The sequence below is a fragment of the Patella vulgata genome, chromosome 3 (assembly GCF_932274485.2).
Source record: "Patella vulgata chromosome 3, xgPatVulg1.2, whole genome shotgun sequence".
Lineage (NCBI taxonomy): Eukaryota > Metazoa > Mollusca > Gastropoda > Patellidae > Patella > Patella vulgata.
The window spans coordinates 80678268-80750356 of NC_065881.2; the positions used below are offsets into that span (position 1 = coordinate 80678268).

Here is a 72089-nt window from a genome sequence, read left to right on the forward strand (position 1 = left end):
TTAACTGGGGTTCGTTGAAAAAGTGACTCATAGTTGAACTGGTTTAAAAAACCCGGGGATCGTTAAACCAGTTTAACTTAAGCGTTTGAACGCAAATGTGGGGCAAATAAACCAGTTTAAAAACCCCAGCTCGCGACCTGTCTTCGAGAAGGCTTTTTATTTTAAACTGGTTTATCTTAGCCGTCTGAACGGATTGGCTTAAAAACCCCAGCTCCAGCTTGCTTTGAGCATGCGCAGTACGCAGTAAGTTACATTCCCGTGAAAATATCGAGGTCAGACAGTGCCAATGTTATCGAAAGCGTTCGAGAACCGAATAAAGAATATGAAGCTACCCATGCGTAGTTAACTCTAACCTCCGACCGAAGAGGTCAGAATAGTTAAACTGGTTTGGCTTATAGTACGTGTGAACGCAACACGGCGCTGTCTTAAAAACCCCAGCGATTGTGAATTGGTTTAAAAATAAGCGTCTGAACGGGCTATTAGATTGTTCTTCCCCAGGGCTCTTCACTTGAATTAATAGTGTATAAATAGACCCAGGGTATAAACATATTTTATTATATCAACACAAATTACTTAGGTAAACGTTCATTACAAGTTACAGATGTCCTTTCCATAATCAGAAATTGTACAAATATATAGCGAAATTTACTTGGAAATGAAATGGGATTTATCATCTTAGTGTTCTGCTCCGTCTGGGTTAATGAAGGAGGGCATACGCCATATAGTATGCTATGAGGGACATTTTGCCCGGACAGCAGTGCTAAGGCCTACTTTTATACCTAATTCCAACTGCCAAGGGATCTTTTACATGCACGCCAATGTGTACACGGGATGTCGGTTTTTGTACCATCCGAATGACAGATATTGACAGAGAACCGTCCTCAAGATTTTCTAGGCTGATTTGCTCTTGTCAGAAGTGACCTTGCAAGGCTAAGTGTCTAGTTGTTCGGATTGGACCAAAAATACCGAGAGGGATGGGGTTTAACGTACACTCGACACAAACTAGGTCATTTCGGGACTAACATATGGTTCAATTTTAGTTCAATAGTTCACTTGCGCGTAGTGGTCTTTAGCAGTCGGGGGAAACCGGAGGTCCCGGTGAAAACCCACGAGGTTGGAAAGGCGACCCTACTCCTTGTCACGTACAACCGGGGAATCGAAACCAAGCCAGTTGACTCAATGACAGACCGTATGATAACAGCGCGCACATGCTAACCATTCGGCCATCCAACCCAACTTTCCATCATGTATGCTCGGCTTCATTAGACCAGTTAATACCGAAACACAGGCGTTATACTTGTTTACTACTACCCGGTTGAAATTTGAATCTATAAAAAGAAAATTTGTCTAAATAGGGCTCCATTACGTTCAGTAATTACTAATTTGACAGCAGTGGGCATCATCTAAAGACGATATTAACTGGATATGGTAAAAACAAGAGATTGTCACCTATACTCTTCGTTAAAATCTTTTGATGGGCCTCTTTTGAATCTGATAATAGCAGGAAGTTCGCACTATAATAGTTAAAAACTAGATAATGCAAAGGGAATTTGCTGAAAATTTCAGTCCAATTGATCTACTTTGAACCGATGTAGTAGCTTTTGAATTTTAGGCCTAGCCTCGATCATCATTAGTAAAGTCGGTACGAAAAAAAACATAGTCGCAATTATCCATTTTCGGATTTAATCATTAATGAGCGTTGAGCAGAAAATCGGATTCAAATCCAGTGAAAATCCGACACACAAGATGACATCGAGAGTTGATTAAGGTCTTTTCAAGTTAATAAATGTCTAATTAGTAGTTCATATAACATTCCAGACCTAAAGAACGACTTGCAATGCGCAGATTTAACTCTTGCATAATGTATGTTTAACTACCTGATTTAACTCTTGCATAATGTATGTTTAACTACCAGATTTAACTCTTGCATAATGTATGTTTAAATAATCAATTTAAGTACATTTAGTGTAGATTAACCTTGCAAATTCAGATATTGCCCGAAAATTGCAAATGAGGAACAAGTTAAACTTAGAAGTTTTTACAAATAGTACCCCTGACATAATAAACATTTCGCCCAAATTAAGGAAGTGTTTAAAAACTTTATATCTAAAGTTCCAATGGCCTCAGATGTATTCTTGTACATAAACAGAACATATACGTAAGGGGTCTAAACCGTAAAAAATGAAATGAAATGGAATTCAACGTTCTACTGTTCTGCTCCGACTGGGCTAATGAAGATCGATATACGCCATAAATTGTGCTATGAGGGAAATTGTGCCAGGGCAGCGGCACTATGGCCTACTCTTGTATCGAATTCCAATTGCCAATGGATCTTTTACGTGCACGCCAATGTATACACCGGTCCTCGTTTTTTCGTCCCATCCCAACGCCTAGACAGCTGTCCTTATAAGGCCCTCCATCCTGCACCACTGACAAGGGGAAACCACACCGGAAAATCCCGATACAGGGATCGAACACGCGACCTCCAGGCTAGCGAGCCAGCTTCTTTCCCACTTAGCCACCGTGGCTCCCCGTGTTGAAAGAGGCTTAGAATGGGTTCGCAACCAGGTCTAAAAATATAAGTAGCATTCATACAAAATCAACAAACGGGAAATCCCCCAAGAATCTAGGCCGTTAAACTCACGGATGTTAAGCCCCCGTCAGACCAGGGCGGCGTCCTTACTGCGCTGCTGCGACCGTGCGGCGACCAAGGTCGCCGGCAAACGTGAACACAGCGTGAGAAGATGTCCCCAAAAATTACAAACTTGAAAAAAGTCGCCCTCTCACAGCTTTCCAGGTCAGAAAGCAGAACCTTGGCGTTTGTTTTGAACATTTTCAAAACAAACGCCGTGACTCGGCGATCATTAGCGACCACGGAGACCACGGCACGATATCTGGCGTTTCCATCACGCTTTTATCACGCTAATGACGATTTTAACGCACTCTGAGACCATTTTCCGTCGCCGTAGCAGCGCAGTAAGGGAGCCACCCTGGTCTGACGGGGGTATTAAAAGAGTAACATAAAAATAATACGCGCAACATATTGTAATGGGGATATAATTCGTGTATTTATTCATTCGTTCTCTTATTAATTACTTCATTCATTTAATGTCCAATGTATTGTTTTAATAACTTATTTAAGTTTCAAAATATTTCTTTTAATATCAATTATACCTGAATCCATCCATCTTGTAAATTGGTAACCGATGGTGGACAGCCAACTCTTTAAAGAGTGACAGTATAATAATAATAAGAGCCACACATAACACCAAAACTGAACTCCAGAAAACAAACCCACTGACAAGAGAAAACTCTTAAAACGCGGATATTGTAAGTAATAAAATAACTATGAAATCATGACCGTTGATGTGGAAATTAAAATGAACCCAAGTACAATAAACGTCAAACGTTTGATCTTATCCAATAAAAGTTGTAACAAATGAAAACCACTCAGACAATGGTATAAACACCTCGCTGTGACGAGGATATACATCTCAGCGAGAAAGAAAAACTTTAATTTTTCAAGATTTACACTCAAGCAATCAAATGATCGACGACTTGGTGACATTTCGTATAAAAATTTCCATCTTTTAATCGCGTGGCTGCTTTTCATTCCCTTCTCATTGCGATAGACACGCCATTTTAAACATTGGCCTTTTTTATTAGACACCAAACGATTGATCAGTCAAAATATCAACTCTCAATTCTTGAAGCGTTTTTCAGTCAATCACCAGCTCGGTTTTTTTTTATTTCCCGTTTAATTATCCCAATCCATAGACATTTAATAGTCTTCCGATTAGTTTGAAGGTTCTCGAGTCACGTGGTGCACATTAGACCACAGTCCCGTAGTCTTGATTGGCGACAGTCTAATAACCACTGTGGTGTGTTTATTTTAAAGCCTGACGCACATTGGGAATTTTCTTAGGCAATGCTTTACCCCCCCCCCCCCCCCACACACACACCATCGGCGAGAAAGAATTGCTCTTTGCTCAATGACCGTGTATGCCGCAGCAAGCAATAACTCGTAAAGCCATTGGTTTGACCAATCAGCGCAAGTTAAAAAAAATCATGCAGTTTTACAAAATGGCGGTGATTATATTCCCCCACCCTCCCACAAACCATATTGTCAGTTTAACATTCGGCGATAAAGAATTGCTCGTTGCTCTATGACCGTGTATGCCACAGCAAGCAGTCTCTCGTGAAGCCAATTTTTGGTTTGGCCAATCAGCACAAGCTAAACTATCAAGCAGTTTTTCCAAAAATGGGGGTGATATCACCCTCAGTGGAAGCAGACGGTAAGTCCGACATCACGTCACATGATCAACAGTGGATACCTGGCTATGTCGTCTGGTAATTAGTTGTACGAATACGTCGCCGATTGTCCAGTAATTACTCGCTGAAAGAACCGCCCGTGTAAATCAGTCCTGAGTTTCCGTTTGTATCCTGTTAACATTAACACTTCAGTACGGTACAGTCCCAACATTCTTTGAAGTGTGCATGCAGTTAACACGAGCTGGTCTGGCATGCAAACAATTAAAGATACATTTTGGGAGATTCGATAACGATTCGGCAGTTCTCACTATAATAGTTAAAAACTAGATAATGTAAAGGCAATTTGCTGAAAATTTCATTCAAATTGATCCACTATGAACCGAGAACTAAGCGAATGAAATTTCCGCCTAGCCTCGATCATCATTACTAAAGTCAGTACGATAAACAGCATAGTCTCGATTATCCATTTAATCGTTCTAAAAATCGTGAAGGAAAGTTATGCAGTAAATCGGCTCATAATCCACCAAAGTCTGGATAGGTTAATTAATGTCTAATTAATAATTTAGATAACAGTTCAGGCCCAAAGAAAGACCGGCAATAGACAGATTTAGCTCTTGCATAATGTATGTTTAAGACTTGTCATGTTTGTGGAAAGTGTATGGCATTAATCAATGGTTATAAAGGATATGTAATTGAAAACTGATATGAAAATATTATAACTAGTTTATGTATGTGGCGACGGTTTGATTTTGTATTGGCAATGTAATGTCTTAAGAATGCTCATAAATTAACCGCCTTAAACAAATCTAGCGAACGGCGAAATAAGTGGACAGTAAACCATATTCTCGAATATAGTACATATCCCCGTTTTTATCAAGTTGCACGTTCCTCTTAGAACACCTGTATCGAGTTGCACGATTTGCTCAGAACATTTGTAGCACGTTGCGCGTTCTTCCCAGAACATTTGTAGCGAGTTGCACGTTCTGATCATTACATTTGTAGCAAGTTGTACGTTCTGATCAGAACATTTGTAGCAAGTTGCACGTTCTTCTCAGAACATTTGTAGCAAGTTGCACGTTCTTCTCAGAACATATTTATCGAGTTGGAAGTTCTTCCCAGAACACGCCGAACCTGGAACATGAACTCGTTTTGAAATTAATTTAGGTCAATCGTTTTTAATATATTTCCTTTATAAGTTGTCTTTACCGTCTCCAGTCAGTCAACAAAGTTTTCCTGAACACAAATTAAAATTTATTTATTTTTCTAATCAACCAGACGAACCGTCGACAGCTAGTTATTAGAATTCTTGATGAGAATTGGCTTTCGATTGAAAATAGTTCTTTTATAACGAAGAACTTCCAAACAGTTTAAGCAACCTTTTCATAAGAAATGAAATGAAATGGGGTTTAACGTCCTACTGTTCTGCTCCTACTGGGCAAATGAAGACGGGGAATACGCCATACAATGTGCTATGAGGGAAATTTTGCCCGGACAGCGGCACTACGGCCTACTCTTAAATCGAATTCCAACTGTCAGGGGATCTTTTACGTGCACGCCAATGTGTACACGGGACCTCGGTTTTCCGTCCAATCCTCCGTCCTGCATCACTGACCACGCCGGAAAATCTGGATGAACTTTCTCAGCCTATGCAGGGATCGAACACCCGACCTCGCGGATAGCGAGCCAGCGTCTTACCCACTTAGCCACCGTGATCCCCGTCTTCATTAGCCCAGGTTAGGAGCAGAACAGTAGGACGTTAAACCCCATTTCATTTCATTTCATTTCCCCAAAATGGATTGAAACGACCCGAGAAAAACACAAACATTAATAGAAAATTTAAATGGTTTTTCTACAGAAATTAAAGCTGTACAATTCTTTTGAACTCTTAAGCACACTTATAAAGAATAACATAGGGCCTTAAAAAAACATAATTGAAGGTTTTATGTAAATTTTAAAGTTTTGTTATCACATGAACACGGAAATTAGGAATCCAATAAGAATAATGATGAAAACGTTTTATGAAAACTGCGAGTGAAACAGTAAATTAAGGCGCTAATTCAAATCAATTCAGACATTTTAATATTCTATGGAAACCGATTTACAATTTGTATAAATAACTTTGGGAATCCTAACTATGCATCGATTAGCAAATACAGCTAGTTTTCTTTTAGAACGAATGTTTTTTAATAAAGATGTAAACATGGACATATATATTCCATGGTAGGTTAAAATATAATTTCCAATTTGAAGAAAATTGTCAGTACATTGACCTGAGAGACAGAGACACAGAGAGAGAGAGAGAGAGAGAGAGAGAGAGAGGGAGAGAGAAAGGGGGGCTTAACGTCCACTCGACACAAAACAGGTCATTTCGGGACTAACATATGGTTCGATTTTATTTCGATGGTTCGCTTGAGCGCAGGGGTTTTTAGCAGGGGGAGGAAACCGGAGGACCCGGAAAAAACTCACGAGGTTGGACAGGCGACCCTACTTCTTGTCACGTACAACCGGGAAATCGATACGTTGACCTAGGCGGTGTTCATATTAGATTGTATTCATAATTTGATACAAATTTTACAATTTACGACAGGTACACATATTTAGAGGGGAGGTATCTGGCAGAATGCGCTTTGGATCACAAGGTCTGGTATTGAGTCAAATCGCGTAGTTTCGATTCTAACAACGAGTAGACATCGTCGGTTTCTACTGATGTGACCCTGTCTTAAACATACATTATGCAAGAGCTAAATCTGTCTATTGCAGGTCTTTTTTTAGGCTTGAAATGTTATCTAAATTATTAATTAGACATTAATTAACCTATCCAGACCATAATCAACTCTAGATGGCATCGCTAGCCTGCTATCTCTAGTGGATTATGAACCGATTTACTGCATAACATTCCTTCATGATTTAACGATTAAATGGATAATCGAGACTTTGCTGTTTATCGTGCGGAAATTTCAATCGCTTAGTTCTCGGTTCATAGTGGATCAATTTGAATGAAATTTTCAGCAAATTGTCTTTACATTATCTAGTTTATATTATCTAGTATCGAATCTCCCATAATGTATCTTTAAGGTTACTTTTAAAATTAATTACCTTTATTTCAGTTTCCATGGCGACAAATGACATTTTGAATGAGAATTTTTTTGGGGGGAAAAAGACCAAGCACTAAAAATGCGCCATTCTGTATGTAAATCAGACAACAACAAAAATACAAAGTTATACAAAATACCCCCCCCCCCCTCAAAAAAAAAAAGAAATTAAAAGCTCCACCATGCCCCACCACCAACACCCAGCAATCACTTTAAATAAAATTTAAAAATATAGAAGAAACAAAACTGGAATCAAATAAACGCAGTATTTTATGGTTGTACGAATTTAATGAGCATGGCTCTAGTTCTGTAAGTATGTAACTTGGACATTGTTCTATTTATTATATTCTCAGCTGTTGTACAAAGACACATACTGTGTCTAGTATTAACAAGTGACTGGCTTGTAAAAATAAATAAACCCATATAACATTAACGAGCTTTATAAATTTAACAATGAAATTTGTATTCCCCTGATAAAATCAATGAAGGGAGTGGAATCTCTGAATCTCTGACAGAATTCAAAAAGGGATTTATCATGAAAATAAGATATCAGACCAGATAGAGAGAGAAATGCGGCTTAACGTCCACTCGAAACACACTGGGTCATTTCGAGACTAACACATGGTTCAATGTTATTTCAATAATTCGCTTGCGCGTAGGGGTCTTTAGCATTGAGAGGACCCGGAGAAAATCCACAAGGCTGGACAGGCGACCCTACTCCTTGTCACGTACAACCGAGAATCGAAACTACGGCAGTTGATTCAATGACAGACCCCCCTCTCTCTCTCTCTCTCTCTCTCTCGACTACGCCGAGAACAACTCATTGGTTTCAATCCAGCTTCGTGAAATTGCGGTAGTGAAAGGGTGATACTAGTCATCAGTCGAGTTTCATTCAGTGCCAAACGAACTGTTCACAAGACAAGACGTAGAACAGGACGTCAGTAGTAATTAGACTATTCGAACGAAGTTTTAGAAAGGGGAGATAATTACCATGACTGTGAAGGAGCTTCTACTCCCTTTGTTTTATTCTGTGGTATTCCCTCGATACTATTCTAACACAATGTAGGTTAACTTGTAAATTTATTATACTCTCACGTCCTATATTTTATAACAGTTTTATGGCTAAAGTTTACATAAATCTTGCAGCTGCACGATGTCAATAAATGGATGAAAATGGAAAATACTTGTTTATGCACATTCCACAGAACATAAAACTTCTTCGTTTTGCATAATATTGACTAGAATTATGGTCACAGCGACTGTATTTGTGTCGGACACTATCTTAATGTGTTCTGTGTAAATCCACGATAACGTAACGTTAATCACTTAACATTAAGTTAAGCAATATTTAGCCAAGAATGGGAGGGAGAGAGAAATGGAGTTTTAAGGTTCACTCGACGCAAACTAGGTCATTTCAGGACTAACATGGGGTTCAATTTTATTTCAAATATTCGCTTGCGCGTAGGGGTCTTTAGCAGTGAGAGGATCCGGAGAAAACCCACGGGGTTGGACAGGCGACCCTACCCCTTGTCACGTACAACCGGGGAATCGAAACCACGCCAGTTGACTTATTGACAGACTATATGATACAGCGCACGTGCTAACCATTCGACCATCTGACCCACCTAGCCAAGAAAGAAAGTCTTGTTCAATAATTAAATCCATGGCTAAATAAAATTGGGGTTTAACGTCCCACTGTTCTGTTCCGACTGGGCTGCAGGACTAGAGCACGCAAGGGAATAAATCTCCAGTTTTCAGCACATTATAACTCTGAAGGAAGAGTAGTCTCATTTTTTTTCTTTTAATACACAGTTACAATCGAGTCCATAATATAATATTACATTATTTCATCTATTGTAGTGGTTCCCCCTTGTCAGTGATGCAGGACGGAGGGCCTGACAAGGACAGCTGTCTAGTCCTTCGGATGAGACGAAAAACCGAGGTCCCGTGTATACATTGGAATGCACGTAAAAGATTCCTTGGCAGTTGGAATTCGATATAAGAGTAGGCGATAGTGCCGCTGCCCGGGCAAAATTTCCCTCATAGCACACTGTATGGCGTATGCCCGTCTTCATTAGCCCAGGTTAGGAGCAGAACAGTAGGACGTTAAACCCCATTTCATTTCATTTTATTTTATCTATTGTATTTAAAGGATATAGCGGAATCAGTTACACACTTCAGGTATTCTTAGGTTTAAAACAAAAGGTGAAGATTATTGTTAAAATTTGTTTGATGTTTTAAAGATATCATGAGAAATGATAGATCTTAATTTCTTATCTTTAAATATGTTTACAGACACGAACGTTTTTTAATGGAGAGAAATGTAAACCCCCAAACCAGATTAAAATAAATTAATATAGGAGTTATCTCCCCTATCGCGTAATCCGTTCCAAGCATCGTTACAAGCGGTATTTTAATTACAAAAAATAAATTAATATAGGAGTTATCTCCCCTATCGCGTAATCCGTTCCAAGCATCGTTACAAGCGGTATTTTAATTACAAAAAGAGGTACTCTTACAAAAATATGTTATTTTCCAAAGGGTACATGTATAATATCATATAATATTTTGCTTCAATTTCAAAGCTTTTGTGTTACTCTGAGAATGGCATTCCCAAATATTCTTTATTAAAAGTACAATACCCCAGATAATAAAAAGCAAATACAGACTTTCGGATCATACTTGATTAAAATTTAGTCCAGAAATTATTAACTGATCCTAACCCTTATCTAGGGCAATTTTTCAGTTTTCATTGATTTCTGATCATCTGCCGCCTTCACCTTTAATGTCTAAGGATCGCCTTTATTTTACGTCCGCTTTCACCGAAGTGATATGTCCGTGAATGATTAAATGACACATTTATGGCATATCTATGGTCTTTGCGCCGCGGTCGTTGATAGACGGCTGAATCTCGAGATTTTCCAGTGTGGTTTACAATTGTCAATGGTGCAAGAGTTTCGTCGAAGGGGGTTTAACGTCCACTCGACACAAACTAGGTCATTTCGGGACTAACATATGGTTCAATTCCAATAATTCGCTTGCGAGTAGGGGGCTTTGGCAGTGGGGGGGGGGGGGACCGGAGAACCCGGAGAAAACCCGCGAGGTTGAACAGACGACCCTATGTAAAACCGGGGAATCGAAACCACGCCACTTGACTCAATCACAGACCTTAAGATACAACGCGCATGCGCTAACCATTCGACCATCCAACTCCCGCCTTGAAACCAGAGTAGGTATCTCATTGCATATTGCATATAGTGGATGTCGGTCTTCTGGGTCCATTTTCATTTTTTATTTAACGAGCATCTGTACCTTTAAATTTGACAACAATCACTGGGCTTCAAAGAATCCATTTTCAAATTAAATGTGCACAGGTGCGAGTTCCTGCTTCCCGTAACTGATCAGTTTCAATTATAAAACATTCTGCGCAAGCTGCTAAGATCTCATTTACTCTTTGTTTTTTTGTAGGATGAGATTGAAATTAATTAAAGTTATTTGATGTTAATGAAGGTTAACGGAAGACTTTTAAAATCCGTCGATCACGACGGGGAGGGGCATTAACTATTTTAATCACGCTGGCAGCTAGGTTCTCACGTTACAGCGCATTTACTCTTAAAGAGACAAAAAGCAATAAAACGGACAATGTCGTATAGCTAAAAATACAAAAGGTCATAGAACCAGGTGTTTAGAAACAGCAAACATACCCTACCTTATGCACGACACCCCTAACATGATATCCTAATCAGCACATATATTGTGGGGTGTTTTTTTTGTCAGAGTGACGTTGGAATTTTTTAATGTCTTGGCATTTTGTCATCTACAGTAGTCCAATTGGTGCAGCAAAGTTGTTCTATGACCGTTATTTATTTGTATTTAAGTATGGGGGATTTCCTGAAAGGGGGGGGGGGCATTATTGTTTTCTAGGACTACTGAAACAATAATAAAGTGGGATAAACAAAGAGAGAGAGAGAGAGAGGGAGAGAGGGAGAGAGAGAGAGTTAACATCCACTCGGTACAAGCTAGGTAATTTCGGGACTAACGTGTGGTCTAGAATACCGCGCTTCGACCTCTAGCTGGCTGGTCACCTCTAGCTTGCGGCTGTGGTTTCGATACCCGGTGTGGGCGTATGTGGCTTTACTCCGGGTACTCCGGTTTCCTCCCACAGAAAAGCTTATAACATTAGCCACAAAATGGTGGAAAACTGGCGAATTATCGGGTTGTGTATTTACAGAGCGTGTCAACCTTATTTTTTTTGCATATCAAAGTGAAATGAAATGGGGTCTAACGCCCTACTATTCATCGCCAACTGGGCTAACAAAGACGGGATTTTGTATACCAAAAAAACACCCAAAAATCCACACCATGAACATTAAATAAAAGTAATTCCTAACAAAAAGAAAGGGAGTTACAGATCTGCATGACAAAGGTGTGACGCGTTTTCTTTTTAAAGATCTATATCTTTATGTCCTACTGTTCTGCATCGACTGCGCTAATGAAAACGGGATTTTGTATAGCACATAAATTGTTCATACCAAAAAATAAAAACCACACTATAAACATTAAATAAAAGTAATTTCTAAAAAAAAAACCAAGAAAAAAGTTACACATATACATATGCATGACGAAGATGTGACGTTTGTCTAGCACATAATTCGCTCATTACCCCAAAAAAATTCCTAAAAAACAAGAAAAAGTTGCACACATGCATGACGAAGATGTGGGTGGCGTGTGTATTTTTTAAAAGATCTATCACACTATATCATACGTGTTTACGATTGTGCCCCTTTAACAAAACATAAAAAATAATATCTCGGTACCACCTAGTTTACTATCTATCATAATACTTCAATTTCCACGTAGTTACCACTTGTCTGGACGGAGGGCCTGACAAGGACAGCTGACGAGCTGTCTATAGTCGTTCGGAATTCAATATGAGAGTATGCCATAGTGCTGCGGCCCGCGCAAAATTTCCTGTTTTCATTAGGCCATTATAGAAGCAGAACAGCAGGACCTCAAACCCCATTTCATTTCATTTCACTTCTTTACGACTGCGCCCCTTTAACAAAACATAAAATAGTGCCTCGCAACCAGCTGTTTTCCCATCTATCACAACATTTCCATCATTCACCCACCGACTTCACTACACACACACAGTCTCTCACAACTAGTGTTCGATCAGTGATGAACGATTCCCGACAATAAAACAACTGACTAGAGAGATCGAGAACGATAACAGAGAGAGAGAGGGAGAGAGAGAGAAAACCCGGTGTTTTAAAACAACTCAACAAAGAAACGCGAGATATGATCAAAACTTAAAGTACTCTACTATATTTATATATAGTTAGGATAGGTTATATATATATATATTTGACTAGTTTAAGCTTATAACCGTTATTGATTCGCAACACTGACTGACTAGTTATATTTACCTCTCTATCAATACTTAAGACGATTAGACCCAACTAGCTCCTAGTAGTTAGAACAGTATGTGTAACGCCAGCTGACAACACGGACGTACTGATGGTTGAGCGGAGGAATAACTTGGAATGGAACAGCTCACCTTGAGTAAAAGTTGTTCGTTGTTTGTGATAAACCGGAGGAATGCCCTCTGGTTATCGAGCCTTCGTCATGTCAGTGAATTGGACATTACCGACTTATAATATCGAATCTCATGGGAACAGTGACTCGCCCCAGCAACCCCCTAACATTACCAACACAGGGGCAGCCAGTACGGAAGTGTATAATTTACCCGAAAAAGTCGTTATTGGTACTGTTTTAGCTTGTATTATATTTATTTCTATATCAGGAAATATCCTCGTCTGTGTCGCCGTTTTTACCGACAGAAAACTTAAAAGAAATTCTAATTTATTTATAGTTTCGTTAGCCATCGCTGATCTCCTTGTAGCCGTTTTAGTAATGACGTTCGCTCTTGCTAACGATATACAAGGGACTTGGGAATTCGGTGCCGTCTTCTGTAAAGTTTGGATTTCCGCGGATATTATGTGTTCCACGGCATCGATTCTCAATCTATGTGCCATAAGTTTAGATAGATTTATTCACATTAAGGACCCGTTACGATACGAAAGTTACATGACGGGACGGAGAACTATGTGTTTTATATCGGTGGTATGGTGTTTATCTTTACTCATATCCTTTGTCCCCATCCATCTGGGCTGGCATCAGGATCCTGGTGACGGGGTTGGCCCCAACAGTAACGAAGACATGTGTATATTCGAATTAAATCCTATTTATGCAATCGTATCCTCTGCGATTAGTTTCTATATACCCTGCATAGTTATGCTATCTATCTATTGCCGACTTTATCTTTATGCACGCAAACATGTGGAAAGTATGAAACGGACCACTACTACCGCTGATCGCTTTAACGGTGGATCCGACAAGAAGGTGTCGTCAAAAGTGTCTGACCATAAAGCCGCCGTTACACTAGGAATAATAATGGGTGTGTTTTTGTTTTGTTGGTTGCCGTTTTTTACGGTTAATCTTATAGCTGCGTTTTGTGCTACGTGTATTGCGCCTGTCGTTTTTAAAATCCTGACCTGGTTAGGGTATGTGAACTCGTCTCTCAATCCCATCATTTACAGCATATTTAACCAAGAATTCCGAGAAGCATTTCGTAAAATTCTTTTCCCTAAATGTGTTCTGGAGGATCATACTAGTGCATCATACAGTCTTCGACCTCCCGTTAAAAAGATCAACAAAGCCGAATACGCACCGCCTCTGGTGGAAAATGGGGCTAACCACAGGAGAAGCAGTCGGGAGCGATTATTTACGGAAAAGATAACATCATTGTGAATCTTACAAGGATGGATACGATTTAAACAGTAAATATTCTTATCTTTATATTATTCTTAAAATATATCGGCTTAACGTCAACAAGTTCGTGTATGCTAGAGACGTCTTGCCTAAGGGATACATTTACCTAATACCAATTTTGTCTCAAAATCATCAAACGTTAATGCATCCAATATCCGATCCTTCTGCTTCATAATACAAGTCAATCGTTCGCAATTACAGAGTCTTACAAAACGCAAATCTCTCCGTGATCATTGGAACTTGGAACCAATTGCATCAAACGTTAATTAAACACAATATTTTCTCTGGTGACCTTGGATCTAAACAAGAGATGTGAATAGTCACAACCGTGTTGCGAATTGTGAGGACATCTACATCTCTCCGCGGCCATTTCTTTGTGAATTTGGGATAAATGAAAATGTTCTTAATTAAAAATAATATTTTCTTTGTGGTACATTTATCCGCCAAGTATTAAAGCAGAGACAGGATGGCGAGTGTTGGGTGAGGGATATTAACGACATAACAAGTGTTGGAACAAGGATAATATCAGAAAAACATGTGTTCGGATCATTTTGTAATGCACTGTAAATGTTCGGACATCGTTGTTTATCTGGAGTTAAGTTTTGGGCGATCTTTTAAAATTGCCTTTTGAATACATTACTCAGGAATAGCCAATATTTATAAAAGTTTACTACCATGGATGTAAGACTGTAATGAGAGGTTGCGCGTGATTTTGGCGATGTTTGCCGAGTCTCACCATTGAATCAATCGTGAGTTTTCGTCAGTTTTCTCAAATCATAGACCCACCGTACGACTAAATCCCGTACAGACAAAGGCGTCTTTCATATTTAGTTAATATCTAAATTGAATTGTGTTATTTTATGAACCTTGGTTTCTATGTGTTTAAAGGGTTAAGACTATATCCGGGGATTTTAATTAATGGTTTAGTATTATATTGAATGTTGAATGTATGTGAGCTATATACTGAAAGTTATAATATAAAATAATCCTCTATACGGTATGTCTGATTCTCTTTTTCGTCTCTAAAACACGTTCCATGTCTTATTTTAGACGGACGGGGCTGTTCTGTTGTTCTCCCCTGTCTCCCGTCCTTTTACTTTATTATATTGTCGATTTACATCTCAGTTACCTCCAAAACAAGTTTCTATTTTTTTTAGACGGACGACACCGTTCTGTTGTCCTCCCACGTCTCTTGTTCTCTTACTTTATTATATTGTCGATTTACATCTCAGTTACTTACCTCCCAAAAAATCTTATTTTAGACTGACGGGGCTGTTCTATTGTCCTCCCTCGCCTCTCGTCCTTTTGCTTTATTATATTGTCGATTTACATCACAGATCCCTTTCAAAACAAATTTCCTTTACAGAAATATGTGGTTTGAAGTCGCCATAGTATCGTGTATGAAGAATCACATTCTTATTCTTTCTGTTATAGACCACCTCATACCACCACTACTTGAAATGTTCTAATAATTAATCCTTTATTATACTTATATCATTATTGATTTTTGTCGCCTCTATTGTGTAGTACATAACGTCCTGGGCAAAACCTAGCCCCGCCCCTGCCCAGGTTAACGAGTAAGCGCGTTACGCACTGAGCAATTGGTTTGGGGACATTGATCTTTAATGTTATCTTCCGTGTCAAGTTTATATGTAGTTTGGATTTTGACAGTGAATGTCAACATTTAAAATACATTTCGGATATATTTCAAAATTGAATGAATCTAAAAGAATTAAACTTTTGGATCATTAAAGAGTGAGAGAGAAATGGGGTTTAACGTCCTCTTGACACAAACTATATGATTTGGGAACTAACCTACGGTTTGGTTTTATTTCAATAATTCGCTTGCGCGTAGATTTCTGAGCAATGGGAGGAAACCGGAGGACGGGACTACCTAGAGCAAACCCAGGAGGTTAGACACGCGACCCTTCGTCTTGTTACGTACACGCTGGGAAGCGAAACCACGCAACTTGACTCAATAACAGGCCTTATGGTCTCAAGCGAGCGCTTTAGACCATTAGGCTACAGTACCCAACGCACCCCTATAGTCACCTGTCTTTCAATAAATTGATACCTTGGATTATTAAGGAAGAACAATTAAATATTTTCTACCCTTTCAAATAAGCCATGACTCTTTGACTTTTAGTCAAATAAAGTAGAGTTCAATTTTGAAATGAAATGAAATGAAATGAAATGGGGCTTAATGTTCTACTGTTCTGCTCCTACTGGGCTAATGAAGATGGGGCATACGCCATACAGTTTGCTATGAGGGCAATTTTGCCCGGACAGCGGCGCTACAGCCTACTCTTATATCGAGTTCCAACTGCCAAGGGATCTTTTGCGTGGATGCCAATGTGTATACAGGACATAGAATGTTCGTCCCATACGCACGACTAGACAGCTGTCCGTGTCAGGCTCTCCGCCCTGCACCACTGACAATCACGATGAACTTTCTCGGCCAACACAGTTGATATTGGTTGATCTATTGTGTTATTACGATTAGTGATGGAAGATGTTCTGTGGGATTTAATTTCAATCTCGATCAGAGATGACACACGCTCGTTGCGATCATACATCATAGGATTTAATTTTCATTTTGATCAGACGTGAGACAATCTCGATGCGACTAAATCTTAAAATTTCCAGCATAAATGGAACATGTTCTATGGGATTTAATTTTTATTTTGACCAGAAGTGGCACAATCTCGATGCGATTAAATGTTTTCATTGCCAGCATCGAGGTGATTCTATATGAGTACATTTTTTAATATATATTTAAATCGAGGGTCCGTTTGTTTAAGCATCTTTGATTAAATTTGCGATGTACAATGTGCACCAAGTAACCCAGACTCAGTCTCTAATTGTCACATTGGCTATTTCAGTTCACATAAAAATTTTAATGTACAGATATACTGCTTCTCACTTTCATAAAGAAATCAATGCATTAAATTGACTTAAATTGTAAAATTAAATCAAAGAGATCTATCAATTGTAAATCAAAAATTGTTGAAATTATTTTAAAAATGTAAACTAAGTGTTTGAAGTAAGATATTATGAAGTAAGGTAAAGATAGCCTAGAGCCTCGTGTAATTTTATTTCTTAATTCATACTGTTTGATATACAAATCAATCAATCGACTGACAAAAAACACGAATAGCATTCTTTAATAATATTTCCCGGCCACGAATAACATTCTTTAATTTTTGACGTGGTTTCCCAACCTTCTAGACCACGAATAGAATTCTTTAATATTTGACGTGGTTTAATATTCGTACATGTTTCCACATCGATTTGACACACCCACCACGACCTATAATCTGACACAACGATCGATAGTCCCTCACCACGATCGATAGTCCCTCACCACGACCGAAAGTCCGACTGCGAGACCCACGACTTTTTATCCGACGCCACGTTCGATAGTCGATCACAACGACCGAAAGTCCGCCACCACGCCCCATACTTTGACACTACGACTGATAATTCGATGCCACGTTCGATAGTCGATGACAACCACAGAAACTCCAACACCACGGCCCATAGTCCGACACCGCGGTACATATATAGTCTGACACCCACGGCTCATAATCCGACATCACGGTTGATAGTCCCTCACTTTGAAGTCTAACAGCGATTAGTAACACGTTGTTCGATTAAACCGTAATATCAACCCGGTATTTTATACGTCGGTTGAGAAAATGGAAAAACGCGAAGACGTAATTGCACACACAAACAACACAACCCTATTCCATTAGTTCATTAAACAGAACAAACCACGTTCCATTAGTTCATTGAAAGAATACGTACTCTGTTCCATTAGTACATTAGTTTTTTGAACAAATACTAACCCTGCTCCGGTTCTTCATTGAACAAATACCAACCCTGTTCCATTAGTTCATTGAACAATTTCATTAGTTCATTGAACAAATACCAACCCTGCTCCGGTTCTTCATTGAACAAATACTAACCCTGTTCCATTAGTTCATTGAACAATTTCATTAGTTCATTGAACAAATACCAACCCTGTTCCATTAGTTTATTAAACAAATACCGACCCTGTTCCATTTTTTTCATTGTACAAAACTAACTCTAGTTGTAAAAGTAGACAATTCGCAAAATGGCGTAGGGCAAAATCCATCGGTTTTCTTTGATAGTGGTGTTAATTGCCTAGAAATATCAAATTGAATGAATGAATGGGGTTTAACTTCCTACTGTTCTGCGCATACAGGAGTGGTGGAAACGGGTATAAGCCATACCTTGTGCTATGAAATATAGTCCACATAAAGTTTTTTAATGGAATATATATCTTCAATGTATGGAAATTAAGAATCCTTGGGGAACTTTAAATAATCAAGATAGCCACCATGAGGCATTTTCTGTTTATTAAGTTGGGTGCAATTCGTAACCAATTCTCGCTTTGAAAGTGGGGAATATGTTGAAAATTTTTCTTTCAAATTACATCATTCTGAGCGGAGTTATGACGGTTTGAAGAACAGCGCAGTCTCAATTGTCATTACTACCGTTGTTACGATAACAAAGTCTCAATTATCCAGTTAGAATTATGGTATTAACCCGCAATCGTGTTTAAATCCGACGATCTAAAGTGTTGACTATGGGCTTAGCATGTAAATAAATGTCTAATTAATGGATATGTATAACAGTTGAGTCAAAACGAATGCATCTTTTACGTGTCTCACAAAAATAATGATATCATTTAAAAATAAATTTTCTGTTCGTTTTTAACGTCGTTAGGTTGTTTCATAACATCTGGTGTAAATATCATTTAATAATAGAGACAGTTCGATTGACTTTATGTTTATTACATAGAAAGCTCAGAATAAAATGTCAAAGTGTTTAATAAGTGATACCGAAATAGTTTTTATCATTTGAAGAAGAAATTACTATATTTGTACAAAATTTTCATTCATAGAAATTGTCACTAATCAATGTCTAAATGGTAAAAATAGAGTCTTCTTTATAGCCTTGTTCAACAGGTATTTCTCTAATTATGATAGTGTTTAGAATCCGTTTCAGGTCAACTCTATAGCCTTGTTCAACAAGTATGTCTCTAATTATTAAAATAGAATCAGTGTACTTGGATGTTATGACTACTACCGGTTCTGATTTAGTTTTACCAGTCTTTAGAACTTATCAGTATTTACCAAAATCTGATAATTCGTATAAAAATGACATATAATTAAAATTTTAATATGGTATGGCAAATTTATTCACGAAATAAAATTTTGATAAGATTTCGATCAATGTATAGGTAGATCTAAAATTTAATGAAATTATTCAAATTTAATGAATTTTAAATGATGAATAACATAATTATAACACTCAAATCGCTTAATATAGTTTTCTTATATCTGTTATAGCCTGACTATAACTATAGTTTTAACAAAAGTTAATAGACAATTGCGAAGATCTCTTGGACTTGACATCACAAAGGTATAACGGAAGTAGATCCCCCATTACCATTTTGATTTGAAAAGAATAAAGCCGGGGGTCAAGCGAAGAATGCCTAATACTCCCCAATGATTATTGGAGAAAACAATATTTTACGCTGAAAGGAGCTAAATGACTATTTTTGGCACCTAGAAATTGACACAAATGGGTCGCAAAGCATATATTAATGTAATATGAATCTATATAAACTGATTTACATTCAATCGTTTATGTTTTTACTGTAATTTCTAATCATTTATGTTCTGCGAAAAGAGCCTGAATTGAATGGCATTCTTTGGCGTCTGGTTATTCCAGTCTACACCAGTAGTATTCTTCTACAAGGGATATGTTTAGCCTTGTTCATCGTGTCGCTTCGTGCAACTGGCACTCGAGCGCAATCTGGCACACAATTCGTGTGCCAATTTCAAAATATTCATTTTGTCTTAAATACAGGATATCAGAAGCCCAACTTTTCGCGGTAAAATAAGATTAGCCTTGTTCATCGTGTCGCTTCGTGCAACTGGCACTCGAGCGCATTCTGGCACACGATTCGTGTGCCAATTTCAAAATATTCATTTTGTCTTAAATACGGGATATCAGAAGCCCAACTTTTCGCGGTAAAATAAGATTTAAATTGGCCAGTAAGTCGTGTTTTCAATGTCGAAGACTGAGGATGGTATTGAGTTAAAGACTTGGCTCCTTCAATATTCCTTCCTTGCACCGGTCTACATCTGGAATTATAACTAGTACTTATTGGAAAGAACATTTAAAAGAGTAGAAACAACTTAACTTAATAGAGTGTTTTTGTTACCTTGTTTCCTTTTTTCGATCTGACAACTGAAGTTGTTAATTCTTTGAAAACATATCACAGACGCTCATATTGTTGCTTGGGGACAGGAATAAAATGTTCTAAGAGCCTCTCAATGAAGAATTAACCCATTTTAATTATTGAAATACAGCTGGGATTTCTCCTGTTTTATCGACTTTTTAATGTCCTATTAACTAGATGATTAAATGATTACGTGAAAAGGTTGTAGGCGAGGATAGGTTTATCTTAATACGTGTACATCATTGTATATTTCAAACGTGACAATATTATCAGATAATAATGAACGATTCTTATCACTCGATCATCCAGACGGATGAAGGAGGCGGGGGTGTTGAGTGCCAATAAGACTTGCCTTATCGCCACTCTGTTAAAGTTCTCATGATTCTGTTATTTCACGCCATATCGATATCTTTTAGTGTAAAATATCTTTTAGTATCTTAAAATTATATTTGAAGGTTGGCTGTCTCGAGTAGTGTACTACAAGTGCTGCTATTTCGGGGATTTGTATTGCCATGTACTAAAATAAGTACACTCAGTTTCACATCTGTCCAACACACAAAAACTAAATAAACTTTTTCAATTTTACTAAATGGAAGCAAAATAAATACTTAACAAAATTCTCGAAGTACACTTTGTATTTTCGACTTATTTCGTCGATATAATAAACATAATATCTTAGTCCCAAATTGACCGAAGTATTTTCTTGGCGTGTCGTTAAATTCTATTTCATACGATTCTGCTTCGTGAGAGCCACGGTGGCTCAGTGGGTCAAACGTTTAATCTCTAACCTAGAGGTCTCGTGTCTAATCCCTGCCTAGGCTGAGCAAATTCAACGGGATTTTGCGACGCCGTTCCCCCTTAGCAAGGACAGGGGACCTGGCAACGGACAACGCATAGCCGTTTGGATGGCACGAAAAACCGAGATAAAAGATCCCCTGGCAGATGGAGTTCAATTTAAGTGTAGGTCGTAGTCGTAGTGTTGTATACCCGTCTTCATTAGCCCAGTTGGAGCAGGACAGTAGGACGCCAAACCCCATTGCATTTCATTTCATTCGTAAGTTATAGTCTATGTGCACTGGCAGACGGAAAACAAACGAAATGAAATGGGGTTTATATAACACCCTACTGTTCCGGACCGGCTTGGGTTAATGTAGACGGGCATGCAGTGTGCCGAACAGGCAGTATATTACCGAAATACAGTTACTTTTAGTATATTTTCCAAATACACAGTTTGTGGGAGCCTTTGACGGATGTTGCTATAGTATAATAAGCTACCAATGAGTTAAACGAGTAAAGCCGTTCGCGTTTTGTCACGCACCGGCCGTAGGGTTTGGTAGCTCGCAGACCAGCCGCAAGAAACCGGGTTAAACTTTTATACATGCAGGACCAAAAGCCACCACAGCCAGTCTGCGATCCACTACGATGATGAACACACACACGGGTTTACTAAAATTTCTCCCGTAGACTGTCCGTAGTTGCACGTACGACGGGTTGCGAACTAGGCTTTATTTATTACAAAGCACCAATCCCCCTTTTTCAGATGTCGCCTGGTAACGCCAGCGTTGGCTCCATTCATTGCCTTGCATGTCTACTAAATCATGGCGGTTACGCTCAAATGTGTCAACTAACAAAAACAATATCCTAAAATACATGGTAGAAATCTAAATAACTGCAGCTGCAGGAAAACCTGAAACAATAAAACACACTGAGAGAGAGAGAGAGAGAGAGAGAGAGAGAGAGTTTAACGTCCACTCGACACAAACTAGGTCATTTCGGGACTAACATATGGTTCAATTTAATTTCAATAATTCGCTTACGCGTAGGGGTCTTTAGCAGTGGGAGGAAACCAGAGGACCCGGAGAAAACCCACGAGGTTGGAAAGGCGATCCTACTCCTTGTCACGTACAACCGGGGAATCGAAACCACGCCAGTTGACTCAATGACAGACCTTACGATGCAGCGCGCACACGCTAATCATTCGGCCACCCAACCCCCCACTGATAGAAGACCAATTATGATTTATGTGTTCTTTATAACTATGTGTTAGTGTATAACCCTACCCAGGTACTAAATGAACTTCGTCAAACCCAAATCCCCCGAAGTGTCTTTTCTCTAAAAATATAACACCGTAAAGTTGATATCGTTGACTAAGCAACAAATAACTGTTATAAATAGAAATATACGACACTAATAGATCAAAGTCATCATTTTATATACGTAATGTGTATTAGTTAATTAAAGTTGTTAGTAATCGGGCAGTAGTAGGTGTTCTGCCAATAAGGTATTAAAACTATGACCGTTGAATGATACCACCACTATTGTCCAGGTTTGTGTATTCAATAGTGATGAGTTATATAAATAGTCACATCTTTTACAGCTAAAATATCTCCGTTTGGTATTTTGAATATATTCATGAAATCGATGGTTATGTAAATATTTAAAGTAGCTAAGTCTCTAACTCAGTATCATCCAAAGTCTTCGATATTGAAAACGCAAATTATTTGTCAATTTAAATCAACATTGATGTTGTAATCTTACCTCTTACTAGGAAAAGATGAGCTTCTGGTATCCAATATTTAAGACAAAATAAACATTTTACCATTGGTACACGATTCGTGTACCATAGTGTGTTTCAGGGACTTGAAGAACGGGGCTAGACATATTCCACAAGTCATGTCAAACGGTGACGTCATATTCTTATCCGGAGAGCATGCACAACAAATAATATCGGTGTAGACTGGACTAACCAGACTCTAAAGATTGTCATTCGATTGAAACTTCTGACGTATTTTGCCGAACACAACTGATCTGAAGTTAGAGTAAAAGCAGAAATGATTGAATGTAAATCAGTATATATAGATTCATATTACATTATTATATGCTTTGCGACCCATTTGTGTCCATTTCTAGGTCCTAAATATTAGCGATTTAGCTACTTTAAGATCGCGACTGTAGAAGAAACAGATAAAATCTGAAATGGAAATTAAATTAAATTAAATGACGGAAGTTATCTTAAGCCTCTTTTAAAGCATCAAACAAAAAAATAAATCAATGATTTCGCAATTGTCAATCGTATTATCTGGAAGAACAATTGCTAATCTTTTTGGGCAACATTTCAAAGAATATCCTTGTTTGAAACGTCGCTCAAAACAAATGTGTAATGTATTTTCCATCAGTATGTAAATGAAATGAAATGAAATGAAATGAAATGGGGTTTAACACACTTTTTGTTGAAAATGTGCTCATTGATGTATCTCTTTCTTCAATTAGAATGTTCTTGGTTGCACAAGCCAATTAGCATAAATTTTAAAAAGGAAACGAAATGTAATACCTGGACTTACGTTATAAATCATCAAGGAAAAACAAAAATCAATGATTTCGCAATTTTCTATCGTGTTGTTAATCTGCAAATAAAACAAGCTTTATTACTAAATTTTTTTATTTATATCCTCCATCCAATCATACACGGAGTAATTTGATCTATTATTGGAATGTACTAATCACGAAACATTTGGTATATACTATTTGGTCATGAGGTTTGACAGATGAGTATATTACAGCTCGCGTCATTCGCCTATCGCCTCTTGATTGACACCAATCTATTTATAGTACGTTTCATGTATTCCTACACTTGGTTATTTATTAAGTCAACAATTTGAGTACATGAATGAATCAAGCCGCTGTAAAGGAACTAAATCTGCCAATTATACTGTCCACTATATGATATTAACTAAACAATCACTTAATGGTTTTGGTTCGTTTCTGGAAGCCGTGGTGGCTCAGTGAGTAAGACGCTGGCTCGCTAACCAGGAGATGTCACGTTCGCCGTCGAGGGAGTTCTGGATTTTCCGACGGGGTTACATTTTGTCAGTGGATTTGGAGTACCTGGCAAGGTCAGGGTCTAGTCGTTCGGATAGGACTATAAACCGCGATCCCGCGTATACATTGCATTGGCGGTGGCTCAATGAGTAAGACGCTTGCTCGCTAACCAGGAAATGTCACGTTCGATGTCGAGAGAATTCCCCTCTGGATTTTCCGACTGGGTTACATTTTGTCAGTGGATTTGGGCAGGGTCTAGTCGGACTATAAACCGCGATCCCGCGTATACATTGGCGATGGCCCAATGAATAAGACGCTGGCTCGCTAACTAGGAGATCTCACGTTCGCTGTCGAGACAGTACCTCCGGATTTCCCGACGGGGTTACATTTTGTCAGTGGATCGATAAGTCGAGACCCCGCGTTTAAAAGAGTCCTTCGCTGTCGAGAGAGTTCTTCCGGATTTTCCGACGGGGTTACAATTTGTCAATGGATTGGGAATACTTGGCAAGGACAGTGTCTAATCGTTCGGGTGGGACGATAAACCGAGACCCGCTTATACATTGGCATGTACGTAAAAGAACCCTCTTTAGATGGAATTAGATAATATATAAGGTAGACCATAACGCCGATGTCTGGACAAAATTTTCCTCATCTCACACAGCGTGACGTATACCGTTCTTCTTCAGCCGTCGGTGCAGAAAAGTAGGACGTTAAACTCCATTGCATTTGTTTGTTATTAGAGTTAAGTTTAATTCATATCAGCACGGAATGATATTGGCTGACTCGATAATTCAGGGAATCGAAACCATTCGACCTCCCTCCCCCCACCCCCAGAACAGTGGAACTTTAAATCCCCTTTCATTTCATTTCTTACACTGAATGTCGTTCGAGATGGTTCGTAGTAAGACAACAAATGGAGAGAAATATTGGTAGTGGTGTTATTTCGCGGGTGGTCATTGCAGTGGTGGCGGACGCAGGATTTTGGGTTGGTGGTTCTCTCCGAGAAAATCTTGGAAAAAAGGAGAGCATCAAAGGTGATTTGGGGCAATGAATGGACTCTAATGCAACATTAAATTTCACCAGTTACACCACGCAAACAAATATCTCAAATGTGCACATTGCAAAGAAACTGAATAAAATATGACATAATAGGGGGCTCTCACCTGGAGTTGGTTAACTTAAATTATTGACGGGAAGGGAAAAGGTGGGATGGGGGGACGAAACATCTGTTTCAGCGCCCAGCTCACCCTTCTAATTAATTACGCGACTATCGGTGTGTGTTTTATTATTGAACAAATGAGACATGATCGTGGTCCAACTCATTCTGTGAAGGTTTATTATTGCTCAATCTTAAAATGATATTTAAAGCTCCACCCACCTAGTAGATACAGCAATAGGTAATTGATTTGTTGAAATAGAACGTACATTGAGTATTAGATGACTATCATTCAGTATGTAATCTGTCATGGATTTCACAATCTAGTTTTCTGTAATACAATCTGTTGTGATGTCTCGTGTTTCACTTCACACCAACGACGTTAATTCTTGGCCATTCCATTTCCTGTTCTAAATTTAAATACCACCTCCACCCCACCAAAACAAAACGTCTGACACTTTCCACAATAGTATGAATGTCATTTACTATTTATAATGGCTCTGTGGGTAGGTAATGGCACTGGTTCACTAAGTACGATATCCCTCCAGACTCGATGCCGGTATCGGTTGACGTGAAACCATACTTCTTCGACCAACGCTGAGATCGAATCTGGGATCTCTCGATTAGCGGACAACAGGCAATAACAGGCAATCTCCTGAGTACACCACCGCAATACTCAGCGAGCAACCATGACTCCAAAAACCAAGGAAATATCTCGGCCAGCACCAGATCCAAACCCGAGAACTCCTGAGTACACCACCGCAAACCCGAAAACTCCTGAGTACTCCACCGCCATAGTCCGCGATCTTCTAAGGTGCCGAACAAACGCAACTGATGTATGAGTTTCACACACGGGTGTACTCAAGTTTCCCACGCAGACTGCCCGTAATAGTACGTATGACGGGTTGTATAGAATAGGCTTAATGTTCAACATGGCAGTCAAATAAACTAGAAACATGTTGTTATATATGAATGTATATATGATTGTCTCGTGATGTAAATATTTGATGACGTATTTAAATTCTTTGAATAAACATTTTACAAAAAACAAAACACTAGAGACACTACACAAAATGAAATGAGGTTTAACTGTTCTGCACCGACTGGGATCAATCCCCGTACCATACACAATCTCATTGATCAATTAAAACTTAAAGGGGAAGACCAACGATTTTCAATAAGGTTTCCATAAATAATAAATATATATTTAGAAATAATCCCTCCTATAACATATGCAAAAAATAATTTGCAAGCGAGAAATTAATTTTTATTAATACCGGACGTGACGTAGTTGGTTCGACACGCTCACCGGTCACTATAGTAAACATACAAATTTGGAGCAAGTTTAGCGCTGTATTTTGTGATCGTTTCGCCGTTTGGCAGAAAATCTGATGAAAGGTAATCTTTATTAGGATATTAAGAACAAGAACTTACGGTGTTTTGAAGGTATAATATACAACGCGTTTGTGTAAATTAAGTTTCTAAACTGGACACTGTCACACAATTTAAGCCACATGGCTAATTGTTTACATCACGTGATAGCTGGCACGTGACAGATATTAACCGAACACAAATTGGCGACCTATAGCGACCTATTCGACCGATCCAGCTGGCAACCTGTTCGTTGGCAACCTATTCAGAATGAGAGCGCGTTGTATATTATACCTTCAAAACACCGTAAGTTCTTGTTCTTAATATCCTAATAAAGATTACTTTTCATCAGATTTTCTGCCAAACGGCGAAACGATCACAAAATACAGCGCTAAACTTACTTCAAAATTGTATGTTTACTATAGTGACCAGTGAGCGTGTCGAACCAACTACGTCACTTCCGGTATTAATAAAAATTAATTTCTCGCTTACAAATTATTTTTTGCATATGTAATAGGAGGGATTATTTCTAAATATATATTTATTATTTATGGAAACCTTATTGAAAATCGTTGGTCTTCCCCTTTAAGACACGGACATATTGGTTTATATTCATTTCTCATCGCCATCTTCAATAACAATTCTTCTGTCTTTCGTTCATTAGTCGAGAAAGTTCCCTCGGGAGTTTCCGGCGTGATTTCCCCTTGTCAGTGGTGCAGGTCGGTGGATCTGACCAAGAAGAGTGTCTAGTCGTTCGGATGGGTCAAAAAACCGAAGTCCTGCATACACATTGACCTGTACGTAAAAGAATCCTTGAAAGTTGGAATTTGAAATAAAGCTAGACTGTAGCGCCGCTGTCCCGGCAATGTTTCTCTCATAGCACACTGTAAAATGTATGCTCGTCTTCATTAGCCCAGTCTGAGTAGAACAGTAAGCCATTAAACTCCATTTCATTTCATTAAGTGGGTCTGTGTAGAACACTTGGACGTTAAACCTGATTTCATTTTATATTAATCTTTTAATTGTATATGGGTGGGGTGGGGGTTGGATGGCCTAATGGTTAGCACGTGCGTGCTGCATTATAAGGTCTGTCATTAAGTCAACTGGCGTGGTTTCGATTCTCCGGTTGTACGTGACAAGAAGTAGGGTCCCCTGTTCAACCTCTTGGGTTTTCTCCGGGTCCCCCGGTTTCCGCCCACTGCTAAAGACCCTAGGCTCAAGTGAATTATTGAAATAAAATTAACCATATGTTAGTCCCGAAATGACCTAGTTTGTGTCGACTAGACGTTAAACCCCATTTCTCTCTCTCTCTCACTGTATGGTTCTAAACTGTATGTTTAACCTTCAGTCTAGTGAACTGTGACTTTGTGAGTAGCATAGAACAAGGCGTCACGGCTGATATCAGAGACTGTCAATAAGTATATTGATGTAATGAAACTATACACCAAGTGTCACCATTCTAATTGACAGAGCCGGGGAGGGGGCGGAGTAAAGATATTTACAATATACATTATATAAACAATCAAATCAATTTCCGTATGTAAACACGATATTATACATTTATGAAAATACTTACAATCTGATTAACGTATGATGAATAACAATACACTTCATAGATCTTATAAATAATGGAAATTTGATATACATGACATGTTATATACCAAAATTTACAAAATATGATTTTTCATATTATGGTTAATAAATTGAAATGAATACTATAGCATGATAATTATTAGGAATTATTATATATGTATACGATTACTTATCGTTGCATTTGCAAACAGAAATAATCCGTAAATTCCGGGTCATTCCACCGTTTATCCCGTAATATAACAGAATTAAGTCCATTATAGATTGAAATAAAACATTTTATCCATAAATTTCACTGAAATTCCTGTTTATTTCACCGTTTATTAGGTTAAAATAACAGAATTAAGTTCATTATAGAAGGGAATATTTTATCCCTGAATTTCACGGAAATTTCCTGTTTAATAGTGAATATTCCATAGAAATACATAAAACACGTAATTTGAAGAAATAATTCACACTTTTAACACCATTTCTCCCCCCCCCCCCCAAAAAAAAAATGCCATCAATTAACAGAATTTTTTTTTTTTGTTAAACTACGGAATTCGGCCACATTAAAAATGGATTTTTACAAGGGTATTTAGCGGGGGGGGGGGATCCACTAGTTTGGACAGGCGACCCGACTCCTTGTCACGTTACACGCGTGGAATCGAAACCACGCCATTTCTCTCAATGACAGACCTTATGATACAACGCGAAGCTCTAACAATTCGGCCATCCAACCCCCGGGCCTGTTATAGCATATACGCGATTTGCGCATAATAAACATTAAAGTCATGGTATTGATATAATGAAACTACACACCAAGTGACATTACACTCACTCAATTAGAATCAAATTTGCCATGTTTCAAAAAGTCAAATTACTTATCTCTGCTTAATTTAATCTGAAAATGCCGAGTCATTGAACTCAATCAAGATATTCCCACAATGAACATCCATACCAGGTTTGACCAGTATAATTTAAGTGTTCCACGAGGTGTGACGGACAGACGGACAAACCCATTTTAATAGCCCCATTCTTTCCCCGAAAATAAATATATTGTTCTAAGACCATTAACATATTTACCAGTACGTATAAAAGAAATGAAATTAATTGGGGTTTAACGTCATACTGTTGTGCACCGACTAGACTAACGAAGACGGACATACGCCATAGTGTTATGAGGGTAATTTTTCCCGAACAGCGGCACTACGACCTACTCTTATATCAAATTTCAAGTGACAAGGGATCGTTTACGTACACGCGACCTCGGTTTTTCGGACCACCGGAACAACTTAACAGTTGTCCTTGTCAGGCCCTCCGTCCTGCACCACTGACAATAGGAAACCATGGCGGAGAAAATTCCGATTAACTTTCTCTGCCAAAACGGGGATCGAACCTGCGACCTCCAGGCTAGCGTTTTACTCACTTAATCATTGTGGCTCACCACTACGTATGTCTTATTTAGCGACTGGGGGGTTGGATGGCCGAATGGTTAGCACGTGCGCGCTGTATCATACGGTCTGTCTTTGAGTCAACTGGCGGGGTGTCGATTCCCCGGTTGAACGTGACAAGAAGTAGGGTCACCTGTCCAACCTCGAGGGTTATCTCTGGGTTCTTCGGTTCCCCCCACTGCTAAAGACCCCCTACGCGCAAACGAATTATTGAAATAAAATTAAACCATGTGTTAGTCCCGAAATTACCTAATTTGTGTCGAGTGGACGTTAAACCTTAAACCCATCTCGCCCTCTCTCTCTCTCTCTCTCTCTCTCTCTCTCTCTCGCGTGGCCTCACACTACGTATATGTTTAAGTACCATATACAAGAACCCACTTACAACAGCATTAAAAGTTTTTGTTTATAAACTAATACTCATTCACATATTGATCGATGTTCGAGACCAACGATAATCAAAAGAACAAACATTTAACTTTGAAAAGACCTTTTTGATACAGCTATAATGATGTATAGAATATTTAATCAATCCTAACATATTTATCAAATCAATAAATTCTCTAATTATATTCTTCACGTGGTTGTCGGTTTCCAATTACAGTATTTAAAAAAAGTGTATTGTTCAAAATCTGCGTGCCTTTGGAAATAAAATGTGTCCTTGTTGCTCTCTTCAAAATCTATGACTTTTATAAAATTAAGTGCGTTGCCAGGAACGTATGTGTCTGTTCTACATATTTTAAAAATAGTCGTGTATGATATTGTATCGCATGTTCATAGAATATACAATTTGGCATATAAATATCAACTAGTATGTATGAAGGTTATCTAGCTATGATAACTTTTCAAACATTAGCTAGCTATCTGAACTCATCAAACATTAGCTAGCTATGTGGACTCTCCAAACATTAGCTAACTGTGTGAACTCTTCAAACATTAGCTAGTTATGAGAACTCTTCAAACATTAGCTAGCTATGTGGACTCTTAAAACGCTGATTAGCTAAGTAACCTCTTCAAACGTTACCATGTCCTTTTCCGTTAAAGGTTATGTTACATTCTGTCTATATCCCTATTTTCCGTTTCCTTCTGTTAAACGTTATGGAATGAAATGAAATGGGGTTTAACGTCCTACTGTTCTGCCTCGACTGGGCTAATGAAGACGGGCATACTCCATACAGTGTGCTATGAGAGAAATTTTGAACGGACAACTGCACTGCGGCCTACTCTTTTATCGAATTCCAACTCCCAAGGAATCTTTTACCTGCACGCCAATGTATACACGGGACCTCGGTTTTTCGCCCCATCCGATGAACCCGCGGCCTCCAGGCTAGCGAGTCAGCGTCTTACTCACTTAGCCACCGTGGCTCCTTAAACTCTATGATCTGCTAACAGTTCTGTTTTATTAGTAATATTAGACATGGCGAAGCTCTAAGCAATGGGAAACTGTATAACTACCCTATTTAACAGAGAGAATGTTGGCATAAAAAAAAACACTTCTATTGTTTGTTAACAATGTTCACAAGTATGATAATATCATTTAGGGTCCATTCCATTAGATTATCATTGTAAATAGCATAGACAGACTCAGGTCGTACTTAGGAATTGTCGGGCTCTGGGCCAAACTCTTTTTGAAGGTTTACATGTTGGAGAAATTAATTCGCTTAAACATACATTATGCAAGAGCTAAATCTGTCTATTGCAGGTCTTTCTTTAGGCCTGAAATGTTATCTAAATTATTAATTAAAAATTAATTAACCTATCCAGATCATAATCAACTTTAGATGGCATCGCTAGCCTGTGATCTTTAGTGGATTATGAGCCGATTTACTGCATAACTTTCCTTCACGATTTAACGATTAAATTGATAATCGAGACTATGCTGTTTATCATACTGTCTTTAGTAATGATGATCGTGGCTAGGCGGAAATTTCAATCGCTTACGTCTCGGTTCATAGTGGATCAATTTGAATGAAATTTTCAACAAATTGACTTTACATTATCTAGTTTTTAACTAGAACTGCCAACTCGTTATCGAATCTCCCATAATGTATCTTTAACACAATAACCACGATTAGGTATCTAGGTTACCTTTCTGTTTCCGGTGTGTAAGGCTTTTGTTTTTGTATCATCAATAGTTCAGCATGATCGGTGGACATCAATTAGAAATAAACCAACAATGAAAAAGCCGTGGAGTAGAAAAGCGTAGGAATTTGTTGCCGTTTGGATCGCAGAGGATGAACAGGGTTCACAGAGTACAAAAACTAAATGGTACTTCTCCGCAGGTAGTGTGTCTATGACGTTCAGAATGGATTCACAACAGCCTAAAGTGCCGTCCCTGATATGATCCTTGTCTAGCCTATACCCGGCCCTGGCCCTGTTTAATCATATTCTGTGAATTGACCGTGTCACTTGTTTCTATTTCCGATTAAAATTCTTTGTACTCCGTTCTCCATGTGGGTATTAGACTAGAAAGGGCAATATAAAGATTGGAGACACGTTGGTTAAACATTAATCAATATCTCCCAAGTGGAACCGAATGTTAAGCCCGACATCAAGCCAAAAAAAGTATGTATATAATTGGATTATTAATAGTATCAGAGATTTTAAAACGAAAATGAAATGGAATGGGGTTAAACGTCCTAATGTTCTGCTTCGACTGGACTAATGAAGACAGGCATACGCCATACAGTGTGCAATGAGGAACATTTTGTCCGGGCAGCGGCACCATGGCCATTCTTATATCGAATTCCAACTGCCAATGTATACACGGGACCTCGGTTTTTCGTCCAATCCGAACGACTAGACAGCTGGCCTTGACAGGCGTTCCGTCCTGCACCACTGACAAGGGGAAACCACGTCGGAAAATCCCGATAAACTTTCTCGGCCAATGCAGGGATCGAACACGTCCCAGAGGTTTTAAGATTGGCAGTACACACACAAAGCCGTATAATATCAAGCCACAAAATAGAGTGTGTGCCATTGGGTAATTTAACTGTACCAGCGATTTTAAGATTGACACTAGACATATAAAGTCGTATAACATTTTATAAGCCCCCAAAAATATCTAAAATGTTGTGATGCCTTTTCAGATGATGAGACCCTAAGCTGTAGATCGTTTGGCTTGTGCCAATACCTGGTGCTGTCGGACCCGATATTGTTTTAGGTTAACAGCTTTTCCTGTATATCCTCAAATATATTTATAGAGAGAAATGGGGTTTAACGTCCACTCGACACAAACTAGGTCATTTCGGGACTAACATATGGTTTAATTTTATTTCAATAATTCGCTTGCGCGTAGGGGTCTTTAGCAGTGGGAGGAAACCGGAGGACTAGGAGAAAACACACGAGGTTGGACAGGCGACCCTACTCCTTGTCACGTACAACCGGGGATTCGAAACCACGCCAGTTGACTCAATGACCGGCTTTATGATACAGCGCGCACGTGCTAACCATTCGGCCATCCAACCCCCTACTAATGTAGTACTATAGGACTTCTTCTTCTTGTGTTTATTTCCAGGTGATCTTTAACAAGACTACAGCATAAAATAGTTTCACAACTTTATTGCTAAGCTGTAATGACTTTGCAGGTTCCTCGTTCTCAATAATAATTGCTGCTAAGAATATCTGGGTGAGCTCTGATCCAACTAGCTTCTACACCCCCTAATTTCTGCTGGTCTAAGATAACCTTGACGTTAATTTCCATCCCATATAAAGAATAAACTTCTTTTTTTCCCACAAGTAAGATAGGAGACGTTACCTATTTTTGGTCTACCAACCATAGGTCAATAAACAGCCAGAATTTGATGGATATTTTGACAAATGATTATGATTTAACCAAAATATCACTGTTTTTTTTATGTATAACTATATATTCACACTCATTAAGTACGTGCGATTTAACTCTATAGACAGAGTAAAGTAACAATTTTGCAATGAACCAAAATTGTCTCAAGGACCAAAGTGTTTACACTAGCATATAGGAATTCTGAATTCAATTATATCACCTAGAGTCCACTGTATTTTATCTATAAACAATTACAGCGTCGAACGATGGTGCTTTGTTTCCAAAAGGACATACTACAACTCTTCCGAATCTTATAATCCATTTTTTTATGTTTAAATAAGAAATATGTGGAGTGTTTTTGTACAGAATAAATTGACGATCTGTTTACAGTCCGTTCACCTCTTATCAATAAAAACTCGCGACACGTGATGGAATAATATCAAATATCAATGCTCCCAACTGTTCAGTTTACCTTAGTACATGATTGGGTACACACTGCCAAGTAACTGGTCGGTCATAATGCGTGAGGTGAATGACCAGGGGTAGGTTCATCGGCCTGACTTGTCAGTGGTGCTGGAGGAAAGTCCTGGCAAGTAACTGGTCGGTCATAATGCGTGAGGTGAATTACCAAGAGTAGGTTCATCGGCCTGACTTGTCAGTGGTGCTGGAGGAAAGTCCTGGCAAGTAACTGGTCGGTCATAATGCGTGAGGTGAATGACCAGGGGTAGGTTCATCGGCCTGACTTGTCAGTGGTGCTGGAGGAAAGTCCTGGCAAGTAACTGGTCGGTCATAATGCGTGAGGTGAATTACCAAGAGTAGGTTCATCGGCCTGACTTGTCAGTGGTGCTGGAGGAAAGTCCTGGCAAGTAACTGGTCGGTCATAATGCGTGAGGTGAATTACCAAGAGTAGGTTCATCGGCCTGACTTGTCAGTGGTGCTGGAGGAAAGTCCTGGCAAGTAACTGGTCGGTCATAATGCGTGAGGTGAATTACCAAGAGTAGGTTCATCGGCCTGACTTGTCAGTGGTGCAGGAGGAACGTTTGGTCAAGAATTTTGTTAAAACATTTTTAAAATTAAGACATCAAGTATCAATAGTGGGCAATCTCTTGGCTTGGATTCAGTCGGGTTAGAAGAGGTCCATAGACATGAAATGAAATGGGGTTTAACATCCTACTGTTTTGCTCCAACTGTGCTAATGAAGACGGGCATACGCCATACAGTGCAGTGTCGCTACGACCATTATGGAATTCCAACTGCCAAGGTCGCGTGTACTCAGTGTCGTGTACGTAAAAGAACTCTTGACAGTTGGAATTCGAAATAAGAGTAGGCGGTAGCGCCGCTATCCGGACAAAATGTCCCTCATAGCACACTGTATGGTGTATGCACGGCTTAATTAGCCCAGTAGATACAGGGCAGTAGGATGTTCAACCCCATTTCATTTCATTTTATTTAAGGATTCATCTTACACGGTACTATAGATTGTAAGAGTTTGGAAATAAAGATCAGGGGCCTGTTTCACGAAATTTTATCTAGGATAAAATCCACATTTTAGTAATTTGATTGGATAATATTAGATTGATTTTAGTGCTTTAGTATCTACTAAAATTTGGATTTTATTTTTAGTTAAAATTTCGAGAAACAGGGCCCAGAGCTTGTAAGGTGAAGTGTGAGTCGGGGGGGGGGGGGGGTGGATGGCCGAATGTTTAGCACGTGCGCGCTGTATCATACGGTCTTTCATTGAGTCAACTGGCGGGGTTTCGATTCCCTGGTTGTACGTGGCAAGGAGTAGGGTCGCAAGTCCAACCTCGTGGGTTTTCTTCCACTGCTAAAACCCCTACGCTCAAGCGAATTATTGAAATAAAATTAAACCATATGTTAGTCCCAAATGACCTGGTTTTTGTTGAGTGGGCGTTAAACCCCATCTCTCTCTCTCTCTCTCTCTCTCTCTCTCTGAAGTGTGAGTTACACATATAATTAACGTTTAGGTTGAGACATTAAAGATTATTGCCTCCAGACCAGAATTAAAACTTCTGAAATAAAATGTGCTTTATGCGTAGGTAGGACTGGAATATATAGAAAACAAAATGGCGGAAGCATTGTATTAATTTATTAATGCAAGGCTATTTTCGTGCAATTATTTACAAAAAAAAGTAGAAAACCAAGAAAAAAAAATATTGCATCGTGTATGATCAACTATTAACTGGTAAAATAAACACACAACTGATAACTTCAATCAAATTCAAAAACTACAGCATTACAATTACATAATTAATATATTTCTTAGTGTCGCTTTCTTTGAAGTTTATTTATGCATTGTCGTGTACCGTGCCATGGCGATGTATTTGATGTATAAATATTATGTTAGGTATTGTTTTAATCCACTTTATAAATCAATGGCCGGTGTAAATGTAAACAACGTTAACCTATGATATTATTAAAGGACGTGGATCCATCCAACTATCTTCACAGTTTCTAGATTAATTTTGTTTTTCAATTTGATCGGATGATATTATTAAAGGACAAGGATCCATCCAACTATCTTCATGGTATTAAGGGTTATCCCCTTTTCACCTTACTGGTGATATTATTAAAGGACATGGATCCATCGAACTATCTTCGTGGTATTAAGGGTAATCCTCTTTTCACCTTTAACTGGTGATATTATTAAAGGACATGGATCCATCGTACTATCTTCGTGGTATTAAGGGTTATCCCCTTTTCACCTTACTGGTGATATTATTAAAGGTCATGTGAACTATCTTCACAGTATCAAGGTTTCTCTTTTCAACTTTAACTGATGATACTATTATAAGATGCGGATCCACCGTACTATCATCACAGTATCAAGGCCTATTGTTTTTTAGTTTTAACTGACAATATTATTAAAGGACGTAGACACATCCAATGAACTTCACAGTCCTTAGCTAGGTTATTCAATGGTATGAATGACTTGATAGTCAGGACGACAACTTACCAGAACGCCGTAGGTGCGTATACACGCATGGTATATGGTTGGTTATCCAGGCACTTACACATCAAAAAGTATCAAATTTAGTTGCAAATCGCTAGGCAGTCCTGCACCACGAATTAACCAGCTGTGTTCACTAAAATATATATAGGACGTATTCCTCGTTCGTTGGTTCTTTAAGATTTAACGTCCGCTTTCACTTTGGGTGATATCGCAGACAGAACGTTTTCGTTAAGTTTCTTACGTCTTATAAAAAAAGAACATATTATAAATCATAAAGAACCTTAAGGTAGAATAGCAGATTGGACTGATGTTAAATGAATTTGTATTGATCAGAACTGGTGTTTCAGCTGATGACGTGGAAACATCTAGTCGATTTAATGTTCATTTTAAAAAATGAGTACGAGAAAATATGTCGATTACATAATTAAAGGGGCTACACCGGTTTGATTTATGTCAAAATAAAACACTGAATATAGTTAATCTGATGTGATGATGGGGCAGGTTCTATACGATTAGGGGACAAGCTCTATACGATTAGTGATGGGACAAACTCTATACGATTAGTGATGGGACAAACTCTATACGACTAGTGATGGGCAGGCTCTATATAATTAGTGATGGGACAAGCCCTATACGATTGGTGATGGGGTAGGCTCTATACGATTAGTAATTGGACGGGCTCTATACGATTAGTGATGGGACAAGCCCTATACGATTAGTGATGGGACAAGCTCTATGGGACAAGCTCTATACGATTAGTGATGGGACAAGCCCTATACGATTAGTGATGGGACAAGCTCTATACGATTAGTGATGGGACAAGCTCTATATGGTTAGTGATGGGACAAGCTCTATGTAGGACAAACTCTATACGATTAGTGATGGGACAAGCCCTATACGACTAGTGATGAGACAAGCTCTATGTAGGACAATCTCTATAGGATTAGTGATGGGACAAGCTCTATACGATTAGAGATGGAACAGGTTCTGTAAGATTAGTGATGGGACAAGCCCTATACAACTAGTGATGAGACAAGCTCTATGTAGGACAATCTCTATAGGATTAGTGATGGGACAAGCTCTATACGATTAGAGATGGAACAGGTTCTGTACGATTAGTGATGGGACTAGCTCTATATGAATAGAGATGGGACTAGCTCTATATGAATAGAGATGGAACTAGCTCTATATGAATAGAGATGTCGGGCTATATATACGAATATAGATGGAGCTCACTCTATATGAATAGAGATGGGACAAACTCTATACGATAAGTGATGGGACAATCTCTACGATTAGTGATGGGACATGCTCTATACGAATAGTGATGGAACAGGTTCTGTACGATTAGTGATGGGACTAGCTCTATATGAATAGAGATGGGACAGGTTCTGTACGATAAGTGACGGGACTAGCTCTATATGAATAGAGATGGGACAAGCTCTATGTAGGACAATCTCTATAGGATTAGTGATGGGACTAGCTCTATATGAATAGAGATGGGACGGGCTATATACGAATATAGATGGAGCTCACTCTATATGAATAGAGATGGGACAAACTCTATACGATAAGTGATGGGACAATCTCTACGATTAGTGATGGGACATGCTCTATACGAATAGTGATGTGCAATTGATTTGTTTAACAATTTTAGTTAAATGTCTGTCCCTTTGATTCGACCGCGGAACACACAACTGACGCTATCTCAACAAAGCCTTCTCTATTAACGCATATAGCCCACTGTATGGTGTACGCCCATCTTCATTAGCCCAGTCGGTGAAGAAAAACGGAACGTTAAACCCCATTTTGTTTTATTTCTTTCAACGTAGACTGATTGTCAACCCACCAAACAAACCAGGCAACAAAATCCATTTATATCGACAAGTCTACTCGCCATGTAAAATCGTGTTGTTTTTTTTTAATTTTTAAAACTTTAAACAAACATGGTCATAAATCAATATTTGAAAACTCAATGTAGACACGAGACATGAATACTATAAAAATACTTTAATATTGAATATTGAAAAAAAAAATGAATAAAATTATAAACACGTCAAACTTTTTTTTTATATATATATATATAATCTTTAATATAAATCGTACCCAAAATCAGAGTTTATGTGTCATCTTAAAATAAAGACGCCAAACTGTTGTAATCTATTAACTGATTTTAGGAGTGTGTATCAATGCTACATTTCCTTTAAAGGGACAATAACACTCTTGCTGGCTTGAAAGCTCCAGAAAATAAATAATATCTCTATCTAAGTACTAGATGTTTAAGTGTCCTACCTGTTGTGTAAATTATCCATTACATCCTATTTTACTTGTCCAGAGGGTTCGAAAATATTTTTAAATCGAAGTTTCATTTGAAAAGGTTTACGTTAGACGTTTCAAACCATGATTTTGAATATTTCAAAATTTTTAAATAAGGTGTATTAAGATGAAATTTGTATCATCAATTAATTGAAATATTCTAAAATAGTACAATTTGTTGACCTGAATAAATTAGGACGTATTATTCAGTTACAACAAGAGTGGTATTGAGCCTTTAATTTAACCGTTATTATTAATATGTACACCTGATAAAAAAAACCACACTACCACATCAGGTAAATGAAATCAGATGAAATCTATAATTAAACATGCATGTTATCAACGCATGCGTGTAACTGTTTGCTTTGTGCACAAGTAAAGGTGCACGATCTCTTTGATAAACTGAAATATGTTTTTAAAAATAAAAATTTAAAGATCGTAAATTTGAAAATAAATTTAAACTATCGGGATGAAAGTAGTTGTTGTCAAATCTAAGGATGTATATTTCATTTCGCGACACAAACTAGGTCATTTCGGGACTAACACATGGTTCAATTTTATTTCAATAATTCCCTTGCGCGTAGGGGTCTTTAGCAGTAGGAGGAAACCGGAGGACCCGGAGGAAACCCATGAGATTGGACAGACGACCCTACTCCTTGTAAAATACAACCGAGGAATCTAAACCTCCAAACCACGCCAGTTGACTCAATGACAGACCTCATGATACAGCGCGCACGTGCTAACCAATCCATCTTCGAATACCAATGAATATTAGAATTATAATTGCCGGACCTAAATTAGCATTATTTATTTTTATCGCAAACTAACGGAGACACCGATCCTTTAAGTATGATATGTTTCTTTGATCTTACCGCCAGTGGATTGCACTATAGTATTTGATTGAGGTCTTTTAAGCAATAGGTTATAATTTGACAAACTCCCTGACTAGCCTAAGGCTGTAAAATAACGGTATTGCGTTACATTCATGTCATTCATACAAATGGTCGAATAAAGAAATATAACGTTGACGCAAGTTAAAAAGATAGATGACAAAATCCGATAAAAAAAAAAATTGCATTGTGATACCTTCAATTATACAACAGTTAAAAAACAATTTTGGGTTTTGATTCGAGATACGATTTATATCGAAAAGATGATATTTAGAAGATCGTGTTATATGTTGTAAAATTTGGTATAGGTTTATCTACACAAGGAGAGAGGGAGAGAGAGAGAGAGTGAGAGAGAGAGAGAGAGAGTGTATCCATTTTTTAAAACAATAACATGCACATAAAGAAGACCTAGATACACATATGAAGCGCCCCGGGGAAGAACGATCTAAGTCACATTTTCAACGAACCGCTATCTAGTCGTTCGGATGGGACGAAAAACCGAGGTCCCGTGTACAAATTGAGGTGCACGTTAAAGATCCCTTGGCAGTTGGAATTCGATATAAGAGTAGACCATAGCGCCGCTGTCTGGGCAAAATTTCCCTCATAGCACACTGTATGGCGTATGTCCGTCCTAATTAGCCCAGTTTAGGAGCAAAACAGTAGGACGTTAAACCCCATTTCATTTCATTTCATTTCATTTTTCAACGAACCTCAGTTAATGGCGCCGTCTGGTAGCAAATTGTATAAGCTTTCTGTGGAACAATCAATTTCAGGTAAAACCGATCGGAGTCACATCGAACCAGGGCCGTTCTGAAATGGCCTCCCGGACAATACAAGTCCATCGTACCCTTTATTTGACCTTAATTTGGTTGAAAAGTGAAAGTCAGTTCTTGTACTGGTAATTATGATTCGTATTGAACATCATTTTGAAGTTGTAAAATTAAACCCACTCGTTGTTCTGTTCGCGTCAAACATTCTCCTCCAAAAGTCTGTTTTGCCTTTTATGCAAATAGACAAAAATGTGACTGAGATCGTTCCTCCCCAGGACTCTTCATATTGAAATCAATGAAGTGTGTCGTTCAGTTAAAACAACCCTTGATAGTTCAGAATACTAGTGCAATAAGGTCAACAAGTACCATTTCACACAATCTGCCAGAAATAGTATTTTTGCATATTTTTAGACCAGAACACTGAAATTGACATGTTATACTGTGATAAAAATGATAAAATGATAAACATCAACAAGTTGTTTTGAAAATCTGCTAAAAATGGATTTATTTGTAAACAAATGAAATGTTCTTAATTACAAACGATGACACTTGTCCACCTTATTGCACTATCATCCGCAGTTGTAATACGGTGTAGAGTGTGTAAAATAGCTTTATTTAACGTCCGCTTCCACCGAGGTGATATCGCAGACAATTCAATGTAGAGTAGGAGCATAAATTTTATATTTGACCCGAGAGATAGAGATAGAGAGAGAGAGAGAGAGATGAAATGAAATGAAATGAAATGAAATGGAGTTTAACGTCCTACTGTTCTGCTCCTATACTGGGCTAATGAAGACGGGCATACGCCATACAGTGTGGTATGAGGGAAATTTTGCCCGGGAAGCGGCACTATCGTCTACTCTTATATCGAATTCCAACTGCCGCAAGGGATCGTTTACGAGAGAGAGAGGGAGAGGGGGCGCTAACACACGGCCCATCTTTATTTCTTCAGCTATGGTAGGGGATTCATCCAATTCCCCCAGCTTCATCCAGTCTCTCCCTCCATTTTAACCATATTAACGCGACCTTTTAAACATCATCTCACCTATATCAATCACAATTAACCTTTTAACTATGATAATAGATAATCAACCAATACCCGATAATTACTACCATAGTGCACCTTTATTAATATACTTAAAGAAAAAGGTCACTCCACTCCATATTAAAGCCTAGCTCACAACTCCACGTACGTGCATCATGTTGTAAAACTCGCAGTCGTTGCTTCAGGAACATGACGTACATGCTATTATACGGGCAGTCTACGGGAGGTTTTTAGTAAAACCGTGCGTGCGACTAACGCATCATGTGCGTGTGTTCGGCACCGTAGTAGATCGCGGACTTTTGGTCTTGCGGATGGTGTGCGAGGCACCAAATCCTAGGATGCGTGCATGTGAAAACACGTACGGACGGTTGTGAGCTAGGCTTTACTGGATTCGTTTTAAATTACAGGAAATGAAAGGAATGAAATGGGTCATTTTAAGACTAACATGTGGTTATTTATATGCTTGGGTTACATGTACTATGTGAGTAGCTATATATATAGTAAACATCACATGATCTTGTGAACACGTTGGTAGGTACCATCTCTAGTGTACACGTGGGTAGTAAATATCACATGCTCTAGTGTACACGTGGGTAGTAAACATCTCATGATCTAGTGAACACGTGGGTATGTACCATCTCATGACCTAGTGTACACGTGGGTAGTAAATATCACATGACCTAGTGCACACGTGGGTAGGAAACATCTCTCGGTGATTGCAATTTAGGCATGCATAGTCGCAAACGTACCATCTCTAGTATTTCAAAGATGCACAAATAAAGTGAGGATGGTGTCACCCTGTTTCTGTACTACCTTCACTGTGGGCTATGACATTCCGTGGTTAGGGAGAGTGATCGGAGTTTTAAGTCTGTATGTGTTCTGGGGCACAGGTAGGCAGTCAAAGGCGATCCTTTGTTCGTTTGTGGGGTTTAACGTCCGCTTTAGAAAAAAAACGTGACAGGCGACAGTGGTTGAGGGTTTTATAATCATTTTTGTTTGGTGGATTCTAGAAAACGAATTTCAGTATCAATAATAAGAAGGAAGAAGGAATCTGTTACCAATCTGTGACAATAGAGCACCGAAGCATCGATCACACTCTCTTAAATATAACGTTTTTAATAACAAATGTAGGAACGTTTTCTTGTTTCTGTATTCAACGAAATACAATTATTGTGTATTATTGAGCGACGTTTCGACTAAGATTCGTTATTAAGCTCTGTAATAAACAGTAATAATTGTATTCCATTGAATAGTGTTCTGTCTATTTTTCCCTTTCTGTGTATTACCAGATGCGTTTCGTGTCGAATAAGATGATTACTATGACAAGGTGATTCACCTTCAGGCTTACTTAATGCAATATCTGTCAGGTTCACTTGAAGTACTTTAAAAGTCGAATCATTTGTAAGGCATATCTGTCAATTATTAAAGTGGCAATGACTCGATGGATTAATGAAATCAAATGAGGTTTAACGTCCTACTCAACTGCACCTACTCAGCTAATGAAGACGTGTATAACTCATTCAGTGTGCAGGAGTGAAATTTTGCCCGGACAGCGGCACTACGAGCTACTTTGAGTTTTGTCAAGGTTCCTTTTACGTGCACGCTAACGTGTCTGCACCGACTCAGCTAATGAAGACGTGTATAACTCATTCAGTGTGCTATGGCGGGGGTGGGGGATTTTGCCCGGACAGCGGCACTACGAGCTACTTTAATTTTGAGTTCTGTCAAGGGTTCTTTTACGTGCACGCTAACATGTACACACGACCTTGTGCTTTTGTCACATCAGAACAACTGTGCACCTATTGTTCTGGTCCGATTGAAGTTGATTTGTTTTTAATAACCCGTTTTCGTTGACAATTATGCGCGTATACATGTTAATGGACTCGTTCTTGACGTGTAACCAATTTCGCGTTTCATTGTCGATACAGTAAGCTGAAATCAGTAAACAAACCGACTTCCGCTTACTATTTCCAAACGAAAGGCTAACCGAACTGTAGTTAACCCATCACTTTTGACAATAAGCCGTCATATAAAATCCAACGCGGCCCTTTATTTTGTTACAATAACTTATTTTAGCTTAAGCGTTTCTTAATACAAATCTTCCACCAAGATTAACTTGGAATCAATTAGGATTATAACAGCGTGGCTTTGACATCTGCCAGGCAACAACTACTCATTTTCTACACGTTTCTTCAGTAGCACAAATAATTTTACCAATTGAAATTGAAAAGAGAAGATATTAATCTTCCTAATGAATTGACCTATTCTATCTGTCTTCAGAATAGTAGCATTATTCTTTTTTGGACCTCGATCCGGTATACACGACTTCCATCAGTGCAAATAGATTAAATGCATATTCTAGTAAATGAAATGTGGATTTTTAAAACGTTGATTAGCTAAGTAACCTCTTCAAACGTTACAATGTGCTTTTCCGTTAAAGGTTGTGTTATATTATGTCTAAATCCATATGTTCCATTCCGTACTGTTAAAGGGACTATCCCGAATTGAGTCTCAAAAATAAAAATCTGAGTATGTATGATATTTAAGCGCCAAAATATTGAGGAATGGTGTATTTACCTTGTCTCAAAGTTTCAGCTCAAAATATTAAGTCGTTTGGGCGTGAACGTCAAAACTGCTTATCCGGACACGTAACCCTTTTAAGATTTCGGGTCAATTTTTTGGTTGGGTGACCTGATAATTGATTCCCGTTCATTTAGAGGTCTATACATAGTTTGTTTTTATAAAATTAAAGCCTGGTTTTATCCAGACACCGCATAATACAGCTTGGGACACCAGTCTCCATTTCCAGATGTAGACTGACAGGTTTAAGTTGTTTGAAAATATATCAAATATATTGAGCTAGTTGCTCGGCCCTAAGGTAAAGGGTCTTAAGGGATTTTAACACAAAATTAAGCAGTTTTATTCTTCAAAATATTATCGGGATTGGCCCTTTAAATGTTATGAAATGAAATGAAATGAAATGGGGTTTAACGTCCTACGGTTCTACATGCACTAACTGGGCTAATGAAGACGGGCATACGCCATGCAGTGAGCTATGAGGGAAATTTTACCCGGATAGCGGCACTACGACCTACTGTGCACGCCAATGTGTAGACGGGTCGTCGATTTTTCGTCCTATCCAATGAAGTATACGTTGTCCCATTGTAGTAAGTAATCATAGGAATGGATGAATGAACTTGTTTAACCTCCTACTTTTCTGCTCCATGAAGACTGGAATACGTCACCAACTGATAGAGAGAGAGAAATGGGGTTTCACTTCCACTCGACACAAACTAGGTCATTTCGGGACAAACACATGGTTTAATTTTATTTCAATAATTCGCTTGCGCGTAGGTGTCTTTAGCAGTGGGAGAAACCCGGAGGACCCGGAGAAAACCAACGAGGTTGGACAGGCGACCCTACTCCCTGTCACGTACAACCGAGGAATCGAAACCCCACAGTTGACTCAATGACAAACCGTATGATACAGCGCAGCGCGCACGTGCTAACCATTCGGCCATTCACCCCCCCCCCCCCCCCGTCATCAACTGAGCTACGAGAGGAAATTTGACTTCTTTTACGTACACGGCAATGTGTACAAGGGACCTCGGTTTTTGTCCCATCCGAAAAACTAAACGTTGCTAATTGCCAGACCAGTGCAAATAGATTAGATGGCTATTTTAGAAAGTAATATAATCATAGGTGTATGTACTAACTATAGACTGATATAAAAACCCATCTATATATATATTGTATATGTAAGATCTACTATTATAAAAATGATACTCATTAGTACAGAGTGTACATCATTTATTTATTAATATATTATACATCAATTATTTATTCTCATATCTATATCTAGATTTCTGTTGACGATAAATGTATTAATATGAATATTATTAGACCAGCAATTCTCTCCCGGGTGACTTCGGTGTTAAATCCATGAAATTTCTTTGCCTATATCACATTTTGTAATCATTTCTATGAACTATTTTTGGCGTTTGCTTGAAATACGACCCTTATTGACTATCCTTCGAAATGAAATGGGGTATAACGTCCTCCTTTTCTGCACCGATTGGGCTAATGAACATGGGCATACGCCATACTTGTTGTTGTTGTTCTTAGTGTTTGACGTCCGCTTCCACCGAAAGTGATATCGTAGACAAGTCTTATTTTTCGTTTTTATAATCATAGCGCACGCGCAGGGGTCTTTCCTGTGGGAGGAAACCGGGAACCCGGAGTAAACCCACGTGGTTGAGAATGCGCCCCTATCTCCAAGCCACATACGCTCACGCCAGGCATCGAAACCACAGCCGCAAGTCAGAGGTGACCGGCCAGCTAGAGGTCGAAGCGCGGCACTCTAGACCACTAGGCCATCCCAACCCCGCCATACTGTGTGCTATGAGAGATATTTTACCCAGACAGCGTCGCTACGGCGGCTTACCTTTATCTGGAATTACATCTGCCAAGGGGTCTTTTACGTGCATGTATGTGTACACGTGACCTCGGTTTGTCGTCCCATCCCAATGACTAGATACTGTCATTTCCAGATCCCCGTCCTGTATCACTGACAATACCGAGGAACTTTGTCGGCCAACAACAGGAGCGAACCTGAGTACCTCATGGTTAGAAACTCGATGAACTACCGCGGCATCCCTGGCCATTCCTTGAACGAAAACGAACTTTTTGTGCAATAATTGGTCACACCACAGTTTATCTTGTTGTTCTTGGTGTTTTAACGTCCGCTTCCATCCATGGTAATAATGCAGATAATCTTTTTTTTATCTTAGCAGAGTAAACTAGAGTAAACCCACGGGGTTGAGAAGCCACATATGCTCACACCAGGGAATGACACCTGGGATTGAAACTACAACGGCAACCCGGGGTTGACTAGAGCTCAAAGTGTGAGGATATAGATATACATGTAAGCTGTTGATTCTTGTATGAAGTGAGAACTCTCACATTGTTTCACTGGATGACTCTACTCACCACTGCCGTAGCTACATGTATGTGTAAATGTGCCTACCTTCTCTTCAAACGAACGCCGTGACGTGTGTGTTAAGCCGCGATTGTATGGAATGAGTATATTGAACGTCTGCTTCCACAAAGGTGATATCGCAGTCACTTATTTTACTGTAATTGATTGGTTGTTAAGCAGTTTGTTAACCAATAGTAATTTGATACAGGAAATATCGGCCAGTCCAAAAGACTCTGCTTTAAAATGAACCAATATGAGAAAGAAAGAGAGAGAGAGAGAGAGAGAGAGAGAGAGAGAGAGGGAGAGGGATGGGTTTAACGTCCACTCGACACAGACTAGGTCATTTCGAGACTAACATATTGTTTAATTTTATTTCAATAATTTGCTTGCGCGTAGGGGTCTTTAGCAGTGGGAGGACACCCACGAGGTTGGTCCAATATGAGATGGTCAGAATGTAGTTTAAAAGCGTATACGTCATACAAACAACACCTTTTAACCATAAGAGTCTATACATTATATTGTGTGTAATGAAGACTAACTTCATTGGGTCCTAGACATAACAAATTGATCTGTTGTGCGGGGAAACTGCCTCAAGTCTGATTGTCTTCTAGTTGGTTAATTACAGATAGTTCTTTATCACGAATAGGTTTACAGACTTATCGCTCCCTTGGTCATAGAGAATCATACAGGCCATTATAACGGCTTTACAATTGTCACAATAATTTGTTAACAAAATCAGACATTTTCTACTTTCGTTTTTTTAATTTTTTTAGAGAGATTTATTACAATTGATTCTCCCTTGACCGAGCTTTATGTAACGTTAATAATTGCCACATTAGCCTGGTCGAGACTGGTTTCTAGGTGGAAAACGTATTAGGAATAGATGTTGGATATTGGAATGTACTATGTGAATATAAATGTTATTGTTACATATCAAAGACATGATGAATATATCGAGATAATATCAAAGTCTAATCTAATGAGCTAACAGACAGGACAAGGAAATCACTTTACTTTCAACAACGACAAGTCATACAAATCTTATTTACGTCTGGATGATTTGCTGTTAGATTGTTTTATGCTTGATTGCCCAGGCTTTACGTCTAGACAACTTGTGTGTTTAATAAGCCGATCTATTAATCAATCAATCAGTTTATTAATATATCACTGGGTGTTAGAATCACACATACTTCTCATAGAACATCATATAGACACTGATATCCAGATGACCTCGTCGCCTGTCAATGGATGGCCACAGCACCGGAAGACGATTAATTTAGTCAACAGCTTATTGTATTTACAGAAGATGTAGCGTTGGTTGGCTGAAAAAGTTCATCGACATTTTGGACGTTAAACCCTATTTCATTGCTTTTCCTTTATCTGCAACTTCTACTTCCGTTTTAAACTTTTTGAATGATGTTTCTGTCTTGGTCCGTAGTATTTTATTTTGACTACCACGGTAAAATTATTCTGACAGCCATGCAAATTACCACGCCCCATCCCTCTCCATCCTCGGAGTATCCGCTGATATGGCACCATTGATATGGTACTGATTATTGTACGGTGTGTCGCGAATGCAATGAATGTGTAATTGCTGCCTTTTTGTATGCGGGTCATAGTACACAAATATTACAAAACACACAAGATCACCCTGTAAAAAAGTTAATAAAAAAATGAAAAAACAGATGCTTTTGGAATTCCAAAGTAAACATTTTTTTAAAACGAAACACCCAAATATATACTGAAATTTGTCAACGAGTCGATCGAGGAAGAGCATGTTCTACTAACGCAGGTAAAGTCAAAACTAACAAAGGTGTTCTATGCTATGAAACTCATGAAAATCCATAAAGATACATGTATATTAAAATGCATTATGTAATTAAGATTTAGATAAAAACCCGTCAGTATTCGCCATAATAGTTAAGAACTGAATAATGAAAAGGGAATATTTTGAAAATTACTTCATTCTGAGTGACGTTAGGACTGTTTGGAGAATAAATGATTCTCGATTGTCATTGCTACCGTTGTGACGACAGTAAAAAAACACTAAACTAGCTATTGTTTTAATTAAATCATTAACCGTCAATCGTTTTCAAATCCGTTAAAAATCTAAAGCCTCCGATGGCATCGACTGTTGATTATGGTCTTGGCAAGTTAATAAATGTGTAATTAATAATTTATATAACAAATATAAGTCCTAAAGAAAGACCTTCAATAGGCAGATTTAGCTCTTGCATAAGGATATATTAATCCTGGACATTGTAGTGGGGAGGATTTACAAAACTTCTCATCAGATCAATATCTGGAATAGAAATAATAAAACAATCGAGGGGGAACTATTTTGCAATAATAAGAATATTTCACGCGAAGTCCTCATCAGAAACAAATGTCTAGTGTATAAATAATTTAACGGTAATTTTCTGCTCGTTTTCTGACTATTCTATTATCTTTTTGTTAGGGTTTTTTATGGCCTTAAACTCTTATTCTGACCTGGTATGCCCGTCTTCATTAGCCCAGGTTAGGAACAGAACAGTAGGACGTTAAACCCCATTTCATTTCATTTCATTTATTCTGACCTGTATTCTGACATGATTGGGTATTAAGCTTTTTGATGAGTATATCTATTTTATAACCTGATTAAAACACAGATCCTATTTCGTTTCGTTTTTATAATTAAAAATTTCGTTTTACATGTCTTTACTACACTGGGATCTGGAAGAGTTGTTATCATTGACGTGTTCTGAATGATGTGAGCTATTAGCCAATGAAAAGGTCTGTTACGGCGAGCTTTAGATGTGTTTTGCACGGAACTGTGGGTAATCAACTAAGAACATCAATGCTGATTGGTGGTTAATCAAATGTCTGACGTCTTAGGGTCAAAAGCCGCTCGAATGACCTCTGACGCGACCTATCGCTACAACCGGTTAGATCTTCATGTAGTGTAGGCCATCGAAAGTATAAAAAAACGAAACGAAATATAGATTTGTATTTTAATCAGATTGTTATTTTTACATATTGAGTGAAATCTCATGAACTTAAATGTCCTACCTCAAACGGGCTAATGAGGACGGGCATTTGCCATGCAATGTACAATGGGAGAATGTTGCCGGACAGGAGAGCTACCCCCTGCTCTTTTTTCGAATTCCAACTGTTAAAGACTCGTGTACATGTATGTCAATATATAGACTAGATGTCGTATCTCGCCAGGCCCCTGTCCGATACATCATTGAGAAGATGAAACCAAGCTGGAGAGAGAGAGAGAATGGGGCTTAAAGTCCACTCGATACAAAGTAGGTCATTTCGGGCCTAACACATGGTTCAATTTTATTTCAATAATTCGCTTGCGCGTAGGGGTCTGTAGCAGTGGGAGGATACCGGAGGACCCGGAGAAAACCCACGAGGTTGGACAAGCGACCCTACTCCTTATCACGCACAACCGGGGAATCGAAACCCCGCCTGTTGACTCAATGACAGACCTTATGATAGAGCGCGCACGTGCTAACCATCAAACCCCGCTCCTTGATTAGCGAGTCGTCACCCTTCCCCTGAGCCACATCAATTCCCTAGATAATGACAATAACATAACTTAATCTCAAATAGTACTTTTAGGTCACGGACACCGTGCTCTATATAATATCATTGTCGCAGTCAGAAAGGCGTAATCAAGAGAAATGGTCTGGACAATACTCAAGGGAATATGGATCTCGATTTAGATAAAACCCAAGCAATGGACGAGTTTTCTTTAATGTAATCAAACTTGCTTGATCATTATACGGAGGTAATCTAGCGAAGAGTTTTAACAACTCTATTGTCGAACTTAACCTTTAATGTCTAATATTTCATTTAACTTCATTTCACTTCATACATGATTTATTATATACTGAAATGATGTGTTAAATCTAAAATCTCCACGATATTTAAATTTTTTTTTTTTTTTTGTCTACACAGTATTTCGGCGATTTTGAGATTGGTTTACCAGTGTAATGTTTAGAGTTTAAGTGAAATGAAATGAAATCGGGTTTAACGCCTACCCCTTTGTTTTAATTCCAAATGTTGGGGGGGGGGGCTCTTTTATGTGCACGCCAATGTGTACAAGGGTTTTCGTCCCATCCGACCGACCAGACACTTTCCTTAACGAGCCATAGTCTTACTCACTGAGTCACCGCTAAAATAGTTCTTTAACGATAGTTTATTAAAAACTTTATTACTGAGCTCATGTAACACAATGCTACATAGCTCATTTCACACTATGTTACAGAGCATATGGAACACTCTGTTGTAGTGCTTCTGTAACCACTCTGTTACAGAGCTTATGTAACAATATCCGATTTAAACAAACCACCACAACTGTAAATATCAACTTTATTTACATTTGAAACTAGAAAAAGTTTCAAGAATGAAAGGAATATTATACTGATTATTGCTAGGTCCACTAAGGTTTGTTGTGTATTATATAGTACTAGCAGATGCACACCCAGCACCGATTTAAACAAATTGTGATTAATTGGATAATCGAGACGATAAAAAACGTATACACTACTTTTTCAAACAGTCATAATCTTACATAATTATAATTCATTTTAAGTCACGAATCCAAATGTAATTAATGTCCATTTATTTGAAATGATAAGTGTTAAAGTTACCGTACACAAACAGAGTATGCTCTTCTCGGCTGTAGTTACGAGGGGTGCGTCTCTAGGGGCGTTGCACCTGTCTTTGAACTCTTTCTGCTCTGGTGGTCGCTAGGGCGCACGTAGCTCTGGACTGAGAAACGCACCTTTTCTAGCTCACTACCCCTGCCCCCCGCGGCTGACTTGAGTGCCCTTAGAGGGATTAACAATACAAGTGTGGTGGCTAGATTTTTGTCAGTGGGGCGGCGGGAATTGGGAAACAGTTTAGAGGATGAATCTAACGTAAACGCGAATCACAGTAAAATATATTCGCAGAGACCTTCTCAAGTAGAACAGGTATACACCATCACCATTTCTTCGCCACCCATGATAAGTTGGATTCAGGTTATTCGGTTTCACATCATGACGTAGCACCGAGTATGTCTGGTGTGTTTGTGGAAGACGTCGTCTGGTCAGGGAAGAGTGACCGCCAATGTGTCCATAATGTGTCCATTAAAAGAAGCGCTAAACTTCTTACAGAGAGCATTATACCATAAGTTAATTAATATATTTTTGTAAATTTTGCCCGTTTTCCAATTTAGTAGAAAGAAATTGTTTTGTCACAATCAGACAACGGATGTACTGCAGGTAAACATAGGCTGACAATTTCTCCCAGACATGTTGAAATATCATGAACAGGATTAAAGTAGCCAAGTCTTTAACTCAATATCATCCAAAGTCTTACACGTTGAAAATACGAATTATTTGTCAATTCAAATCAACATTGATGTTATGATGTTACCAGGAAAGGGCAGGCTTCTGATATCCAATATTTAAGACAAAATAAACATTTTATCATTGGTACACGAATCGTTTACCATAGTGCGTTTAAGAGTCATTTGCAACAAATGACCAGAAAGAGCGAGGCTAGACATATTCAGTTACTCATGTCAAACCGCGACGCCATATTTTATCTGGAAAGCATGCGCGATAGACTGGAATAACCAGACGCTAGAAATTTCTTTTCGGTTAAGACTCATGCTGTATTTCGCTGGACATAACTGATTTGAAATTAGAGTCAAAACGGAAACAATTGAATGTAAATCAGTTTATATAAAGCGTTGCGACCCATTTGGGTCAATTTCTAGGTCCCAAATATTAGCGATTTAGCTCTAAATCTTTGTTTATTAGTTATTTTCTTTCATTGTCAGGTATCAATGTTGATCTTGTTGGTGGTACAGTAGTAACCACAGAAGAATGACATCTGTATCATCGCATCTAATTATTACACGAGAATGGTTATCCACAGTGTCAACTGTATGCACCGAAGTCCTCGACACTGAAATAAAGTGGAAGGTCGATGATTGATAACAGTGATTTCACAAAATGTTAGTAATTGCATGTGGCTGTTTTATTGACGATCTCGATCAGTAAAAACCCAAACAGATCTATATATCAGAATTACTGAATATTTTGGTTCGATTTTTCAACTAGTGACACCTGTCACCCAATACATGTTCAATATATATTGAACACTAATCTATATGTATGTACTTTATATAATATTAAGTAGAGTTTAACGTCCTATTTTTCTGCTCTATCGGGGCTAATAAGAACCGGATATAGACTATAAGTGTTAAAAAATCTAGCCCCGAGTTCATAAAGCATTACCCAACTTTCAATCACTGTTCATGAGAAATGTCTTTGATCCACAAACACAAAACTTTGCACATAGTTTCTGATTGATGTATTTGATACATTAAAAACCACATTGTTTTATAAAGGGCTATATCATTCATAGTTATAATAAGGTGAACAATTTTGTGTAAATTTTTAACTTAAGTCTGAGAATGTTTTGTGAACTCGGGACTATATAAAGGGCTATATCAATAATTAAAATAAGATGAACCATTTTGTGTAAATTCTTAACTTAAGGTGAACAATTTTGTGTAAATTCTTAACTTAAACATACATTATGCAACAGCTAAATCTGCCTATCGCATGTCTTTTTTTCGGCTTCAGATGTTATAGAAATTATTAATTAGACCTTTAATTACACGACAAGTTTAAAATCAATTCTGTAGACCCACGAATGGCTTAGATACGGTTTGGATTAAAACAGCCTCGTCCATTTAAAATTAAATCAATAAATGGCGGACCAAGCTAACGTTTCCCGTTACTTGCTGATGTCACAACCGGAAACTGGTGATGAAAAGCCTGTCAAGTAATTTGACTGAAATTTTCAACATTTTCTTTTTTTATCATCTATTTTTGAATTATTATAGCAAGAATGGCCAACTCTTTATAAAATTCTTAACTAATGTATCTTTAAGTCTGAGAATGTTTTGTGAATTCAGGACCGTTAGATCCGAGACTGTCTAGCGCCTATGACGTCATATGTGGAGTGTGGGTTAGGGTTATGGCTGCAGATTTCGTCAAGGTCTCGAGATGAAAACAGGGTTAACGCTAGCCCTAACCCTAGCCCTAAACCTTACCCTCCCCACAATCCACATGTGACGTCATTAGTGCTAGACCGTCTTCGATCTAGCGTTTTCCTGTACCTCCCGTCTAGACAACCAGGGCCACACACACCTAACCATAGTGACTCTCTCGCCTGTTAAATGTGTCTACAATAACTACAATGTAGTTCGACTACTGAATGATACGAAACAACGAGGTATTACCAGCTGTTGTAAGAATTTCTCACGAGAATAATATGTTCTAGAAAGGATAAGCGTTAAAACTATCGCTCCAATAATATCAATTAAAGATACAGTAGTCGCTAAAAACACTATGTAAGATATTGTAAAATTTAAGGTCATAAAGAATAGGATACAAAAACAAGCCAAAGTGACTGATATTCATTTTCGTCCTTGTGAGTAGGGTGTATAATATATGTACAATTTCAAATAATATTATATAGATAAAGCAGTATTACTGTATGTTAGCTATGGTGTAAATCAATAAATAAAAAATATAATAAATAAATCATAGAACGACGCTTAATACAATAAATAAATAAACGATTGCTTTTATTTACTATAGAAATCACGACGATTAATTAATTAAATAAATAAATAAATTTACTATAGAAATAACGACGATTAAATAATAAATAAATAAATAAATAACGACGATTAATTAATAAAATAAATAAATAATTTATTTACTATAGATATAACAATGATTAAATAAATAAATACATAAATTTACTATAGAAATAGCGATGATTAAATAAATAAATAAATTTACTATAGAAATAAGGACGATTAATTAATAAAATAAATAAATAAATAAATTTACTATAGATATAACAAAGATTAAATAAATAAATAAATTTACTATAGAAATAACGACGATTAAATAAATAAATAAATACATAAATATAATCGTCATTAGTTACAGTTGTGCACGAGCAAAGTATGCTTACTCGAATACCACTTCCTATATTTGGTTCATATTCTACAGATATCAATGCAAATTTTGTTTTATTATTGTATTTCAATTTCCATTCCATTGAGCTGTATTTACTGTCTTTACAGCTGGCGGCCTAAATTGTATTTACTTGTTGAATAAGTTTATCAATATATTGAGATAGTCCGTGACTTTTTAGAGAAAAAGTGGATTGGTAAATTGCAAAGTCAATAAACTATCCAATATCGTTTACTTCTTGAAATAAACTTCATCATGGGATAATCCTGTCAAATGGTTCCGAATCCCAGAGTACACGATGCGATGTTTTGGCAACAACGCTGTAATTATTATCATAACGAGATGATATCGCTAGGTTCTAATCCAATTCAAAACTACTTGGTAATGAGAATGTTGTCAAGACGACCAGGTTCAAATATTAAAGTAGGATCAATGATTAAAGCAGCTAATAACCGACATTTGCATTTTTCGGACACTCGCTTTAATTCAAAATTGAGCATTTAGATTTGAATTTAAAAAATAGAACCATAATGTACGTAACAGAAATCGGGTTTAACGTCCTACTGTTCTGCTGCGACTGGGCTCATGAAGACGGGCATACACCATACAGTGTGCTATGAGGGAACCTTTGCCCGGGTAGCCTCGCCACAGCCTACTCTTATATCGAATTCCAACTACGTGCACGTCAATGTGTACTCGGGACCTCGGGTTTTCGTCCCATCCGAACGACTAGACAGTTGTCCTTGTCAGGCCCTCCGTCCTGCATCACTGACAAGGGGAACCCACGCCGGAAAATCTGGATGACCTTTCTCGGCCAATGCAGGGATCGAACACCCGACCTGCAGGCTAGCGAGCCAGCGTCTTACCCACTTAGCCACGTGATCCCCAACTGCTTATAGAAAGAATGTGTACAATTTGCCCTAATGTCCAACATCCGAGATATAATCGACTACATCATCACAGAGCGCCACCTAGCAGCATACGGAGGTTAGGTTCCAGGGGTGCAGTAAAGACTCTATTACATTGTATAATGGGTGCAATGTACGAAACATGACATGCTTTTTCATTCTTGACAATGTATTTGTATCGCTTCTAGAGTAAATAATTCGTGTTTGCCTTTATTTACTTATAAAGAGTGTCGTGCAAGGGAGCCCCTGTGGCTCAGTGGGTAAGTCGTTGGGTCCCTAACCCGGAAGTTCCGTCTTCGATCACCGCACTGGCCTAGAAAGTTCATCGGTATTTTCCGGCGTGGTTCCTCCTTGTCAGAGGTGCAGTGCCGAGGGACAACGTATTGTCGTTCGGATGGGAGATGCCAGGTACACATTGGTGTGCACGTTAAAGAAATCCTTGGCAGTTGGAATTCGATAAAACAGTAGGCCGTAGTGCCGCTGTCTGGGCAACATTTCCCTCACAGCACACTGTATGGCGTATGCCAGTCTTCATTAGCCAAATCTTTTGTGTGTCGTGCAAGATATAAGTAATGCTTTATTTTATCACCACATAACTGCCGGCCCAACCTTATTTATTGAGATATTTGATCCAAAAGCAGTTTTATAAATCTGAGATTAATTCAGGTCCGTAGCCAAGGGGGTCAGCCCAACCAATGTCCCTCGGTTTTATGGGACGCCCAAACTGATGTGGACACGTTGGTCGTTGCCTACGCATTGCGTCCAATGGGTAGGGCGCGGTTCGGCGCCCAGGGGGCGCGTAGCTGCCCCCTTGCCCCCCACATTGCTTTTCAATATTTCTATATACATATACCATATTTCAACATATTAATTTCAATATATCGTATGATATAAACTATTCAATAAAATATACAAGTCATATTGACAAATCTGTTTATGTATAATCAATATTTGATTTAACTGTTTTTTAGTGTTTATGTTTAAACAGATTACTGTGCGTCATTAAAATACACAATGTATATATTCTGTACAATGATGATTGCAAGTAGCAAGTTTATTCATATTCTGAAACCGAAAACTATATACGACCTATATTTTATCAAAATTTGTCTTTGAAATGGAATGATTTTAATAAATTAAATTTAATAAAAATACGAAAACGGACTGGAAACATCTCACGAAAAACCGAAGTTCTGTGTACACACTGACGTGCACGTAAAGGAACTCTTCACGGTTGGAATTCGATATAAGAGTAGGCCGTAGCGCCGCTGTCTAGGCAAAATACCCCTCATAGTACACTACACGACGTTTGCCAGTGTTCATTATTCCAGTTTAGGAGCAAAACAGTAGGATGCTAAACCCTATTTCATTTCATTTTGTAAAACATATCTTTGATTCGCAAATCCGGGTTTGTTCCTTATGCGCAATCGGGAAATATTGTTGATTGATGATATTACGCATTAGGAAATGTTGGTATTTGCGCGAGTTTGGTGCACCGAGTTCATTATGCGCTATCTGGAAATATTAGTGATTGTGTTAGTTTAGTGCACGTTGTTCATTATGTGCTGTCGGGGAATATTAGTGATTGTGCGAGTTTGGTGTACGTACTATGTCAAATGAAATTAATGTGTATATTGTTGTTCATTATGCACTGTCAGGAAATATTAGTGATTGTGCACGTTATATGTCAAATGAAATCAATGTATATATTGTATATGCGCTGTCAGAAAATATTAGTGATTGTGCAAGCTTGGTGCACGTATTATGTCAAATGAAATTAATGTGTATATTGTTGAATAGATGACTGTGGAGAAGAGAAATGTTATATGAAATTCATGGGTATATAACGAGTATAACATATGTATTGAACATCTGTCTAAAATTGTTCAATATTTTTACTATGACTGGGTGTATATATAGTTGACTAATATGTCTTCTAACCAAGATCGGGTACGTGACAAGGAGTAGAGTCGCCCGCCCAACCACGTTGGTTTTCTCTGGGTCCTCCCCCTGCTAAAGACCTCCCTACACGAGAGCTAATTATTTAAATAAAATTGAACCATATGTTAGACCTGAAATAACTTAGCTTGTGTCGAGTGGACGTTAACCCTATTTCTCTCGCTCTCTCTCTCTCTAATCAAGATCGGCATGTATATAGCCCAGTATCACGGTTTAGCTCGCGGTTAGTTGTACATGTGAATCAAGGTAAATCACATGGGTTACATATGCATTGTTTACCTTTATATATTACTATCCCTCGGCTGCTTTTTTATATTTCATAGTCAAATAGACAGAGGTACAATATAACGTCAATCCAATGCGTGGTATATTTTCATTACAACTCCCTGGCGCGGGTTAGATTTTTAGTCGCCAGACGACCATACATATAGTCCGGTATTAAATGCATCGCTTAGTCTAAAGTGCACTCGTTAGACCACTTGGAGACTTAATCCACAAACATAAAATAATATGAGAGAGAGAGATGGGGTTTAACGTCCACTTGACACAAACTAGGTTATTTCGGGACTAACATTTGGTTCAATTTTATTCAAATAATTCGCTTGCGCGAAATAATATTTGGCAGTGGGGGAAACAGGATCATCTGGAAAAAAACCATGTGGTTGGACACGCCGTCTACACTCTGTCACATACAAGCGGGGAATCGAAACCACGGTCACTTGACTCCATGGCAGATCTTATGAGCTAAAGTGTATGCGTTAAACCTCTCAGCCACGCACCAACCCTAGCATATATAACATCAAGAAACTAAATTCAATTATGACGTCCAGACCGGTAAACAATATTACACAACTATCATATGACCTCATCTTGATACTGAAAATAGCCTAGATTGATGAGGTGAGAATAGATTTTTACACGCTATAACCTGGTTAATTCCATATATGGGGGTGTTTTTCCACATGTTTTCATTATTCCTTGAATTAAACCCAATACCATATGACGGGTTGGTATTCGATGCCAGACCATACAAGGTTATAGAATAAAAACAAAAGTTCATTGATTAACGGCGTGTTTTACGTAATAATATCCACCAGTGCAAAGTTGTTTACAGACTGATCCGAACAACCTGGAGGCCTATTGTCGGATTGGCTAATTTATCAAAGACTCAATAGTGAGTTCTTGGGTACCACTGTATTCTTGTTTTTAGACCACAGGGCCGGTGCCTGAAAGACCAGTTGATTAAATACACAGCAGTGAGTGCTTGGGTACCATTGTATTCTTGTTTAGAGACCCCGACGGCTGGTGACTGAATGACCAGTTGATCACAGTACCAATAGTTAGTACTGGTGTACCGCACAGCATAACATAGCTTGGAATAAAATGAAATGCGGTTGAACGACTTACTTTTCTGCACCGAATGTGCTAATCAAAACGGAACTGTAGACGCAAGCTTCGGGCCACAGAGGAATACATATGCACCAAATGGTGCTAATAGGAGTTAACTGGTTAACGTTTAGTGTTAAAAAACAAACGTCGTACATACATCATTTACAATGTACAGTTTCTGGTTTCGAGAAAAACAAATTGATGTATTTTCTTTAATCGAAAGGGTGATACATTCGGAAGGGGTAGATGGTGGTGGCGGTGTTAGTGGTGCTGCAAGTTGTCCCAAATAGTACACTGTTTATATGGTCTGTACTGCTGTCGCGCGAATGACTGAACACCCCTTCTCTTGTCAAGGCTGTAACAGAAATTCGGACGATCATTGCAATTATTATGTATGACACTGAACAATGTTTGAAATTTAAGCTATAATTTTCTAGACTAATACTACCAAGAATCTCACTAATGTTATCCATATTTATGTCCTTATAAAACGAGTGAATGTCACTCGGTCTATTCGTCTAAATAAATGTGTCCGATAATCGTCGGATTAAAAAAAATCTAGCACTCGCTCTTGGAATGAAATGAAATGGGGTTTAACGTCCTACTGTTATGCTCCGACTAGGCTAATGAAGACGGCATACGTTAATAAACAGTGTGTTATGAGGAAATTTTGCCCGGACAGCGCTACGGCCTACTTTTATATATAATTCGAACTGCCAAGGGATATTTTTCGTGTACGCCAACGTGTACACGGGACCTCGGCTTTTCGTCCCACCCGAAGCACTAGACTGGTGTCTTTGTGAGTTCCACGCCGATGCACTTTCTCAGCTGACACCGGGGTTGAATCCGTGACCTCCAGCGACTTACTCACCGTAGCTCGAACCCCATCTTGGATTCGCCCTCCCATTTTAAATAATCCCGCACGCGTATGCTTGCAGAACAGCAGCTGATTTGCTCCAGACAAAGATCAAGTACATAATGTAAAAGCTATTTAGAAAATCGAGTTGAAACTGAAACCTGTGTAATTGAATCTGTGTCAAGGGAGCCCATTCTTCACGTGTTTATAGTTAATTTTAACGGGTTTACAAACTTCACTAGTGTTATTGATCTGCCTCATATATACTATTGTATAACCTTAATTTGTTTAAATTGATTTTAGTTTAAATAATCACGGCTCTCTTTAAATCTCACACAAGGGCAATCAAATTACAATTTAGATTATAAGTCAATGGCTTGTGTTATATAGGTGGCAAATTACAAATCTGCAGCAAATAAATAATGCTCTGTTTTGTTTAATGTTCACATGGTACGATTGGGGGATGATTTATGTGCTGCTACTATATGGTAATGTAGAAAGATGGATTTCACTCAATTCTAAATAATGGATATTCTCACAATTAATTTAGTACTCTGTACACGGTGAACAGTCCATTTGCTGATTAGGCCCTACACTATTTTGCCTATACCGTTTTTTTCAGGGCTTCGAATTTTGTCTAATGGTTTGGATTGTTCGTACTTGGTTTTATTTTAATTTTTAGTAGATGTCTAATGCCAATCCGTTTCACAGAGGAATACGAAAGTCTTCTAATGTCTCTGTTAAAGATGACTGCCTTCAACACGTGGCGTCAATAATTGGCTCAATGGCGCGTGCATTATTTACATAAGACATTACTGGATCGGGTAGAATGGTGCCTTTTACTCATTTTAATACCCATTTACATGCAAATAGGAAAGAAAAATATCTACAAATACTTCAAAAGTCATTATTTATTTTTCTTATACATAAAAAAAAAAATGTTTTAGAATTTAATTTGTCGGAGGAAAAAAATTAATATTTCTGGCTCATTAAGTCGCATCGATGTCATCCTTATCAGTGATTGTAGCGGCCTAGCGAATATTCACTGGTGATAAATGATATCTAATTCATCATTCTAATCCCAAAATTACAATGGATTATGTTTAATATTTTAATTAAATAATGTTTGCAAGTTGGTAAGTAGTAGATAGCAATCGCTTTCCAGTTCTGTTTCGAATAACATGGAATGAAATAGGGATTATAACGTCCTACTGTTCTGTTCCGACTCAGCTAATGAAGATGTGTAGTAATATAGATGGGGGATTTGTGCTAAAGAACACATATGTATAATAATATTATGGCCTTGATTAATTATTCTCCGTTGTCAGTATATTAGCTATGGTATGAGTTTATTTAAAACGCAAATTAAATTGTTTATGAAATATTGTGAGAATAACAGGAAATGGGGTCTAAATCCAAGGATTGATTCTATGTCTAAAAGCTCGTGATCGGAAAGTTACCGTTTAATAATTGGCATGAGTGACCAATCACATGATTAATTACATCATAATTAGCCAATAGAATAATTAATTACTGTGAATCTGAGAATATATAATAGAATGTGCGTACTACGTCAGACAGGCATGTAGTTCTCGTAGAGAGAAAGAATTTCCATCAGTAGACTTGCATGGGAGCGGGTTAGAGAGAGTGACTTTATTATAATGCTTGTAACTATTTAACCTATATGTAGCAGTGCTTAATATAAAATAATGAAGCTATTTATTTACCATATACATTACACACCCCACACCTTTTATATCCATCAAAGGAACTATTGATGGTTTAAGGTGGATATACCTCCGTAACAACCTTCTGTAAAGTGATTAGAAATGAAATGAAATGGGGTTTTAACGTCCTACTGTTCTGCTCCGAACTCGGCTAATGAAGACGGACATACGCCATACAATGTGCTATGAGGGAAATTTTGCCCGGACAGCGGCACTGCGGCCTACGCTTATATCAAATTCCAACTGTCAAGGGATCTTTTACGTGTACTCCAATGTGTACACGGGACCTCGGTATTTGAAAACAATATTTAAAACATTATTATCTATTAACGACGTCTCTGTAAGAAGAATAGTTCGATGAGAAATATGCTTTTCCTTTTAACAAAGTTAATTACACCTATCCTCAAACTACGCACAAACAAATAATTGATGATTCTTTGGCAGTTAGAAGTTGAGGTATTCACTCCCAACCACCGAAAGTTCATCAATCAAAATCTTGTTTGTTTTATCAATTAATCTACAAAACGGAAGTAAAATAAAATCCTTCAAAAACAACAACAACCGTGCCACCTGTGATTTAGATAAGTTTTCATTAGAGAAAACCTTGACATGCTCGAGCAAAGGTCAACTATTTGGACAGGTGTGAAGAAGTCTGCGCGGAATGATCTATTCTACGGTTCTTCTGCTTTGATATCAATTACTACCGAAATAGAGAATTCGACTTAATTGCAATTCGATACTGCCAATGAAGTGAAATGGAGTTTAAAGGGGTCATCACAGAATCAGAAAATTTAATTGTGTTTGGAAGACTCTTAGATACCCCTTTTCGTGTTCCTGTTAAACAATCGTAAAGCTATGTTGTATTATTTCCCAAATATACAAACTTCAAGTTTTCATGCGTGGTTGGTGCAAAGTCGGCCATTTCTAAGCTTTTTGCAGTATTAACATATCTTAATTTATTTTATGTATTTATCTACCGTAAACATGAAGTGCTGGTACTTATAGTCCAGGAGCTAATGACAAAATATTATGGTCATCAGTTACAAAAGGTTTGATCCCCCGAATTTGTAGCAGGTGTCGGTACGAGTAAAAATCAATTGGTCAGATCGGGCACTGCTGGAGCGTATAGCCGCAGCAGCACCTTAAAGTAGCCCCCGGGGGCCCTAGTTTAACAAATCTAAAATATCTATATTTGTTTCATGTATTTATCTGGTATTGATATTCTTCTTCTTCTGCGATAAGTGTTTACCATCCGCTTCCATCGAGGGCTATATCGCAGACAATAATACTTTAATCTAACATATCTATATTTATGTAGTCTACATTAACCGTGTATTACATTTAAAGATAGGCTGGGGGTAGAGCCATCCGGTGTCTTTATACACCGAATATAGGTTACATTAAAATACGTAACCCCCGAAAAGCAAAATTAACGATCACAGCCGAACATCTCAAAATTTTGAGTTAAAGACTTCATACATAACTCAATATTTTAAATTATCAACACTTACCCTTTAAAGGATGTAACCCCCCTAACTCAATATTTTACATAACATTCGAAATTAAAAACACGAATTAGAATCCAATATTGGTCCATTTCAATCAATGTTGATATTGTTAAAGATACATTATGGGAGATTAGATAAAGAGCTGACAGTTCTCACTATAATAATTAGAAACTAGATAATATTAATCGGATTTACTGAAAATTTAAGTCAAACCGAGATTTTAGCGATTAAATATTTGGGCTAGCCTCGCTCATCATTACTAAAGTCGGTACATAAAAAACATAGTCTCGATTATCAATTTTTTGATTTAATTATGAATGGAAGTCGAGCTGCAAATCGGAACCTAATCCAATAAACATCGCAGGCTAGCGAAGCCCCCATGAGTTGATTATTGTCTGGATAAGTTAATTAATGTCTAATTAATAGTTTATATAACATTTCAGGCCTAAAGAAAGACCTGCAATTGGCAGATTTAGCTCTTGCATAATGTATGTTTAACTTGCCGTGGAAATATGGGATACTAATATCTAATTTGTAATGAACAAAGAAAAACATATTCTACAAGATAATACGGAAGGAATTAGTCAAGACTCATGCCCCCGTCAGACCGGGTGGCGTCCTTACTGCGCTGCTGCGACCGTACAGCGACAAGAAAACGCACAAGGTCGCCGGTAAACGTAAACACAACGCGAGAAATTGTCCCAAAAAATGTACAAACTTGAAAAAAGTCTCGTTCTTTACCCCGTCAGAACGGGGTGGCGCCTTTTCTGCGCTGCTAGGGCGACGTAAAATGGCCCCAGAGCGCGTCCAGATCGCCATAAGCGTGGTAAAAGCGTGGTTGAAACGCCAGATATCGCGCTGTGGTCTCGATGGTCGCAAATGATCGCCGAGTCACGGCGTTTGTTTTGAGCATGTTCAAAACAAACGCCAAGATTCTGCGTTCTGCCCTGGAAAGACGTGAAAACGCAATTTTGTTTTCAAGTTTGTAATATTTTGGGACATTTTCGTACTTGCAGCGCAGTAAGGACGCCACCCCGGTCTTGACTGGAGCATTACAACTTTCCAGGTTAGATCGCAAAGCCTTGGCGTTTGTTTTGAACATGCTTAAAACAAACGCGGTGACTAGGCGATCATTCACGACCATGGAGACCACAGCACGATATCTGGCGTTTCCACCACGCCTTTACCGCGCTTATGGCGATCTTGGCGCGCTCTGTGGCCATTTTCCGTCGCCGTAGCGTCGCAGTAAGGACGCCACCCCAGTCTGACGGGGGTATAATACACAAACGACAAAATAATAGTAAAAAAACCGTGTCGAATGGGCTAAGCCGGCGTAAACGATTTGCAGCGTTCATGTATCTCACTGAACACAAATGAATACAATAAATGTTTAACAAATTGAATATAAATCACTTTATACCTTCATACTACATCAATATTTGCTTTTAAATTTTACACCCATTTTCGTCTACATTAAATATACATTATGCCAGAGCTAACTCTGACAATTGCAGGTCTTTCTTTATGCATTAATTAGACATTAATTAACTTATCCACTCTCGATGGCATCGCTATTTACTGGATTAGAACCCGGTCTGCTGCTTCTAATTTATTCAAAAAATGTATAATCGGGACTATGTTTTTCATGTAAAGACTTTAATAATGATGATCGAGGCTAGGCCCAAAATTCAATGGCTAAAGACTCGGTTCCGGATGGATCAATTTGACTGAAATATTCAGCAAATTCCCTTTACATTATCTAGTTTTTAGCTATTATAGTGAGAACTACCAGCTCTTTATCTAATCTCCCATAATGTCTCTTTAAGGTTCCAAATAATAGAGATATTTGTCCGCGCTGAATTTCTGTCATAGCGACGGTAGTGGCGCCATGCTTCTCTATACCCGTGCATGTCAACCCTGGGGCACGTACATGTTGCGTTCCATGTTTTTATCGCAAACTGAACAGTTACGTCAAATATTGGAATTATCGAACCCCAGTTAGGATAGTCTTTTGATGTCTAACCAATCTGCCTGCAGTGTATTGGACAATCAAATAACCCGCTTTCATGGTTTTCCTACATTATTCTTTTTTGATTTGTTTATTTAACACAAACGTACTTGTTGATTGTTATTTTTTAAGGGAATTGACGAATTTGGTGACACTGGGTCTCGGGCTCGTTCTCGACCGAGAAAGTTCATCCAGGTTCATCTGGATTTTCCCTTGTGGTCCCGTATGCAAGAACCAGTGTAGTTGGAATTCGAAATGACGGATTTACTTTTCAACGTGCGCTTTACAAAATATGACACAGAAATTAAATATACAAATAAAATAAACTAAAATACAAATAAGACATACATGTAAACATTGAAATGAAATTAAATCATATACATTACATTAAACAAGAGCTAAATCTGCCTATTGTACGGGGGTTGGATGGTCGAATGGTTAGCACGTGCGTGCTGTATCATAAGGTCTGTCATTGAGTCAACTGGCGTGGTTTCGAATCCCCGGTTGTACGTGACAAGGAGTAGGGTCGCCTGTCCAACCTCGTGGGTTTTCTCCGGGTCCTCCGGTTTCCTCCCACTGCTAAAGACCCTACGCGCAAGCGAATTATTGAATAAAATTAAACCATATGTTAGTCCCGAAAGGACCTAGTTTGTGTCGAGTGGACGTTAAATCCCATTTTTTTTTCTCTCTCTCCCCCTCTCTCTCTCTCTCTTCCTATTGCAGATCTTTCTTTAGGCCTGAAATGTTATCTAAATTATTAATTAGACATTAATTAACTTATCCAGACCATAATCAACTCTCGATGGCATCGCTAGCCTGCAATATTTAATGGATTAGAATCCGGTCCACGGCTTCTGATTAAATCAAAATGAAATGAAATTAAATCGTATACATTACATTAAACAAGAGCTAAATCTGCCTATTGTACGGGGGTTGGATGGTCGAATGGTTAGCACGTGCGTGCTGTATCATAAGGTCTGTCATTGAGTCAACTGGCGTGGTTTCGAATCCCCGGTTGTACGTGACAAGGAGTAGGGTCGCCTGTCCAACCTCGTGGGTTTTCTCCGGATCCTCCGGTTTCCTGCCACTGCTAAAGACCCCTACGCGCAAGCGAATTATTGAATAAAATTAAACCATATGTTAGTCCCGAAAGGACCTAGTTAGTGTCGAGTGGACGTTAAACCCCATTTTTTTTCTCTCTCTCTCTCTCTCCTCTCTCTCTCTCTCTCTCTCTCTCTCTCTCTCTTCCTATTGCAGATCTTTCTTTAGGCCTGAAATGTTATCTAAATTATTAATTAGACATTAATTAACTTATCCAGACCATAATCAACTATCGATGGCATCGCTAGCCTGCAATATTTAATGGATTAGAATCCGGTCCACGGCTTCTGATTAAATCAAAAAATGGATAATCGAGACTATGTTTTTTATCGTACCGATTTTAGTACTGGTGATCGAGGCTAGGCCCAAAATTCAATACTCGGTTCATAGTGGATCAATTTGACTGAAATGTTCAGCATATTCCTTTACATTATCTAGATTTTAACTATTATAGTGAGAACTGCCAGCTCTTTATCTAACCTCCCATACTGTATCTTTAATGTACAAACCATCATTACTATGAATAAATTAAAATGGTCTATTACCATGTAAAGGCTTCTACGAATAAGTTCATTTTCAATTTTTTCTTAAGTAACAAGATTAACATGTTCTAATATTTTGAGGTAGTTTGTTCTAGTGAAGAGGGGTTTGAATATAAAATATTGAAATAAATAGTACCATATTGTTTATATATAAAAAAATAATAGATAATACTGATCTGGCCTGATTTGGCTAAAATTGGGGTTGTTTCATTTAGCACATGGCCCGGGTGGAAGCGAACCAACGAAAGAACGATAAAGAGCTGGTCAAGTTATCTCGCTTATCTAGACGCTTAGCGAGAGAGAGGGAGAGAAATGAGGTTTAACGTCCACTCGTAAACAAATTAGGTCAATTCAAATTTATTTCAATAATTCGCATGCGCGTAGGGTTCTTTAGCAGTGGGAGGAAACCGGAGGACCCGAAGAAAACCCACGAGGTTCGACAGGCGACCCTACTTCTTGTCACGTACAACCGGGGAATCGAAACCCCGCCAGTTGACTCAATGACAGACCTTATGATACAGCGCACACGTGTGAACCATTCGACCCCCCCCCTCCCTCTAGACGCTTGGCATTACTGGCTTTGACAAATCGGCCAGGTGATTCGAATTCGAGAGGAATATGGATATACATGTCTCAGTGGTAAACAACATCGTTAAAGACACCCGTGTAATGTCTCGCCACTTTTTTTCTTACCAAGTCATTATTTTAAACAGACACACCGCAACCTTGCAAGGCGTGATGACAATAGCCTCGCCCGAGAACAGTCACTAAGCTCGTTGACCGACATAGATCGATCCTCGTGTGCCCGTGTGCAGAATGACACAACCTCTTGTTCGGCCAAACCAAGCCAGACCTGCAGGATTATCTAAATTGCTACCAGACCCCCCGTACACGAATAGCATCTTTGTGACCTTAGAGAAAACATTGCAATTATGATATGGGTCTATAAGGGGGAGATAAACGTACTTTCAACTCAAACCAGGTTTGAGGAAATAGGGAAATAGAGAAATCGGAATAACCCCACCCACGAAGTTAGTCAGGCGGACGTGGACAATCTGAGGATCGATACAACACCGCGTCACGAAATGACAGTCCTAATGATCTAAAGCGGACGCGTTAACCGTTAAAACACCCAGTCACCCAACAACCCTATAACAATTCAGTTTGAATTAAAGGGCGTAAAGTTCTTTGACATTACAAACACGAATTATTGGTCCAATCCATTCAATAATGATGTTATCTTACTGTGAAAATATGTAGACTGCTTGCGCATTTCCATAAACAAAACAGATTAATAATTACAAAAAAAGTTTTAAAAAAATGAATTACAATTCAAATTATATACACTCATTTAAACATGAATACAGTAGTTGCATTTTGACCCATTCGTCAAGTTCACTTTACAAAGAATAGAGATTTCGATCCTCTGAAAGTCGAAAATTTGTTTCACTTCTACGCATTAAGAGCGAGTCTATATGCATTCACACAAATACAGTAGACACCCAGAGAGAAATATGTATTGTATGTTAGGATATACTGGTGAACGTAAATTTTAATAGCACTAAAACAACAGCAAAGTTATCTGTTAATTTATGTATTCCAATTCAAAGGCATATTTTTAAATAATAACCAATGGTATTGATGTTGTTTTTATAAAAGATGGAATTTTACTAAAATACTGTCAAAAGGTAACGTGATTTAACGGACCATATCATTTATAGAGATGAAAGTAAAATAAGTTGATAAATGGTTGGCTGTTACTGTCAGCCTTTCTCTCGCTCTATTAACAGCTATATATTATAATCACCTTCGATAGTATGCCCCATTACATGTATTATATAGTTGGTTGTATTCTTGAACCTGAAATACTTGTGTTACATGTATTATATAGTTGGTTGTATTCTTTGAGCTGAAATACTTGTGTTTATTTCATCTAATGATTAAGAAGCTCTTATCTGTCAGTCATCTTATTTATATTGATATTTTGTTATATGCCGTATATGTATTGTAAATAGGCACTCTTTGTAAGTACGTGAATTCATACTTAAAGGTGTGGGGCGTGTAGAAGTGCACTTTAGACTGCCATTGAATGTAAATGAATGGACTTTAACTCCCTACTCTTCTACTCCGACTGGGATAATGAATACGGGCATACTCCATATAGTGTACTATGAGGGTAATTTTGTCCGGACAGCGACGCTACGATATATAGAATTCCTACTACCAAGGGATCTATTGCGTGTATGCCAATGTGTAAACAGGACCTCGGCTTTTTGTCCCATCCGAAAGACTATGCGTTGCCCGTGCCAGGTCCTTCGTCATGCTCCACTGACTACGACGAGTCGAGGAACCACGTCGGAAAATCCCGATGAACTTTCAGATTAGCGAGTCAACATCTTACTCACTGAGCCACAGTGGCTCCATTTTTGAGTTGCGTGTTGTGGTTCGACCCTATAAAATCTGATTAAAATACTTTCGATGGCCTCTACTACATGGAGATCTGACCGGTTGTAGTGGAATGTCGCGTTTCGTTTTTTACAGTTCAAAATTGCGTTTTACTTGTCTTTACTACATTAGCATCTGGAAGAGGTATTATATAACCTGCGTTCTGGGTGATGTGAGGGATTAGAAAATGAAACGGTCTGTTACGACGAGTTTTGGCGTAAGTTACACAGAACTGTGACTAAACCACTAGAAACGTCAATGCTGATTGATTAATCAATGTCTGACGTCATAAGATCATAAGCCGTTCGTACGACACCTGACGCGACCTTCCACTACACAGCCAGATCTTCATGTATTGTAGGCCATAGAAAGTATAGAAACAAAACGAAATATAGATCTTTATTTTAATCAGATTGCAGGACGCCGGGCCGACGGACGGGCAAACGAGGGCGGTGGCAATATACGACCACATTTCCATGTGGGCGTATAAAAATAAAAATACTTTAGCATAGCGATCAAGTTGAAACCCCGCTTGTTATTTTCGTTACGTATGATCGCGCAAGGAATTACACAGCATGTAATATTTACACTCCGTCGTTGTTTTTATTCTGTTAAAAGTACAACAAATGTTTATTTTCTAGTGTTTGATATGCCTTTCAGCATCTGTTTGATGGGAGGAAGAACGAGTGTTTATATCATTCAGTAAATAGTCTGTTAGTCGTGAACACACTGGCTGATCAATATTAATTATGCCTAAAGTGCGATGGCCTTTATTGCATGTGGTTGTTTTTATCTATGTGCCTAACCTTATTATTACATTGGTTGTTGGGAGTTGTCGAGAAGGCAAGATTTGGCGTTTGAAGATGTATACAAATACTTGAACGCCTACAAGGTCAGTTTATGTCGGCTTATCTTATTATTTATAATTAGCTGCACACACTTCTTGAATATAGCCCTGATATTCTCGTATTATAGAGGCATAAACACGTTTGAAACTGGTGCCGAAAATTTGCCGCCGTATTGGACAAATATGTATATAACACGAATATCTAGGTAATGGAGAACGAAGTATCTTTCTCATCATTAAATAACTGTAATTTTTTATGGAACAGTATCATATTCTATGTAGCCCTTTCTTTGCATGTTATCCAAAATTCAAGCACTAACCTGGGATGCAGCAAGAACCAAAAAAAACCAAAAAAACACGAAAATAGATAAAGTTAAAACGTCTATATCTCGGCCATCGATTAACAAATTAATTTGTTCTGATAATGTTGAAATATCTCCTTCCGATATAGCCCAATACTCAGACCGATTTAATCTCTCTCGATCTTAATCAATGGCCAAATTCACAGGTCAACAAGCAAAATCGGCAAAAATCCCAGAATGTGAAATGGTATCAGGTGTTCATGAAAGGCTAAGAATAGATTTTATCACCAACACCCCCAAGAATCCAAGAGAAATCGGGAACGTAAAGAACAAAGCATTGCGAATTCATAGGCATAGGAGACCAATCTTAGTTGTGGTAGTGGGGGGGGGGGGGCTGAGGCTATTTGCCCGAATTTTCAGAACAAATCAATCATTAACTAAAATGATTGATCCACAAATGTTATTGCGCGAGGTCTTAAGTATTATAGAATTCACAAGCGATTTCATTTTACAATTATATTTCTATGATATATGGTTTCATTCACATACTTATGGAAAAAATAGCTACTTATTTATTTGGGCGACGTATCTGTTTTTTCCATAAGTATGTGTTTTTGTGCATGGCTCTATCCACTTACTAAATAAAAGATTACCGAAAGTTGGATTATATGTTATTCTGAAAATGACCTTATTTGTGTATAATGGAGGTTAAAGCATGCACTTTCTGTATTTTGGAGAACGACGGATATCCCTTTAATATGTTATATAATTTATGTGTAGGTGGGTGGGGATCACGTGGCTAAGTGGGTAGGACGCTTGCTCGCTAGCCTTGAGGTCGGGTGTTCGATCCCTGCATTCGCCGAGAAAGTTCATCCAGATTTTCCGGCGTGGTTCTTCCTTGTCAGTGATGCAGGACGGAGGGGGCTGACAAGGAAAGCTGTCTAGTCGTTCGGATGGGACGAAAAAACCGAGGTCCCGTGTACACATTGGCGTGCACGTAAAAGATCCCTTGGCAGTTGGAATTCGATATAAGAGTAGGCCGTAGTGCCGATGTCCGGGCAAAATTTCCCTCATAGCACACTGTATGGCGTATGCCCGTCTTCATTAGCCCAGTTCGGAGCAAAACAGTAGGACGTTAAACCCCATTTCATTTCATTTCGTGTAGGTGTGTATCAATAAAATGAGCCGATCTATCTGGTAGTTAATCGTCCTTGAACTTCACCATGTTAATGTCAATGGCGAGGTTCGCACTCTTGGCTCACTTCTTATCTCTAATTACATTAAACACTATCTTTAATCAACGTTAATGAAACGTCACAAAATACAGATAAAGTCTTGTCGACATTTTTGGCATAACCACAGTCCGTGGCCTTCTCAATTTAATTATAACCAGTCTTTTCTTCCTGTGTAATCGTTTAATGCTAAACCGGGGCATGGCGACCACTGACTTGGCATGAGAACAAGATACCGTGGGATGGCGGCACACAAGCCCAATATTTATATCGTTAGATGAGATCATGGGTTTTCTCTCCCCCCCCCCCCCGCCACCACCACCCCAACCAGGCGTCAACACATAATGCTCTCCCATAATCTTAGTAACCACACTCAATGACACCCCACGTCACGCAATATATATCCCCATAATGTTAGTAACCATGCGCCACACCCACCCACACCCCGGCACCATCAATATGGCCTCCCATGACGTCAGTAACCATACACCACTGGAAGAGTTCAAGGTATATTTTAGAACGTAATCTGAAAGTAGGTATGATATTTAAAGGACAATATTGGTGTCAGTCATTATCACATACTGTTGAAACCTTTATTACGCATCTATCGTAGCAATCTATTGTGTTA

The 72089-nt window shown here is 38.4% G+C and overlaps 1 protein-coding gene across 1 annotated transcript; it reads left to right on the forward strand.

Moving 5' to 3' along the window:
• Positions 1–12633: 12633 nt before the first annotated feature.
• On the forward strand, positions 12634–52647 carry LOC126816113 (dopamine receptor 1). Its single transcript, XM_050542319.2, has 2 exons — positions 12634–14206; positions 52417–52647. Exon 1 carries the CDS (start codon positions 12966–12968, stop codon positions 14175–14177), a length of 1212 nt encoding a protein of 403 aa, XP_050398276.1. The 5' UTR covers positions 12634–12965; the 3' UTR covers positions 14178–14206; positions 52417–52647.
• Positions 52648–72089: the final 19442 nt, after the last annotated feature.

Bases quoted from the DNA above. Each gene is read 5' to 3' on its own strand.
- LOC126816113 (XM_050542319.2), top strand. From the start codon at position 12,966: ATGCCCTCTGGTTATCGAGCCTTCGTCATGTCAGTGAATTGGACATTA.